Below are 54,951 nucleotides of genomic sequence, written 5' to 3' on the forward strand. Positions count from 1 at the left end.
CACAGCATTGCACAATCTTCAATGCTCTTACTGAGGGAAGGAGGTTGTTGGCCAAAATGTTGTGATACATGAGCTTCCTCATTCTCCCTTTAACACAGTGCAGTCATCTCTCCTGTTAATTTTGCAGAAAAGCATCACCATAGCATGATGTGTCCACCCCCATGCTTCACAATTGGGAGGGTGTTCTCGCACTGGATTGTACTCACCCTTCTCACCCTTCTTTCTCCAAACACGGCGAGTGGAGTGTGTTACTAAAGTAATATTTAAGACTGGTCAATCTTCAGGTCTGAAGGTCTTTTGGGCTGATTCTTGACTCTTCCTAGAAACCACGCTGATTGGCTCTTTTTGTTACAGCAGCCCTAATTAGCATTATGAGAAACCCCATTCATACAGCAGTCAGTGGCCTGTGTTCTCATTAATAAGGTCTTTGTGTACAATCTTGTGTACTCCTGGATATATCAGTCCACAAATACTGTATAATAAGTAACTTTATATTTTATAAAGTTATTTCTATTGCCATGTAGTGTTAAATGAGGTCACCAGAAATAAAACAGATTGTTATACAGATATTAAATTGTCCTAGAACTTTATTTTGACATAAAGGTTATTTGAACTTCTGGATATTCTGTATTCTGGATATTAATGTCATTACAACTTCATTTAGAATAAACATGAGTTAGCATAGCTTTAGCATAGCATAGCTAGCATCGGCATCATAAAATGTGGATTATCTATAACTGGTCTGTAATTGGTCTTTTTTCAGTTTTAGATAACAGTAAATCATACAGTATCAGAAACCACATAAACAGTCCTATTATAAAAATACTGTATAATAATCACGTTAATTGCTTTATCGTTATGTGCTCTACAGATTATCATCATTAGCCTCGTAGCTCCAGGGCCATAATAACTAAAAATGCAAACTCGTGTAAATTTTTTTTTTTTTTTTTTTTTGCTGAATTTAGCTTTTAAAACTGTACTAATAAACTGGAAAGTTATTCGAACCCATTTAGTCTGGTTTCTCCGTATCTACACCCACCAACCCGTTTCACACGCTAGCCGCCGCCACATTCCTCACACACAGTACAGTGATAGTGTTTGAGCTGTAGCCACAAGCTCATTAACCACACGTTTATACTAGCCTGTGAGGCGGTGGTGCGCCTCGTAGCAGGGGGAGGCTGTTGTTCTGACCCTGCAAACCTATTTGCCCGGCTAATAAAACATTCATAGGAGGACAGGAATTCCACGTTTTACGGCTTCCCTCTGTCTGTGGTAGTCGGCTTCCTGCGGCGACCCCATGCGGGCTCCATTCTCCCCGCAAACAAAGAGCCACTGTTCCACACTGTGTCCATGCAAACAGAAGGGTGTGCTAGCCAAAAGCTAATCAGTGCTTAGCAAGAGCTGATCTGATTAGCAAGTCAGCAAACATCACAGCCATATTCAGGGTATGTGTTGGTAAGGAGGCTAGTTTGAGACAACTGAATTGAACCGTATTTTTCGGACTATAAGGAGCACCGGATTATAAGGCGCATTATAATAGGCAACACTATTAAGGATGCCTACATTGAAGGGAACAAGGGTGTCGCCATGTTCCTCTTCTAATGGTGAAGCTGTGGAAAGCGCCTAGATAAACAAAACCGTAATTCTTAAAAAAAAACATTTTCTGTCAAAGTCAAATGAGCGTTGGATGTTAATCTACACAGATTTCTTTCCTGAAATCTGCTTATTTTTTGGTTGAGTAAAGCGTTTGCCTTTAGTTATGTTTTTTCAGAGCTAAGGCTGGGTGCAGCAGCATCAGCGGTTAGCAGTAGCAGCTAGCGGTTTGTCCCACCAAAAGCGCTAGCACTGCGGTAAGCAGCTAATGCTAATGCTTATAACTGTGACTTTACTGCTCCTTAATACCTGACTAGTAGAATTTATACACAAGTCGCACCAGATTTTAAGGCGCACTGTCGATTTTTTAGGAAAATTAAAGGATTTTAAGTGTGCCTTATAGTTCCTCACAGTGTAATGTTAACCCTTGTGTTTTCATTTTTCATCAAATGAGACTAAAAAAATATTTTTTCTAACTCAAACTCATTGGCATTGGCTCATTTTTTGTGAAAAACATATATCAAAACACATTTTCGATAAACACACACTGTAACAAAGTAAACGAGTAACAAAAATATGAACACCACACAAGGGTTAAATCAATAAAACAACAAGGGTGCTCAAATTTTTACACCTTCCTAATTTTGTTAGAATTATTGCACACTTTCTGTAAATCCTATAAACTTTATTCCACTTTTCAAATATTACTGTGTTCATCTGCTTTATGATATATTTAACTGAAATTGATTTATAGGAGAAGTCAAATCGTGAAAATTATCTGGGGTGCCCAACTTTTTCATTCCACTGTAGCTGCTGATCTTGACTCACAGACATCAACTGGTCTAGATATTAAACCTGCTAGATTTTTGCCACGTGTCTGTGACTCGGGTCGAATGCTCACCAATGTCTCAGCCAGCATATTTTAGCAGTAGTTTACACTACACAAGTGAGCATGTGCAGAGAGATTGCTTATTTGCCTCCTGATTTGCAGAGGCTTTTTTCAAAGATGTACTGGTGTTGTCTGATGAGTCCTGTGTTCTTCTCCATCATGTGGACAGCAGGGTGTGGCTCCTCCCTGTCTTTACCTGTAAAAGTAGCTGAAACAACAAGTCCGATTCACAGTGGATCCACTTCCCGACTTACTTAGGACTTAAAGCAAAGACCTGATAAAATGACTTGATGCCATAAACCAGTGCTACCAACTTCAGATCTTGCAGATGGAACTGAGGAACAATAGCATATTAGAAAGGAGGTGATAATATTTTGGCTCTCTTAATAGTTGCTAAATGTTCAAATGTTCTTTCTGGACTTCTGACCTTCACCATTTCAGACGCCTCCAATCTTCCTGGCTCGAGCACTGGAGGAAATTACACTTCTGATTGCCAAACTTCATTTAATTATTTCACCTTTTACAGTGCCAGAGCGCGGCTGACATTTCCTGCAAACAATGAGACGTCTGTTCTGGTCCTCGTTACTCATAAAACCACGCTAAGAAAAGAAGGGAAAATGGAGTGTGTGGGGGTCTAAGGTGAAAGGTGAGGTCTGAATGAGGCCTGGGCTGTTCGAGAGCGTAATCATGCCCAACCTTACGTCTACTGATTATAGTGCTTGTTTGTTAATGTGGTGGGACATCACATCAGGTTTTAGCTTGGTGTTTGAGGTCAGTTTACGTCTGGGATGGGAGCCTGAGCCACATCATAAAACAACAGGCTATTATTTACCTCCAGTGATTGTTTTAAATAGTAAAATGTCATAGTATCGAGCCAAATGCATGTAAACCAGCCAGGTATGAGTACTAATGGCAGTATCACACCTTTCCCTTGGAAAAAAACTGGAAAACACTGATATTTTCAACCTAAATTCTATATGCTGCATCTGTACACTCTTTAAAAAGCTAGTTACTGAGTTATTCTTTTTAAGTTCTTTAGTAAAAGCTTTAGTATGTTTCATACAGAATCATGACAACTCAAAGAACCACATAATGCTTAAATGGTTAAAAGACTTTCAAACACTAAACACAAAAGCAAAGGTGTCAAAAGTATTGACCTTCATTTTTCAGGTAGAAGTATAGATACTAGGGTTTAAAATACTTCTGTAGAAGCTTTTTACTAGGGGTGTGACGAGATCTCGTGGCACATCTTGTGATATTAGTGTCTCGTCACACCCCTACTTTTTACACAAGTAAAGTTTAAAAGTACTGGTTTAAAAACTACCTAAAGTATAAAAGTAAAAGTAATGTAAGGGTTAAAAATGCCTCAGGGTCCTATAGTGCAATTTCACTCTCTCCCCTCCCCAAAACATATTTTTCTAAAAGCCATAATGACTATAATGTTCTATTAAAACGTTAATGTTGATAAATGTGGGATGCACTAGACTGTTCCCTGTTTCAGCTGCATATATGATCATTGTATGTATGAATGTATTTTAGCAGAATGTAAATATATTAAAGTTAAATCTTAGTTAGACGTTTGTCTGGAGTTCTCTTGAGTCTCTGCACGGATCATCTTCATACTAGACTACATACGTCTGCTATGTTCTTGTTGGGAGTGTGGGGTGTGTGTGTGACGTGTGCAGGTGTGATGGATCACAGTATAAACCAATAGGGAGTCGGAATGGTATATGTTTATACTTCTCTACATCCAATCACAATCAGATTCACTCTATCTGGATGGAGAGATTTATCTGGATAGGGGTTTTACTGAACGATGAGAAGCCGGAATGAAAACGAGCTGAAAGGAAATAGGAGTAACGAAGCTATTATAAAATTATACATTTATAAAATATAACGAGTAGAAAGTTCAAATAATTGTGTGAAAATGTGAGGAGTAGCAATACTTTGATACTCGACGCTGGCCCAGTGACCTATACGTATCAGACAGCATTTATGCACAATTCAAGGGAGATTTTGTCATTTTTTCATCACCTGCACTTGCTGTGGTTTCTATGGGTTAAAAAAAGAGTCAGGCATGTAAATAATAAAATAATTCTTTACATATTACTGTCATTCGGAGCTCCGAGATTGGAGCGCTAATGGTAGCTCAGTTTGTGCTTCCTCACGACAGGCCAACAATCTGACATGCAGCAAAAAAACGAATAATAATAACAGCTTCCTTAACGAGAGAGAATTGAGTCCAGACCCAGAGCTCAGGCATGATCTCGCATGAAAGAGGGGAAAACACACTGCTTGGTTTAAATTATACACACCCTCCTCCTCCTCCTCCTGCTCCTCTCATAATGTGATTGTGCTGTGTTTCCCGCCGAGGCCTTCTGCTGCTGGACCTGTCATCCCTCGTTTCTCACTGGCGCAGGGAAACGCTATCGGCTATTTATAAACAGGCAGTAAAGCACGCCGGCGGCTGTAATTCTAACGGTATTTAATGAGTCTTTTCTGCAGCCCTTCACACCGAGTTGCCCTGATTAGAATTTAACTGAAAGAGACGCGAGATTTCCAAATAAAACTCTCCTCCTCCTACGACAATTAAACACTGCGAATATCCGCTTTCTAAATAAACACGTCAGGCCCTCGCAACACTAATCAGAAGTAGCTTGTCTGCCGATGATGTCATGCCGATAAAGGACGGAGCAGTTGTGTCGGATTTCCCAGAAGCGGCTCACGTTTCACACACTTCTCAACATGCTCATCTTCGTAACCTACGTGACTTTGTAAACACGTATACGATATCTTACATCTTGGTTTGAATCCAAGTTCTACCATGAGCCTCTCTTCAGCTTTTTCAGTCGTAAAGAATCGGCACAGAAAACATGTAAAGTGTAAATGTACCTTGGTGATATAAATCGGTACATGTCCCCTAGCTAGTGTCCAGACATCCCAAGTTACAAAAGTTGATTTCAGTGAGGTTACCCACCCCCCCTGCCAAAAAAAAATTGCACACACACCAAAGGATAATGAAACTTTACTTTTACATTAATTATTTTTACTTTTTTTTTTATTAAATTTGGAGTATTCAGAGGTGAAATGAGTTTTATCTTTTTTCTTTGTGGAAGGCCCTGCCTCTGCTTTCCTTTTTTTTTTTCTTTTTTTTTTGAAAAAAAGCCTTTATTTGACAAAAATTGACAGTTACAATATCACAAAAAATTGCGCAACATCAAAAACATTTCATATCATATTACAATAATTATTAATATTGCCTCCGCCATGATCTGCTTTCTCTCACTCACTGAACAAATCCCGTCCGGGAGGGGGGAAAACACTGCCCGCCCACACTAAAAACTGATTGGCTGTCTCACAGACTCTTTGCAGAGAACAGGCCAATCAGAACCCTCTCTGTTTTCTCTCTCTCCTTCCCACACGCGATTAGAGAAAAAAAGTCTGTCGCCTGTGTGCACGTTTGTGGCACTCGTTCTGAATTCTGGGAGATTATATGTGACTCGCGGGCATCAGGGAGCCACTACCGAAATGCGGGAGACTCCCGCAGCTTCAGGGAGACTTGGTTTGTCTGCGTGTCTATGATGTTTTTCATTTTAAATGAAGCATGTGTGTGAAGTCGCAGCCTACTGTTCCCTGATTGGCCGGACACACTGCGGCCGGCAGATTCGTCTGAATAAAGTTGAGCTCTGCTGAACTTTTCACCGGAGAGCAGGGCTGCATTCAACACAACGCAACCCAACGTGCACTGTGGCATGTGGTGACTCTCTCCATTAAAATGAATAGGATGCGCCTAAAATGCGGAATTTCCAACAAACACCAACACAAAAGTCTTTGTCTTCTACAATCCCCTGACTTAAGCCCTTAAACTGAGATGGTGATTTGGGATGAGCTGGAGCGTGAAGGTAAAGCAGCAGCTATTGTTCATCACTTCCAGGAACTCCTTCCTGACACTAAGACGCTAAGAAAACTATTCCAGATGACTCTCCCTCATGAAGACACTGAGATTAAAATATCACCAAGAGTGTGCAGATCTGTTCTCAAAGATAAATGTGATAATTAGAAGAATCTAAAGTATAAATATACGTTTTTTTACAAAACTTTAGACTGGTACTGTATGTACAGCATGCTATTTGCTAATTCAAGGACAAGACAGTCTGTTCACAGCCATAGAGCAGAGAATCCTCTTCTAAGAAAAGTTCTGTCTGGACAAAGGTCATCTTAACACTGGATCAGGAAAGGTTTTAACAGCAAACTGGATGTATGAGGCTTAAAGAAAACACTGATTATCCTTTAATAATCTATTATAAGATTACCATGTGAATAAAAGAACTGGACAAACTCATTCCCATTCTTTCACGTGTGTACAGCTAATTTAATGAACTCGATATTACTACTTGTTTTACTAATTGTACTAATGTTCAGGGCAGCCATCTTGGATTCTGAACTCAGGAATGGTGAGGCTCCTGAAATTCTGAGTAGGAAATCTAACCTGTAGGAGTGTTCCTGTTAAAATTCCTATTTAAAAACTAAGAAATTTCCATTAATCCATTCATGCTAACATGATAAGAAAAGTTATTGCTGACCATTTGCAAACACTCATCGCTGCAGAAGTAGAAGTGGACGAAGAGGGTGGAGAGGGTGGAGAGGGTGAGGTTGGACAACATCCAACAGTTTCCACTTCTTGTTGGCGGAACACATGGGTGGAAACATTGGTGGAATACTGCAGTGTTTCTATTCGTCTTAAAAAAGACTGTTTTATCTGTCATTATTTGTCTTTCTTTAGTGAAACTGGGGTGTTACACATTCAGCTGGTGTCAGGATCTGGAAATTACAGCTTGTACAACTTGTAAATTGTGTTGAATAGCCAATGAAGTTGTATTTACAAGTGGGAAACTTGGAATTCATGAGATGTGACGAATTATCTGACCTTTTACTGCATGATATTTTTAGATAATTTATTTCTAATTTGATCTCACTTCCCCACCTATTTGGAAGAGGTTGCTGAGCAGAGGACAGCAAGGCCAATTGTGCTCTCTCAGACTCTGGCTGCTGATGGAGAAGCAGCATGATCCATGAATCAAACTGGAAATCAGCGTCCACTTCCTTCCTCTTTCGTGTCATGTTAAATGTACTATTAGCAGGTCTTTGAATCTGTTTAACACATTTTAACAATCTCATTCTTAAACACATTATTATTTATTTTATTTTATTTTTCAGTCCCACTTGAAATGTTTAGCAGTGACATTGTACAACTGCACAGTTAAATTAATCACTCATTTTCAGCAACATTACCCAAATAAAATCACAATAAAGTAATTGCACTATGGATTTTCTGAGATATATTTTTTTAACAATATGCTAAGAAACTTGCTTCTTCAATCCAAAAGAAACACAATAGAGGAAGAATTGGATCAGATCCTGCTCCATCCCCTGAGCTTCTGGAAGTATTTCTCCTAGAAAATTAAATCAATTACACATATATTGTTATAAACATGTTTATTTCCTAAACAAAATTTGATATAATTTCAGGCAAAACTCCAAAAATGGGCCTGACCAAATTATTGCAACCAGTGTTAATTTTGTTAATGAGACTATGATCAAGACACTGATACAGACACTGATGCACCCTGAGCCTGCAGGACAGCTTCAACTTCTTTGCAAATAGAATGTGGCTGCTTTTACACCTTCCGGACAGCTGGACACCATCCTGTTGCAACCTTTAATCAGTTTGTCCCTTCTATCCATGTTCATGGAGGTTAGCTACAGTGAAATGGGTTGTTGAACTTTTTGATCTCTTCTTCTCTTTCTGTTTTCCATGCTTTGTGTGGCACACAGTGCAAAGATTGAGTGAACTTTGCTTATTTTGTCTGGTTTCAGGTGTGATTTTTATATTGCCCACACCTGTTACTTGCCACAGATGAATTTAAAGGAGCATCACATCACAGTTTTGTGTAAAATTATGTCAAATAGACTTTTTCTTTGTTTTTTTATTGTTGTGTTGTTTCAATACACACAACTAAAATAAACAAGTGCAATTGCAACCATTTTGTCACGCCCTCGCTCTGTTTCCCTGTGTTTCTGCGTTTCCCAGTGTGTTTCCCCTGTAATTTTCCATCACATGTGTGTAATTTGTAGCTCCACCCCTCGTCACCTGTCTCCCCAGGTGTTCATTGTTACCTGTTAGTACATATTGTACCCTTTAGTCTATGTTTGCTGTTGGTCTTTGCACCTTCCTCTGTCGTTTGTCTTGCCACGTTTATAGTAGTTTTGCCACGCTCCTTAGTTCTTTGTTTATCAGTTACTCTCAGTTTATTCTGTCTTTCTTTCTCTAGTTTGTTTTCTTGTTTATTTCTTGTATATATTTATGTTTATTTTTCCTTGTTTATTTCCCTAGTCCTGTTTAGCATTTATTTGTCTAGTTTAGTTCCTCGTTGTTTTCCCTGTTTGTTTATGTTTACTTAAATTCTCGTTAATTCCCTGTTTGTTTGTTTATTTATTTGTTATTTAATAAATCTGTTTGTCTTACCTGCATTTACGTCCGCCTCCCGTCTGCTCCCTTTATCACACATTTTTTTGGGAGAAATACTTAATTCTGGAAAGAATTCAGGGTTGCCAACACTGTCGGCCATGACTGTATCAGTCTTAAAGACACAATAAAAGAACGTAATAACGTTTTTATCAGGCTGAAAGTAAGAGATATTAAACAGGTAAAAATTACATCAGTGCTTGTCATGTTGTTTTAGGGGAATAAAGTCATTAAATATTAGAAATCTCAGATATGAGCCCTTTAATGATAAGACTATCTGTGCTATGTTCTCCTCTGTGAGTCTTTCCAGCCTACCCTGATATCTGTGAGCTCATACAGACTGAACGACGTATGGGGCACGTGCTGAGAGAGGACATTAGATAGCTACGCTAAAGAAATATTCTTTAACCACAAGCTTCCTCTGAGCAAACCTCAGCCAAGTCACAAATTAACTGATTCAGTAACAACAGAAGCCTTTTGTTAAAATTCCCCACCTTCCAAAAAAAAAGAGAAAGAAAAACGGAGCACTTGGGTTTCCATCTTGTTATTTTTCCAGACATAAAAATTGCACAATAAAATAAAGCAGCTCCCAGTTGGTTCAGGGGATGGATGACTCTCTGGTTTTAGCATTTCTTCAGTGAATGGCTGCATGTGCGCACATTATCAATACACTGATCATCAGGGACGGAATGAGCACAGAATATTCCTAATAAAGTCACTTATAGTGCTGTAAAAAAAAAAAAGTATTTTCCCCCTTACAAACTTTTGTTACTTACAGTTTTTCAGATTTTCAGATTATCAAAGAACCTTTTATATCAGACCAAAAAATAAACTGATTAAATATAAAAAGCAGTTTTTAAATGATAATGTATTTAAGAAAAAAACAATCCAAACCAAACTGATCCTATGTGAAAAAAGTAATTGTCCCCCATTAATTAACGCCAATTAATCAATTTCACTATCCACAACCAGACCTGATTACTTCCAGACCTGTAGAATCAAGAAATCACTTAAATAGATCCTGTCTGACAACATGAAGCAGTTAAAAGATCTCAAAAAGCATCACATTGTGCCCCGATCTGAAGAAATTCATACTTAAATACTTTTTCACAGCACTGTATGTACGAGTAGTAAGTGGAAGTGGAAAAACAACATATGACATACTGTATATGTCTGTATATCAAGAGTGGTGTTACCACATATGTTACATACAAGGTGATATATTATTATCATATACATACATCCTCTGGTTTCTCTGATTTTGCTATTTATTGGTATATGTTTGAATAAAATGAATATTTTTGTTTTATTCTATTCTGAAGAAAACAAGTTCATATTCATAAAGTTTTAAGAGTTCAGAAATCAATATTTGGTGGAATAACCATGCATCTTGGCATGTTCTCCTCCACCAGTCTTACACACTGCTTTTGAATAACTTTGACTTTACTCCTGGTGCATCTCATGTATGCAGCATTGGGCATTGAGTTCATTGAGCCCCAATGCATTGTGGTCTCTCTCTCTCTCTCTCTCTCTCTCTGAAGCATTGTGTTGCAGTTATTAATATATACATTGTTCTAATGTTGGTCTAAGTTGGTTATGACACAACTTAGTAACTGTTGATTAGGGTTTGATGTGTTTGATAAATCTGATGGTGTTAAAGCATCATCACGAACTTCACCATGCAGTAGCTCACTGTAACCAGTAGTCCGCTCTCTGCTTTGTTCAGCTGTAATGTTATGACTGGTTTTATTCACCTATAGTGCTTTTAAGTGTGAGCTGTTCATAGTTGTACATTACACACATTTTAATGACATTCTAAGATGACTTCATTAAAATAAAAGCTGTACATTTTAGCAATGTTTTGTTAGCAAGCCAGCTAATTATTTCCTTTTTTTAACAACACTTTTTTGTAGGAGAAACATTTCTACAAGTGGAACTGTATATCTTACAGTAAGTTTTTTTTTTTACTTCTGCTGATCACACACTAGTGCTGTTTAAACCAGTTTATTTAGGCAGTTTGTTTCAGTGTATATCTCATTCTCCAGTGGAAGCATAGGCTCTGACACGTCCGGAAACCTCTGTATATCAGATGGATATCTTCCTCAAACCAAGAGAGAGAAAGAGAGAGAGAGAGAGAGAGAGAGAGAGAGAGAGAGAGAGAGAGAGAGAGAGAGAGAGAGAGAGAGGCAGGAGGAAAAAAACATCCATATGGAAATAAAGCGCAGGAATGTTCTTCATCCACAAGCACCTCAATAACCGACTCTGACTTTGGGAACCGAACCCCGGCATCTGGAGAAATCCCCAAGGAGCCGATAATCAGATATATCAGCTGCAGTGCAGCTATCTGAGCGGCTGCAGATCAGATTTTACTGACCTGATGCTTGGGAATAACAGAGGGCTATATCACCACGGCCTGAGTCTTGAGTCTGACGGGCGTTAAGGGCCCAAAATCAGGGGAAAAACAAGCTTTCCCACACTTTTGGAAATTTGAGAGTGTGGTGTAGTGTGTGAACAGTGTTACCGTTTTAAAACATATTGTTAGTTTCCCGGTTCATACATCCCATATGTGAGGAAAAAGTTGTAAAACTAGCTTTGAACCCGTAAGTACATAGTAGGTGCAAAAAAAGAGAGACCATGCTAAACCCATTAGCTTACCTTGAATGGTACAGTAGCATGCATTAGCTATATTAGCTATTTAATATTTATTATATTTAATATTCACATTCATATCTGCCTATTCAAAAGTTTAGCAATTCCCAGTCAGTCTACAGCAGTTTAGCCCCTTAAACCCTATCCGGACAGGATTAGTTTCTCAGGGGGTCTTGGTGTAATTTTCTCTTTTATGGGGGGTCCTCTATGATTTTATTCCCATCCAGAACGGCCATGTATGTGTTTTTCTCAGACGTGCTCTGAGAAAATTACAGGCTGAATTATCTACTGTTTTTCTCTGAACTCCATGGTCCTCCGGTAATTTTAGTCCCGTCTGGACGCACAGCTCTGAGTTTCGTCTCCTCGCATTTAATAAAATAGCTATTTGTCCACCGACGCACACTGTAATTACACTTTGCGCTCACGTTTTCATGGAGATCTACTTAAACACGAAGGCGAGTGGAAATGGAGGAGCTACTGAACTAAAATTCAAGTGCACAAGTAGTAAACTTAGAGTACATTTACATCTAAAAGTACTTTTATGTACTAAAAGTATACTTGTATGTACTACAATTGAGCCTAATATTATTGTTCATACCAAAAAATAATCTTTATTATTTACTTTTAATAAAAAAAACAATCTAAATTAATGTAGAACAATAAAAGTTTGTTTACAATTTGTTTGCATGACTCACAACAAAAACACAATAAATAAAAATAAAAAACACACAAAAAAATAAAAAACACACAAAACACAAAAACACAATAAAATAAGGAGAAGGACTAAAAATGTCAGCATCACTGCTGTAAACTCAGCAGCCCAGATTTATACCAAAGCCTCACTCACCGCAGATTCTGCCTGTAGAGTTATTGCATTCAAATCCCCTGCTGTGTAACAGAGCTAGCATTATAGTACGCACAAACACACACACTTACACACACACACACACTAAAATGAGGAGCTCCCCTGCGCTCGTGAAGCAGTATTACGATGCGGTGAGTTGCATTTTACTCCCAGGTAAATATTTCAGACTGGATCTCAGGGTCTCATAGGATCTCATAGGTCTTATGAGAGTCACTGTTAAAGTGTAAGATAAAATGATCTCAGTAAAACTAATAATAAACTTGGCTTATCTTATAAATTCTATATTAAATTACTGCTTTTTAAAATCAGAAGTAAGAACCAAAGCATCTCAAATTAGTGTGTAAGCAATAGTTTAGTGGCCTAAATGAAATCCATGCTTAGAGCAGTGTGTTATGATTTAGGTATGTATTATGCATAATGCTAATCGATGGGAAAAAACTTCCATTAGTTGTTAATTACATTGGCCTTTTAGCTCCAGGACTAAAGTACTGAAAAAAGTACTTGATTTTGAACACATTCCACCTATTTAGCCTAAAGCACTGTTGGTTCACCTATTGAGTGTACAGCAGTTTAGCCCCACCCATTCAGTGTACTGCAGTTTAGCCACACACATATTTTCAAAAGCACATTAGCCCCACCCATTCAGCCTACAGCAGTTTAAAGTCCCACCTACTCAGCCTATAGCAGTTTAGCCCCACCCATTCAGCCTATAGCAGTTTAGCCCCACCCATTTAGCCTACAGCAGTTTAGCTCCACCAATTTAGCCTAAAGCAGTTTAGCCCACCCATTTAGTCTACAGCAGTTAAGCCCCACCCATTCAGCCCACAGAAGTTTAGCCCTACCCATATACCACAATACTAACAATACCACAGTCTTTAAGACACTGTAACAAAATCTGTTTGATTATAAGTCTTACAAGAAGGTTAAAAATAAATTTTCCAGTTTAATAAGCTGCACAAATACAAGAGTTCAGTACGGTGGCCGAGAAAGCCCAACGCAGTGCAAATTGAAAAGCGCTGCAAAAGCACAAAACACATCCATCAAAATTACAACACAGGCGCAGCAAATAGAAAAACGCGCTGCAACTAGAAAAACGCGCTGCAAATAGAAAAACGCGCTGCAAATACAACCACAACACAACGGAAGTGAGTCACAACACAACGGAATTTTCCCGGGGGACCTTAAAAGATGCTGTACCAGCTAAGCTGCGTCTTCAGTAACGTCTCAGACTTCACTATGTGTACAAAGGACAATAAGTGGCAAACAAGGCGTTTTGTGAAGCAGAACTTTTAATAATATGCACACAACCGTGGTAATCACAGGTAATAAACATAACTTACTTTTCAGAAGCTTGTTTGCCACTTATTGTCCTTTGTATATGTTACACCTTAGCCCATGTCTGTCTTCTGTTTCTGCCTTATTTTGTCTCTTGTGCTCCTGCCCCTCTGTTTACCTGTCATGTTTCCCAGCCATGTGCTTGTGTTGTTGTTTTTTTGTACCTGTCTCCACCCTAGCTCCACCCCAGCCCTGCCCTAGCTATTTAGTGTTCTCACCTGTGTCTTGTCTGTAACCCCGCCCCCTCGTCATCCTAGCCCAGGTGTTTCTCACTCTCCTCATGTATTTAAGCCCGTCTGTTTGAATGTTCAGTGTCGAGTCTTTTGTATTTTGTATTTTGTATCCTTAGTAATCTTTGTATCCGTTGTATCTTTGTATCCTTGCCGTTCGTTTGTATCCTCGTCTTCCGTGCACTCTGATTTTGTGTTCCTAGTTCTAGTTTATCCTTGCCTTGTTTTCTTTGTAGTTTTGTGCGTTACCCGAGTTTTGTTTACTGTTTTATTTTATCTTGTTTGTTTAATAAATAATATATATTGCACTTACGTCCATCCCTCCGTCTCCCGTGTAACATAAGACTCGACCTAAATATGGACGTAGCAAGGTGGCAGGCAACGAGGAGAGCGGACCTCGAGTATCTCCGGTTCCTCGCCGAGCAAATTCGGGGAGATGAACCACTCCCGGCGCCTCTCCTCGGCTTGGAGCTCGTCAGCCCAGCTCCAGCTAAGCTAGCTAGCCTGCTAACTCCACCGCGCTCTCAAGCCCGGCCGGCTTCCAGCTCTCAAGCCCGGCCGGCTTCCAGCTCTCAAGCCCGGCCGACTTCCAGCTCTCAAGCCCGGCCGGCTCCCAGCTCGCAAGCCCTGCCGGCTCCGAGCTCTACAGCCCTGCCGGATTCCAGGTTTCCGACTCCTGCTCCAGAAGCAAGCTCCGGTCCGATTTCCACAGCCTCGCCCACTGCTGAATCTGCGGCTCCAGTCCGGGTCTTGGCGGCAGCCGCACTCTCAGCTCCCGCTGAAGCGGCTTCTTCGCCAGCGGTGCCAGCCGCTTCCAAGCCCGCGGTGGCAGCCGCCTCCACGTCAGCGGTGCCTGCCGCGCTCACGCCAGCAGGACCCACCGCCTCTGTTTCAGCGCTGCCCGCGGCTCCGGCCGCCTCTGTATCAGCGCTGCCCGCGGCTCCGGCCGCCTCTGACCCTGTGCCCGCGGCTCCGGCCGCCTCTGACTCTGTGCCCGCGGCTCCGGCCGCCTCTGACTCTGTGCCCGCGGCTCCGGCCGCCTCTGACTCTGTGCCCGCGGCCCCGGCCGCCTCTGACTCTGTGCCCGCTGTTACCCCAGTTCATGTGCATGGGGGTCCAGCCTCTGCTCCTGTGCCTACTCCCAGGTCACGAGCTCCTAGACCCGCCGCGCCTGCTCAAGCTGCACCCGCCGCGCCTGCTCAAGCTGCACCCGCCGCGCCTGCTCAAGCTGCACCCGCCGCGCCTGCTCAAGCTGCACCCGCCGCGCCTGCTCAAGCTGCACCCGCCGCGCTTGCTCAAGCAGCACCCACTGCCTCAGCCTCAGCTCCAGCACCTGCTGCCTCAGCCTCAGCTCCAGCACCTGCTGCCACAGCTCCAGCACCTGCTGCCACAGCTCCAGCTCCAGCACCTGCTGCCACAGCTCCAGCTCCAGCACCGGCTGCCACAGCTCCAGCTCCAGCACCTGCTGCCACAGCTCCAGCTCCAGCACCTGCTGCCACAGCTCCAGCTCCAGCACCTGCTGCCACAGCTCCAGCTCCAGCACCTGCTGCCACAGCTCCAGCTCCAGCACCTGCTGCCACAGCTCCAGCTCTAGCACCTGCTGCCACAGCTCCAGCTCCAGCACCAGCAGCTCCCGCTGCTACAGCCTCAGCTCCAGCACCAGCAGCTCCCGCTGCTACAGCCTCAGCTCCAGCACCAGCAGCTCCCGCTGCTACAGCCTCAGCTCAAGCACCAGCAGTGCCTGCCACCCATGTGGTACCCACTGCCCCTGACCTGGTACCTGCTCCCAGAACTTTGTACACCCCCAAGCCTACTCCCAGAACAATGCTTGGTCCCAAGCCCCGTGATTCCCGGCCTGCCCCGAGGCCTTCTGACTTTGCCCCCAGTGCTGTGTTTGTACCCATGTCTCTCCCTGTCCTGGTCCCCGTGTCTGTGTTTGTTCCCGTTCCTGTCCCCGGTGGTTTTCCTGTTCCCGTCCCTGTCACTGTGTTTGTGTCCGTCCCTGTCCATGTATTTGTTCCAGTTCCCCTGTCCAGTTTTGTCCAGCCCCCTGTCCAGTCTCAGCCCCGTGTCCAGTCCCAGTCTCCATTCCCTGTCCAGTCTCCGTCTCCTGTTCGGTCCCCTGTCCAGTCTCTGTCTCCTGTCCAGTCCCCTGTTCAGCCATGTGTCCTGTCCCCGTCCCAGTCTACATTCCAGTCTCCGTCCCATGTCAAGTTCCCTGTCCGGTCTACGTCTCCTGTCCAGTTTCCATTCCCTGTCCAGTCCCCTGTCCCGTCTCCGTTCCAGGTCCTGTCCCCGTTTCGTGTCCAGTCTCATGTCCAGTCTCAGCCCCTGTTCGGTCGTTAGTCCCGTCTGTTCCCTTCCTCTGTTCCCTCTCTCTCGGCGCCCCTGGTAGTGGCGCCGTTGAGGGGGGGTAATGTTACACCTTAGCCCATGTCTGTCTTCTGTTTCTGCCTTATTTTGTCTCTTGTGCTCCTGCCCCTCTGTTTACCTGTCATGTTTCCCAGCCATGTGCTTGTGTTGTTGTTTTTTGTACCTGTCTCCACCCTAGCTCCACCCCAGCCCTGCCCTAGCTATTTAGTGTTCTCACCTGTGTCTTGTCTGTAACCCCGCCCCCTCGTCATCCTAGCCCAGGTGTTTCTCACTCTCCTCATGTATTTAAGCCCGTCTGTTTGAATGTTCAGTGTCGAGTCTTTTGTATTTTGTATTTTGTATCCTTAGTAATCTTTGTATCCGTTGTATCTTTGTATCCTTGCCGTTCGTTTGTATCCTCGTCTTCCGTGCACTCTGATTTTGTGTTCCTAGTTCTAGTTTATCCTTGCCTTGTTTTCTTTGTAGTTTTGTGCGTTACCCGAGTTTTGTTTACTGTTTTATTTTATCTTGTTTGTTTAATAAATAATATATATTGCACTTACGTCCATCCCTCCGTCTCCCGCGTTACAGTATACAGCTGGTACAGCATCTTTTAAGGTCCCCCGGGAAAATTCCGTTGTGTTGTGACTCACTTCTGTTGTGTTGTGGTTCTATTTGCAGCGCGTTTTTCTATTTGCAGCGCGTTTTTCTTTTTGCAGCGCGTTTTTCTATTTGCTGCGCCTGTGTTGTAATTTTGATGGATGTGTTTTGTGCTTTTGCAGCGCTTTTCAATTTGCACTGCGTTGGGCTTTCTCGGCCACCGTAGTTCAGTTACTCAAAAACATATAAAAATCACTGGTACTAATAAATGATAACACTGTAGATGAGGGGTTGGACTTGTGCACTTACACTCCAATCAGAGGGGAACTAATGCTGAGTGACAGCAGTCCAGAGATCAAAGCTGACCTGCTGCAGCAAGCTGACCACTCTCAGCTGTCTAAGCCTGCAGACAGAGAGAGAGAGAGAGAGAGAGAGAGAGAGAGAGAGAGAGAGAGAGAGAAAGAAGGAGAGAGAGAGCATGAGAAGAGGAGAGAGAGAGAGGTTGGTATAAGTGGGCGTAGGTTTACAAAGCAAAAGGAAAATTACAGCTCATGAGGTCCTAATCCTGCTCTTTGTTGTGGGTTAAAGGTGATGCTATGAATCCATGTTTCTTGCATTTGTGTTAACATTTTCTATTTAATTATTTTGTTCCTTTTGTCTTTTTACCAACTTTTTGTAAAGCTACTTTTGACATCTTGTTGTTATCATACTGTACAGTTCAATTTGACTACATTTTTAACAGCATATTTATGATAGAAGTAGTTGATATTATATTAGTGCTTGAAATGAGGTTAAAATAATGAGTTAATTACTTTGTAATTATTTATTAAGAACAACTATTTAATAGTCTCTGAGTCTCTGAGGCTATTGCTATTATCCGCACTGCGACTAACATTCTTCTACTCTACCAAAGGTGTCAAAAGTGTTAACATTCATTCCTCTCAAGGTAGAAGTAAAAATATTAGGGTTTAAAATACTTCTGTAGAAGTTAAAGTATCAACTCAAGCTTTTTACTTTAGTAAGTACTGGTTTCAAAAATACTTAAAGTATAAAAGTAAAAGTAATGTTAGGGGAAAAAATAAAGCCATTAAGAACAAAATCTTACAAACAAAATCGCCACAGGGTCCTATAGTGCACTACCCCCTCCCCGAAACACATTTTTCTAAAAGCCATAATGACTATAATGTTATATTAAAATGTTAATGTTAATAAATCTGGGATGCACTAGGCTGTTCCCTGTTTCAGCTGAATATATGCCCCATTGTAAATGAATGTATTTTAGTAGAATGTAAATATATTAAAGTTAAAGCTTAGTTGGACTGGAGTTTGTCTGGAGTTCTCTTGAGTCTCTGCACGGATCTACATCCAGTCACAATCAGATTCACTCCAGAATAGAAATAAGCTGAAATGAACATTAACACGGCTATTTTTAAAATGTAAGGAGTAGAATGTTCAGATAATTGTGTAAAAATGTAAGAAGTAGAAGTAAAAAGTCATCTGAAATATAATTTCATGCACAGTGTTTTGTCTGGGCTCAGATGGGTTTAGATGTCTGGACCTCTTCACAGTTAACAACACTGCTGTTAACAATTTCAACAATAATCATGAAACTGAAAAATATATATTTTGGGGGACTATTTTGACTCACGATGCCCAGTAAGTATCCCTCCACCCTGAACAGATTTTGAGGCTGCACTTTTCTCAAAACTATGGTAAAACAGTGTCTCAGACATCAGGCAGAGATGGGGTGGAGGTCGGATGGGGGGTTCAGTTCTCGCTTCATCCCAGTCAGCGAGTGAGGGCTGATTTATGTTCAGAGAAATGAGGGGCTATGGCGAGGGGGGAGTGAGTGGTGCCAGTTGTCAGGCCATTTGGTGCATTAATGTGGAGCGTAATGCTCCAGCTGAAGGAACGATGACGGGAAAATGGCTCTCTTGCTCACGAGCCCTTGAAGTGATTGATAACTGCGAGGATGGAGTACAGCGGCCCATGACCGATCACGCTCTCCTCCAGTCGGCGAGCGGATAAACAAACCAGGAGCCAGTTACTGCTCGGCCTCCGCTTCGCCTCGCTGCCCCGCAAGAAGCAGGACCAGATGGCCCTCTGGATGCAGCTGTTTCATAACCAAACACACAACGTCAGGAGACCACACCGCTCTAATGGCAGCAAGGCCTCTATATGGACTCCAGTGCTCCAAACAGATCAGAGTTAACAGGAGTGGCTCCTCAGAATCCAGAATCATGAGAACATTGAGAACATACTTTTTTAAATAAAGCCAGGCCTCATCCATTCATGGTACAGACTCTACCTGGGTCAGGTGTTCAGTATTTTCTGAACTGAGCTCCATACAAAGTTCTGGTCATTCAAAAGAATAAGTGTTTTATGTTTACAGTATATCCTGTACTTAAGCCTACTTTACTATGATAACTACATTACACTTACCGTATAATTAACAGCAGGTAATTAGGGCCTACAATAGAACCCTGAGGTACTGAAGTCCACAAGATATGCTAAACCGAACAGTTACCAAATGACTCAATAGTTTCTACATTACGATTATGATATGAATGGGTGGGGCTAAACTGATGTAAGCTGAATAGGAGGGGCAAAACTGATAGGCTTGATGGGTCAGATTAAAGTTATTTGGGCTGAATGGATGGGCAAAAGTTCTATGGCATTAATGGGTACAAATAAACTGCTGTAGGCTGAATGGGTGACGTTAAACTGCTGTAGGCTGAATGGGTGTGGCTAAACTGTTATTGGGTAAATGGGTGGTGCCAATTTGGTGCTAAACTGTTATAAGTTTAATGGGTGGGGCTAAACTGCTGTAGGCTAAATAGGTGGGACTAAAATGCTTTAGGCTGAATGGGTGGGGCCAAAATGTTCTAGGCTAAAAGGAAGTGGCTAAACTGTTTTAGGCTAAAAGTGGGTGAGGCTAAACAGCTGTAGGCTAAATGGGTGTGGCTAAACTGATATAGGCCAAATAGGTGGGGCTAAACTGCTGTAGGCTGAATGGGTGTGGCTAAACTGATATAGGCCAAATGGGTGACGTTAAACTGCTGTAGGCTGAATGGGTGTGGCTAAACTGTTATTGGGTAAATGGGGGTGCCAATTTGGTGCTAAACTGTTATAAGTTTAATGGGTGGCGCTAAACTGCTGTAGGCTAAATGGGTGGGGTTAAAATTTTCTAGGTTAAAAGGAAGTGGCTGAACTGTTTTAGGCTGAATGGGTGGGGCTAAACTGTTATAGGATAAATTGGTGGGGCTAAACTGCTGTAGACTAAATGGGTGGGGCTAAACAGTTATAAGCTAAATTGGTGGGGCTAAACTGCTGTAGGCTAAATGGGTGGGTCTAAACTGTTATAGGATAAATTGGTGTGGCTTAACTGAAGGCTGAATGGGTGGGGCTTAACTGTTATTGGCTAAACAAATGGGACTAAACAGCTTCATGCGGAATATGTTTGGCTAAACTGTTATAGGCTGAATGGGTGTGGCTAAACTGCTGTAGGGTAAATATGTGTGGCTAAACTGTTATAGGCTAAATGACAGGGCTAAACTCATTTAGGCTAAACTGACAGAAATCAAATGCTAAATCCCAGTGAAATCACAATAAGTAACATTTCTAAAGTAAGCAATACTGTAGTTATTAAGTAATTTAATTAAATACAACTCTAAAAGGCTTGTTTTAAAAGCTTGTTTGGCTGCTTCAGCCAGTGCTTACTGAATGAGCAGGTCTGTGGAACCATCTCTCAGGTACTCTCCACATCTGCAAGATCAGGCTTTTGTTCAGCTTCTCTTTGAAGGCCTAATGAGAGACCCAAAACCGCACTGATTTAAAAACCACGACAAGCCAAACTGAGACGAATGGCCATCTGCAACACATATATCACACTCATGTCATCGGGACGCCTTCCTGACGCGATCCAAGCTTCACCTCGAGAAACGTGCACTTCGTCTTCATCGGCAGCGAGCAGAACTGTTATTTTGACAGAATAATTGCAATAAATTACAACTGTTGTTGCAGCGGGTGAAGGGAAAAGCTCGGAAATGCGAATTTTTGGGGGAAAGTGGATAATTTGAAGATGGCTGGTAATTGTGGTGGTTTATGTAGATGTAGCTCGTCCTCTAGAGGAATGGTGTGCCATGAGGCTCTGGCTGCGCCGAGAGAACCTCATTACCTTTGTTATGGAGCCCAAACGTCGGAATCCTAATGATGGATGATCCACTTTTCATCCCTGGAGCTGATAGCATGCAGAGCTGGGTCAAAGCCCTGTTCACTACGGGCAGGCCAGCGGCTTTAGCGAAACGACCAGGCCCCTGGAAAACAGAGGGAAAAGAGATTCCTGCGTTTAAAGGTTCTCAGATACAACCTGACTGAGGTTCCATTATTAAAATGAAGAACTGTTGAAAAGGGAATTCCATTGATTACTCAAAATTCCTGCATTAATACGTTCAAAGTGAGTTTTTAGTGTGAAATTGTGCATAATTTCTTTACAGTGGAGGTAGGTTTTGCCATGACCTGCATAAATATAGCCATTTTATTTTGCTTTCAAAACCCAGCAGTAAACCCACATGTGTGAATCTGCTTTAAAAAGAATGCTGAAAGAATCAGCTCAATTAAAAAGAAGTATATTTAATTTGGGTCGGATCAAGACTAGATTATGTTCTAATCACAAGCGTACTGCTCCAAAAAACAAATCCTCGCATTAGGTGGGGTAGATTATGATGGAAAAAAAAAACCAACTTGCTGATTCCAAATATATCACATGTGTCACATTCTCTTCCTGTCCTGTGTTTCTCCTGTCTGTGTCTGTATTTTTTACCACGCTCCTGTTTGTTTATTTACCTTTCTCCTTAGCACATGGCCCCTCTCTGTGTTCTCCTTGTCTTAGTGCTCCCATGTGTCTTCATCTGTAGCTCTGCCCGCTTGTTACCTTCCCCAGGTGTCCCCTGTTTCCTTTTCCGCTTTGTGTGTGTATTTATAGCCCTGGTTCTTGTACATTTTTCATCTGTCAACGTGTGGTCTTTGTTTTCTGTTTCATTAGTTCTAGCTCCTATATTCTGTTTTGTTTAATTTTTTTGTATGATAAAAAATTGCATTATTGCATTAAAGTGTGAGTTAACGCTTTAACATTGACAGCCCTAATGTTAAGCAAACTTAATACTGTCACAACCTTTTGTGATTTGGGGTTGTAAAGAAGCAGAAAGAATGGAAGAATGACAAGGCCACGTCTGGATTAGAACGTTACCGTACGGCTTCATAATAAACCTCTTGCCAAAATGAGGTAAACCAATCAGTCTTCTGTGTTTTTGTCTGAAAATGACAAATACGTCTGGTGGCCTCAGAATCTATTTGTCTTGCCTTTCGATCCTGTCATCCCATGTGATATTATTATATCACTCATTTTTAGCGTGTGGACGGATGTCTCGGACTGAAAGCTCTCCCTCATTCTGCAGATATTTTTGCCTGGGGTGTTCATCTGAACCAGAAGACAGTGTCTGCCATGTTGACGTTGGCTCCTCACCAGCCTCCCTCTCGGCTGGTTTTCTTATTGCTGGCTCGGACTAAATGACCGTTTTGATTGATTCGGTCATGGATATCCAGGGCCATGAAAACCTCTGTTAACTACTGTCGCCCAGGCCAAGACATCCATACGCAGCTCTCACAGCGCTCGTCACTGTTTGGCCCCAACCTCCAGCTCTCCGAGAGCTTCACGTCAGCATCTGGACGGTAGACCACCGTTTCTGACAGCTATCGTCTACCAAGAAATATCCGAGGGTCTGCTGCATTTGCATACTGGTGTCAGTCATGCCAACGGAGCAGCAGACAGAGCAGAAAAGACACTTCCCTCTGAAAACACAAAAAATCCAGAGAAACATTCGTCATTGGGACAGCCGAGCAACTCAGCAGAACCTGATTCAGGGTGCCGTCTTAAGTCTCAGAACACTCTGGTTATTAAGGTTGATTTGCTGCACAGTTTACATGTCATTACACAGTTATATGATTAATTACTTCATTTCTCCAGTTGTTTTGGGAAACTACACATTTCAGATACAGTTACAGCATGCTTTATGTTAATATCACCAGCAACAACTGCAAATGCTAAAGTTGAAATGGAGTTTCTGCCCTTGTTAAATAGTTGTGAATAGAATTAGACATATGAACCTCTAAAAGCTCCCTCTAAAACCACACAAAGTACAAACACACCATGTGGTTATTAAATACACTGTCACTGATTTTACCAAATTGAAAACCTCTACAATATAATCAAGAGGAAGATGGATTTATTTGGAATTTGGGAGAAATGTTTTTGGTAGTTTATAGAATAAAACAACAATGTTCATTTTACTCAAACTTATACCTATAATAGCAAAATTAGTGAAACTGGTTCAGAAACTGAAGTGGTCTCCTATTTTTTTTCCAGAGCTGTAATTAGTAGTAGTAGTTGTGTCTAAAATCAAACAGTCACTAAATAAACTAACTAAAATAAGATGTGGATGTTAACTGCTGGGTTTGGGTAGAACTGCCTCAAATTCTCATTCAGTGAAGTTTTTTTCAGTGATACTTATTTTCCTACCTAGTAAATGAATAGTGAAGTGGTCCAGACTATGAAGGAACACATAAGGAATCATGTAGTAACTTAAAAATGTTAAACAAACCAAAATACTCTGTGAAGAAGCATTTAGGTGCTCTTATCTTTAAAGCTGCTAACTTTATTCTGTTATCCTGCGGTGTTCCTGATGAGTGCCAGTTTCATCATAAAGTTTCTGATGGTCTTTGCGACTGCACTTGAGGATACTTTTATTGCCATAGTATGGAATAGAACATACTCAAATAAAGCTATTCACTGTATACCTGTAACTCTACCTCTTCACAACTTTACAACTGATGCTCTCAAACACATTAAGAGGTAAGAAATGCAAGTAATTAACTTTTGATGAGTTCAGCACAGCTGTTAACTAAAAGCGTGAATTGAAAAGCTGACTGAGAAAATCCAGCCAAGATGCGCAAAACTGTTAGACCAAGAGGTGCTACTTTTAAAGAATCTAAAATATAAAACATACTCTGGTTTGTTAAACACTTTTTTGTTTACTACTTTTGTGTCTTCATAGTTTGGATGACTTTAGTATTAAAATCTACAATGCTCTACAAAACCATAAATTTACTTTATTATTCAAAGATAAATGACTTTGATGATGTTGGAACATTGCTGTGAGGAGGATTTGACTGCATTCAGCCTCGAGGGTTGGAGCATCAGTGAGGTCATGTTTGTGATATTGGATGATTAGTTGTGAATCTCCAGCAGATCATCCTAAAGTTGCTGGATGGAGCTCCATCATCACTCCAGAGACCCTCACAAGCGCAGTGTTGGGTGGGCGTGGTACCCCACTCCTCCAGAGCGTCCTATTGGTCAGAGCTTGTGTGTATGGAGTGAATGTGAGCGCAGAGTTCAGACTGATGCAGCTGAAGCTGGAACTAAAGGACTGTCCGGATACTTTTGGACACGCAGTCAGAGAGCCTCTGTTATCACGTGGAAATTTTATTATCTATTTATTTATTAATTTATTAATGCATTGACTGATCAGTCAATTGATTGATTTATTTGACTTGTGATACTCATTTCTGAACTCGCAATTCAACTCGTGCGCGCGCGCTCACTGCAGCATCCGCGCGCCTCCGGAGCATCTCTTCAGCTCGAGTGAACATGCCGCGCGCTCGGGTCTGCTGGCTCGTGCCGGTTTTGCTGGTGCTGGACGTGCTGGGGGTCCAGCTGGTGGTCTCGGACCGCGGGGACGCGCTTTCGGGCAGCATGTTCAAACTGTACGAGAAGTTCAGCAAGGAGCCGCGCGGGCACGCGCACGAGAACACCGTCAGGAGTTTCAGAGCAGCCGCAGGTAAAATCGCACTCACGCGCTTAATCACCAAATCATCCTCACAAAGACATCAAAACCTTCATCAGAACGTTCAAACTGACTGATCAAAGCGTACCGCAACAGGTTTAAAAATACCGACCTCTCAAAAAACGGATGCAGAAGAACTTTTAAACATCCTCAAAATATTCGAAAGTCCTAAAGTTTATAAAACAATCAGAGAAGATCGTTAGAACTTCTTCAAAGCATTCAAATTGACAGTTCTGAACTTTAAACAAAACGTCTAAAGAAACGACCAAACCATACCTTAAAATGTCTAGAGTCAAATGTCTAACTAAACATTCAGCGAAATTTCATGCTTTAAAAAAATGGTGTCTAAAGAAACGATTAGTTAAGAATTTGAAAACATTCAAAATTAACAGCAAATAAAAAAAATCTTATAACATCTTCAGAAAATGATTAAAAAGACTGGTTGTTCAAAGAAACGATTAAAGAAGAGCTTTTAAACATATTCATAAAAATATTCAAAACTACTAAGGTTAATAAAAGATCAGAGAAGATCTTTATAACATCTTCAAAATATTCCAAAAGTCTAATGTCCAAAAATCAAACAGATCTTTTTAAAACATCCTTTTTTTTTAAAATCAGACCTCTAAAAACAATAATAAAAGACAAGGGTAAGATAGATCTGTTTCATGATGTTAAAAAGAAACTTTTCAGAAAACATTCCTAAAAGTCCTTAAGAATGTCCTCAAAGGATAAGGCTGTTATAACCTTAAAAAAATGCCAAAAAAAATAGGATGAAGAAACGAATCGATCAATATTTCACAATACATTGCTTTGTGATACCTTATATTTTGACACTGTTATCTGAACATTATAGTCATTATGGCTTTAAGAAAATGTGTCTGGGGGGGAGGGTGTAGTACACAATTTTTTTTCCTTACATCACTTTTACTTTTATACTTTAAGTAGTTTTAAAACTTTTACACTTTTACTTTTAGTGAAAGGCTTGAATTGATACTTTCAGTATCAATTCTACATAAGGTTATTTTAAAGTATCTTGTCCTTCTTTTTTTTAGTGTCCTCCAACAGCGACATCCTTTTTCACTTCAACCTGACCTCCATCCCTGATTCAGAGGCGATCCTGTCCGCAAGCTTGCACTTCCTGGACCAGCACAGTCGCCATCGGTCCTGGAGCTGCCGGCGTTCCCGGGGACCTTCATGCCGTGTCCAGCACCTCCATCCTTCGTCTCCTGTCCAGCTTGTTCTTCGAGGGAGTTTGGAAAACTCAGGTTCTTCTTCACCTTTGGGGAACATCACACTTGCTCCTCACAGGAAAGGACCTTGGCAGGTGGCAGACGTGTCCTCGGCCATTCAGGAGGCACAAGCTCGGAATGACCTCATGGTTTCAGTGGAGTTTTACTCTGGCGAGAGGAGGCAAGATCGCTACTTGCCCAACAGCTTGCCTTACCTTCTGGTGTTCGCCAATGACTTGGCCATAACCGAGCCCAACAGCATCGCCATGAGCCTGCAGAGGTACAGCGCGTTACCTGCAGGGGAAGACCGAGAGACTAGACCACCCTTGGTGCCTCCAAGCTCCAGAATCAGAAGAAGCACCAACCATTTACAGGACAACTTCCTTCCAGACATTCAGGACAATGACCTGAAACACAAGGACCTGTGGTACAATACTTACTTTGCTCTGAAGCCCAAACCCCTGCCGCGTAGCAAGAGCGACAGACCAGGCCACGAGGTCAAGCACAGAGGGGGCTCGTCTCAGGAGCTAAGCTTTGATGAGAGGACCATGAAAAAGGCCCGTCGTAAACAGTGGAGCGAGCCCCGAGTCTGCGCCCGGCGCTACCTGAGGGTGGACTTTGCAGATATTGGCTGGAGCGAGTGGATACTGGCCCCGAAAGCATTTGATGCGTACTACTGCGCAGGAACCTGTGGATTTCCCATGACCAAGGTTAGAGCGTGAACTGAGGAGGGGGAGATTTAAAGGCTCAGTAGTGGGTAACAGTTTCTGGCTGTTGATATGGGCAAAAATTGTTGCTGTTCCCAAGCTTTATCCAGATAAAAATCATACAGCCCTGGAAAAAATTAAAAGACCACTTCAGTTTCTGAATCAGTTTCTCTGATTTTGCTATTTATAGGTTTATGTTTGAGTAAAACGAACATTATTGTTTTATTCTATAAACTACAGACAACATTTCTCCCAAATTACAAAAAAAAATATTGTCATTTAGAGCATTTATTCGCAGAAAATGAGAAGTGACTGAAGTAACAAAAAAGATGTAGAACAAGTTCATATTCATAAAGTTTTAGGAGTTCAGAAATCAATATTTGGTGGAATTACTCTGGTTTATCACAGTTTTCTCCTCCACCAGTCTTACACACTGCTTTTGTATAACTTTACACCTTTACTCCTGGTGCAAAAATTCAAGCAGTTCAGCTTGGTTTGATGACTTGTGATCCATCCATCATCATCCATCTGATTTAGATATTTGTGTCTATGCAATAATTAAAGCAGCATTTGTACTCTATAAGCACAAGTATACTCTCTACTTCATAGTAACTGGTTTGTAGAATGTTAGTTATGTTAGTTATGAGTTTGGCGAGTTGCTTTGCCAGGTGTTGTGCTGAATTCTAGCTTTCTGTCAGAATCTGACTCCCTTTTGACCTGCTACTTCGGTTCAGACTAAACTGAAAAGTCTGAAATTGTGGACCAAACAAGTCAGGTGTGAAATGATTGAAATTATCTTTTTTTACACCCTGTGCAATGCAATGCTCATTGCTACCTTACACCCCGCCAACTGTCTATTTTCAGGCCTTCTGATTGCTGATGTTTAAATAGTGACAGAGCTTACGGATATATCTACATGGTGGCCTGGAATTAAGGTGTTTCAGGTATATTTCTGGTGTATTGTTTTCTTGGCAATGAAAAACACAAGTGCTATTGTTTGGTGTGTTCTTGGCTTGGATTTTTGCAGAGTAGTTGTGTGTATGGTACCCTGCAATGGACTGGTACCATCTTCAGGGGGTTTTCCTGACCTAATGAATCACCTTATAATTGCAATTAGGATCTAAATGACTGACAGTGAAAAGACATGATGGATAAATGGACGATTCTACCTAGGCTCATAAGAACGCTCAAATATTCCTTAGTCTATTTAAAGTGTTTTCCTCCGTTTGTAGATGGTCTTCTGAATAGGTCAGACTAATTGTACACTAATTGTTTTACTCCATAAGGAAGATAAAAAAAAAGATATACAAATGCTGTGTTTAATTAAAAAGAAAACTAAGGTTAGTGGTAGATGGGAGTGTTTGGTGTGAAAATGTGTTTCATTGTTTAAATTGTCTTTAGGATCTATTTTTGTTGATATATGTTTCAGTGTCCAAAAGGCACATCTCTGCTATGTTAGTGGAGTTAGTAAATTACTCAGCTATGGTTAGTGGTTAGTGAACCTTACTGAAGCTCAGTGATTACCTGTTTTGCAGAAAAAATATCCACTTCAACTGTTTCCATGGCTGCAGCACACTGTTTGCTTGCTGCTGTCTATACCTGGCAACCCTGAGTGTGGAATGGTGGTGGGCAGATTTGGAGGCTAAATCCGATACAGATTTCCTTGACATACCGCACAGTTCAAATAAGAAAATACTGGCTGAAGCTCTTCTGTCCAGAGCTGAGTTACTACAGAACCTATAATCCTTTATGGTTCTTAATTTTACAGAATTATGAAAAATGACTCTCAACTCTCGTCTTGCCATTTGTAGGTTGTTCACCCCTCCAACCATGCCACCATCCAAAGCATCGTGAGGGCCGTGGGGATCGTTCCTGGCGTTCCAGAGCCTTGCTGCGTCCCTGAGAAGATGAGTCCGCTTGCAGTGCTGTTCCTGGACACCAGTAGGAACATGGTGCTGAAGGTCTACCCCAGCATGTCTGTGGACACTTGTGCTTGCCGATAAGAAGACCAAGAGCCTGAACAAACTGTGTTAAAGAGACCGTGGACAAGCTAAAGGCATGATACGCCACCCGCTGCTCAGATAAAGCAATTTCAGACACATTATTCAGTGACTGATCATGGTTTTCTACACACAAAACCTCTAAACCTCAAAAACTGCTACAACAAAACCTTATAAATGCACATTCCGGGTTTCCACTGTATTTAATACTGTCACTTATTGTAATGTGTAGTTAAAATAAACAGCTAAGTTTTTATTAAAGCCTCAGTAAGAAACTGCTAAAACAGAGCCAGGGCCTCAATTACAGATGTGCCGTATGTTTGATATTGACTAACCAGCCATAACATTAAAACCATGTGCCTAATTTTGTATAGGTCTCCCTTGTGCCACTAAATTTAATCTATCACCATGGCTAATGTTAGCAGCCAAACTTTAAGGCCCTGTAAGACCAGGTTCATGGAACACTGATAAAAAAATAGCCTTGTATCAGAGGAAAATCGGCATTCAGTTGCTATGTGTGAACTGCTGGAAGACATGATCTGACTGAACACCAAGTGATCACCAGTGCTTCACCAGTAAGGTTAAAATTGTTGTGACTAGAAGTTATTGCAGCAAATGAGAGCACAAGATACAGGGTGAAGAGAAAGCCAAGGGTGGATTTTTAGGGGTGGGACAAAATATCGATATCACTTGCTATATATCGTATCGTTTTTGTTTGCAATACATTATCGATAAGTGGAGACAAATTCAATATATTTTTATGTTGAAGCATAGGCACTCTAAACTCCTTAGAGCTTGCTCCCAATTAGACTAACCAAAGTTACTGCTTCATTACTCCATATGGTGGCGCTATAATCAAATTATTGCCAAACAGGGCAAACCTGTGGTGGAGAATATTAATAGTTAAATTCTGTGAAACTAAAACACCACTAAATACACAATTCCTGGTATTTGCTTATTTAGGAGAATTTTATCCTCTTCAGTATCGTTGCCTTATATGTGTGATATATTGAGTATCGCAGAATCGCAACATCATGAAAATATTGTATTGTGAGAAGCCATGTGATTCCCACTCCTAGCGGGATGTATATAATATTCTTGTCTTTTTCTTCTGTTTGTTTTTGCTGCAAATTAATGCAAAGACTTGTTTCAGGAGAGCAGACAGGCTGTAGATGTGTAAAATGGCTACAGGAGTCCAATTTCCAAACACTGGATATAGTTTTCTGTTGCACCTTCTCCTCCCCAGATGCAAAGCCAGATGGACACACATTGTCAAGTGACAACGAGTCTTATTCTGTCGCTAATCAGTGAATATATTTGATTCAGTGTCCAAAATGTCCATCACTACTACTCTAGTGGTCTTAATAAATTACCCAGCTGTGATAAGCACCCTTCCTGAAGCTCAGTGATTACCTGCTCACCTGTTTATTTATTTTAAATAGCAGACAGAGATGGCTTGTTCCTCCTGGTGAAAGATCTTGTAATTCATGACCTTATGTTGCTGATATGTTATGTAGTGAGACCTACGTTAGCATCAGTGAGCCTTGGCCACAATTGATCTTGTCCTTTCAACCAGTTCAGTGGTTGTCCTTTCTTGGAGCACGTTTGGTAGATACTGACCACTGCATACCAGGAATATCACACCATGTTTTGGAGCTGTTCTGACCCGGTTGTTTAGCCATAATATATTTCTGCATGTCTCAGATTCTAAATCTTAACCATTTTCCTGTTTCAACTCATCATCCTTTTACCTGGCAGTGGTTTTAATGTTATGGTATATATACGGTATACATAAATGCAAAGGGGTTGTTTGTTTAGGTTTGGAAAGCTGTGTTTAAAAATGTATGTCACCTGCAGTTTTTGTTTTGGGCTTTAATTGACTGTTAAATATTGTAAATGAAAGGAAATGAATATGTAGTATTTTAACCCGTTTAATATTTTTTTCTGATAAATATATCTGTAAATAATCAAAATATTTGGGTTTTTATTTGGATTATAATGTTTCTCAAAAGTTTTAGCTGGTAGAGAGAGAGAGAATTCAGTCTGATGCTCACTCGATCATTTAGAAATCATCTTTGTGCTGAAAGTTGTTGTGACTAGAAGTTGGTGCACCAACTAGCTACAGCCAGTGAGAGCATAAGATACAAGGTGAGGAGAAAGCTTATATGATATATTGTATTATTTTTATTTATTATAAAACTCATCCCCAAATTTGACTTACTAAAGTTGCTGCTTTATTACTCCACATGGTGGCGCTATAATCAAATAAATGTGGTAAACTTGTGGTAAATCTTGGTTGCCAAAATCTGTGAAACTGACACCAATAAATCTATAATATTTTTTAGTATTTGTTTATGTAGGAGTATTCTATACTCTATAGTAAGAATTATAATAATTATAGTAAATTATTTTCTCAGGTCCATTTTCTCAAACATCTCCACCTTCCTAATAGATCATCTTAGCTGTAAAGAGAGAGAGAGAGAGAGAGAGAGAGAGAGAGAGAGAGCGTTCAGTGTGATGCTCGCTCGAGCATTTAGGATCATCTTTGTGCTGAGATGCCTTTGGGAACCTCAGCACTGATTGGAAGTCCAATGCACATGACTTATTAAACACTGCTGCCACCTAGGGCCATTTGTAAGAGTTGGCCATTAGAGGAGCAGAAGTTCTCAGACCTTTTAGATCACATTCCTCCAATGACCAAACTAAAATTACTAAAAAGCACCACCTACAAGCCATTTCAAAGAAACACATCTCCCACACACACATGCTTATTTATACACAGTAAACTAGACCGGTAATCCACACATATACTGGTGCATCTTAAAAAAAATACACACAGAGTGATCTATTTTAAGTCTTTATTTTTATTATTGTCGATGATTATGGCTTACAGCCAATGAAAACCCAAAAATCAGTGTCTCAGAAAATTGTATTATTATATTAGACCGTTTGGTCCTTTTTTTTTTGGCTGTATGGGCAGTGTTACAAGTCCTGATGGAAATTGAAATCCGCATCTCTGTTAAAGCTGTCAGCAGAGGGAATCATGAAGTGCTGTAAGATTTTGCGGGAAAACAAAACTGCACTGACTTTAGACTTGATAATAAAACACAGTGGATCAACACCAGCAGATGACATGTCTCTCCAAACCATCACTGATTGGTGGAAACTTCACACTAGACCTCAAGCAGTTTGGACTGTGTTTCTCTCCACTCTTCCTCCAGACTCTGCTCCCTTCGATTTACAAATGAAATGTAAAATTTACTGATGATCAGTGATGGTCAGTTTGGAGAGACATGTCTGTCATCTGCTGGTGTTGATCCACTGTGTTTTATTATCAAGTACAAAGGCAGTACAGTGTTTTCCTGGAAGATCTTACAGCACTTCATGTTTTCTTTCTGCTGACAACTTTTATGAAATTTTATGAGATTTGGATTTCATTTTCCAGAAGGACTTGGCTCACTGCTTACACACACAAAAAAAACATAAAGCACCGTTAAACTGAACATTAAATAAATAATGAGATCACAGAGTGGCTGTGTAATGGGGGCTTGCGAAAGCCGATCTGGTCTATAGTAATGAAAGAATTTGGTGAATCTGGTGAAACTGAAACTTTGATTAAATCTGATTTTTATCTTTTTTTTTAGAAATGCTCTTTGCGTTTTCTAGCAAGTTCTGGGATGTTCTGTAAACATACCAGCGTGTTCTTTGAGCAGATTCCCTTCAGTCAAAATCTAATGAGTTGCTTGAGAGACAAACCACAAAGTGACAGAGTCCAGGCCATTGCCCTAAAAAACCCAATTACCCAACAACATCCATTCACAACAGTGACATCAATCACACTGTGGATCTTGGTATATTGATCCACTTTGACACTCACACCATTTCACACCATTTTACATGTTTGATAGCTTCTGTGCTAATTAATATTTTAAATAATTTATTTATAATCATACTTCTTCCAGAGGGAAGAAGTTGGTCTGAGACAAACATCCTAAAGCTCGAGCTCTACAGCTTACAGCTTAAACAACCCAAAAATCTGACCCCAGAGAGGGACCAACATTCTTGCGTGCCCTTGCATGTCCAGAGTCTCACTCATTAGCCACCCTAACATCGGTCAGATGTTTACAGAAACTTCATTAGCTTCCAGCCCCAGAATGATAAGGAAGCTTGAAAAATAACATCAATGGTCCAGATAAGAAAAGACGAGCTGCTATTTTGGACGTCAAGAGCGATCACTGTTTACTGTACAGAGTATGGGAGTGAACTCACCACCAAAGGCGTCTGTATTGGGAATACCAATGTCAATGATTCTTCTTCAAAAGAACACCAGAACCAGTAAAACCTAGACCAGGCGATATTGCGAGAGACTTCAGAGCGATGGAGGGACTTCGATACTTGCTGCTCTACCTGTGCCTCAGTCTGGCTGGATCTTGCAAAGGGAAACCCATAGAAGAAGACGCAGATGTTCTCCAAACGCTGGAGGAGGACATTGAGGACGAGGACAAGTTGAATTCCAAGCTGGAGAAGTTCTTGGGAACTATGAAGGAAGACTTTCTGAGGATGCTGAACTTGTCAGGGGTTCCGCAGGAGCAGAGGAGGGTTCAGCCTCCTCCGTTCATGATGGAGCTGTATAACAAATATGCTTCAGATAAGTCCTCTGTGCCACGGTCTGATGTCATCCGTAGCTTCATCTTGCAAGGTATGTTCGCTTCTGCAACTTCCCTAAAACTTGCTACATTGAGTTACTACACTGAGTTGAGTTGCCAGTCTACCAGGTGCTCCTACATTGTGCCTAAGTTCATTGTCATTGACCCCCAGCCTTATATAGAGGAATAGAGGCAAGATACCACTACTCTTAGTACAGTAGTGTTAGACCAGAATTGACCAGTTTTATTCACAAAGTAAGGCTGTATTTGCAAGTTTTCATTTTAAGTCAGACTTTAATCAGGATTTAAATGATTGACCAAGTGTGCTCCTGCTTCATTAGAAGGAAATATTTTCAAACCCATCAAACTGGACTTTTTTGAGCAAGTTGGTCATTCTACATAATAAACTGGCAACTTTTTAAACTTTTTTTTAAGTTAAAGAGTATTATAACTATTATTTAGAAAATGGGAGAAACACATTATGACAAAAAAACTTACAGTATAATGTTAAAATATCAGTATTTACTGTATTTGTAAGATCATTAATAAAACATATTGTCATAAAAAAATTTAGGTCATCAATTAATTCATTATAAGATTATTCATTCAAGTTTCACATGACTTCTCTTCGTGCTTTTCGGATTAAACTGAGTGCTGATAAAAAATGAAATAGGTACTTGGTACTTTTTTCATTTCTTTGGGGAATGTCCAGTTGTTGTAAGGTTTTGGACTTTTGCGATGGAGTTTATTTCTGAGCTGTTAGATATCAAACTACGATTATGTCCAGCTCTTTTGTTATGATCTGATGATTCTGGATTTCGTTTGAAGCTAATACAAATTAAGATTCTGATGGCAGGCTCAACAGCTGCGATAAAGGCTATTTTAAAGCAATACTATGAGCCTAATATTCAGTTGAGGAACATTTGGTTATAGTATTTTCTGAACATTTTGAGTCTGGAGCGGTCTACTTTAAGACCTGTTAGTAACTGGACAGATGCCATTTGGTTTGTGAAGGATCACATTTGAAAAGAGGGATAAGGGATGGGTCTTTTGTTTGTGATTAGTGAATGTGTATGTATTGGTGTGTGATTGTTGTAATTATTGTGAATCCAATTAATTGTTATTCACAGAAAAAAAAAACATTGTATCTTCAATTAGTATTAAGGCTAACTGTATATCTTTTTGGAAAACAATCACACTCAGACAGTAACTTAACAGATGCAGAATCACGATATGGTCATTTATTATGTCTAGTATTAAATGATTTTATTTCTAACGATATATTGCCCTGACCTAGTCAGCAAGGAATTTGATCTGAGGTACAGAACAAATAGTTAAATAAAGCTACTTTGGATTCAAGGCTGAGGCTAAATGGAGCATTAATCTTATTAAACTACTTATTTCAGGTACTTAGTGTACCAAATCTCAATCCCCAACTATTGGGAACACACATTCTTGTATTTTTCCTACTCTAACAACCCTCTCCCAGCTTATGATAGGCTAAATAATTGATGAGTTGGAAAGGGTCTGTTAGATTTCAACACTGGTTTCCTCCCACAGGCCAAAACATGGTGATGGCAAATTGGATATTCTACAAAATTACTTAGAAAACTTGAACACTCTAAATTGATCTGGTGCATGTGGTATGTATGACTGTATGTATGACTTTGCTTATATATGGATTGGCACTCTGTCCTGGGTAAATGCTGTAGTGCCTGATGCAGTCCTCCAGGTGCACAGTTGTTTCTGGTTGAGAGTACGCTGTCTACTATTGGCTGACACTTCTCACTGGTGTGTGGATGAGTGCTGAGTAGGAATGGTTGTGTGTAAAAATGTGATTGTAAAGCATCCTTGGGTTTCTAGAAAGACACTATATAAGTGTAACTTCATTCATTCATTCCCAGCCCAAATCTTAAATATCTTATTTAGGTTAAGATTAGGGGTGGGCGATATGGATCTAAAATAATATCACGATATTTCAGGGTATTTTTGCATTAACGATATACTTGGCGATATAGGAAAACAGAAAAATAATTAATTCATTTCAGGAATATAGTATAAAAGTATAACAGTATAATCATAATGTGACAAAATAAATAATATAGCATAAAATAATATAATGCAGCAAATAATATTGTAGAATATTTAGTGCATGCATATAAACTGCAAACTAAAACAATTATACAATAAATACACCTAAAGCTTCACAGTAAATAATAGACTAATTTTTAAGACAGAACAGCCCTATAATCATGATATGGATTTTTAATATTACGATATTTCTGTGTCACAATATATTGTATACAATATAATATTGCCCACCCCTAGTTAAGATCTTCTTTGCAGTTTGTGCCTTTCCTTTTCAAAAAATCTGATTTAACTCAACTGTTAAATTTCACTATCACTATATCTTTGGTTGATTAGTTTTGGTTTCACACTGCAGTTTAGAGAGTGGACTAAAGAGCTTTACGACATTGTGTCGCAATTAGCTATGTGGGCGGAGTCTCTCTATACTTCATATTAATCTACTCATCTACTCTTTTAGTTGGACCAAACTCTGGTCCTTTGGTACAGACCAGGATTCACACCCCCTTTCACACCTGCTATTTGGTTCAGAAAGTCTGGACCAAATAAGGCAAGTGTGAAAGCACCTCATAAGAGCAGGTTTGGTGACCATTCAAAACTATTTGGCAGCCCACAGCACTGGAAGGGTTGATCAGTTGTGTCATGTAAGTGTCCTGGTAACTCTGATGAACTTATCCTGTGCAACAAAACCTCTTGGTCTTCCATTCTGTGCTGGTCCTGATGAGTGCCAGTTTCCTCATAATGTTTTTGATGGTCTTTGCTGCTGCACTTGAGGATACTTTCAACGTTCTTGAAATGTTTCGCATTGACTGACCTTAATTTTTTCTTAAAGTATTTTTTTTTCTTTACTTAGTTGAGTATTTCTTGCTTCGCATAATCTGGATTAGAACATTACTCTAATAGAGCTATTATTCACTGTATACCTGTAACTCTACCTCTTTATAACTTTACAACTGATGCTCTCAAACACATTATTAAGAGAAAAGAAATTCAAGTAGTTGACTCATGACGAGTTCAGCACAGCTGTTAACTGAAAGCTTGAATTCCAGGTGACTCTACCTCATAAATCTGTCTGAGAAAATCCAGCCAAGATGGGCAAATCTGTCATCTAAGCTACCTTGTTTAACACTTTTTTTTTTGTATACTAAATAATTCCATGTGTATTTCATTTCTTCATAGTTTGGTTTACTTAAGTATTAATAATTAATTAATTTTACTGTAGCTCTGTGAAAAGATAGATGGGTTGTTAAAATTATCCAACCCCCTTTTTGGGGTTATAAAAAAAAAAAAAATTAAGTTTCCATATAAAATCTTCTATTATCAGTCTCCCACCAATGTGAAGAACCTTTAAACACATAAAAAAACTATAAAGATCTGCGCTGTCATGGTCCTACATTAAATTAACACTTATTAAATTACTAAAGAACCCTTAAAGAACTCTTAAAGAACTAAAATTTCTTCTAATTTCTTGTATTTCTCTGCAGATGTGTCCCAACCCACTATCTACAAGAACAAGACCACACACAGACTACTGTTCAATGTTTCAGTCCCGAGTTTTGAAGAGGTCACACTGGTGCAACTGCGACTCTTCACGCTGTGGGACGGAGCTCAACCAGTCTGCAATGACGTTCTCGCGTCCATCTCCATTTATGACGTGGTGCACACGCAGAACCGAGAGATACTGCACCTTCTGGACAGCAAAGACATTACACGGGACATGGAAACCACCTGGGAGGCATTCGACGTAACGAGCGCCATCCACAGCAGGCTTCAATCGAGGTGTGGAGCAGGGGAGCTGGAGGTGGAGGTAGAGAGTGAAGGCTGCGGGTCGTTTAAAGGAGGGGGATTCAACATCAGCCTGGATTTGGAGAAGAACACCTCTCCCGTTCTGATCGTCTTCTCGGACGACATCGAGAACAGGAGTGTGAAGGCCAAAAGCGAGGTGAAGGAGATGATGACTCACGAAGACGAGAGCTTTCTGTTGAAGGTAGATGCTCTCGAGGACTCGGAGGCTGAGGTCCAGCTGGACCGACATCCCAGGAGAAAGAGGCAGGCACGCAAGAACTACTGTCGGAGAACCTCGCTGAGGGTGAACTTCAAGGATATCGGATGGGACCAGTGGATAGTGGCGCCACCAGAGTACGAAGCCTACGAGTGCAAGGGGGTGTGCTCTTTCCCCATGACCAATGACGTAACTCCTTCAAAGCATGCCATCATCCAATCTCTCATGCATCTAAGCAACCCGAAAAAAGCCAACAAAGCGTGCTGCGTTCCGACCAAGCTGGACCCTTTAACTGTTATGTACCAAGAGAACGGCGTCATCACTGTGCGGCACCTGTACGAGGAGATGAAGGTGGCTAAATGTGGCTGTAGATAATGAGATAAATGATCTCAGACCACATGACCACATGAACATACTGACTGTTAACAATACCTCTAATGTAATAGATCATCTTACAACATATATGTATATATATATAGATATACTGACATGCCAAATATCATCGGAGATGTGATTAATATTCTCAAGGACAATTCACAAGGTTTAAGATGCTGCTGGACTATCGCGTCTAACTCAAACTCTGATAATTCATGTTGGTCATTGTTTAACCTCACACAATCACAAGATAATGCCTCACAACTTACAGTTGCAAGAAAAAGTTTGTGAACCCTTTGCAATTTCTGCATAAATTGGTCATTAAATGTTTTCTGATCTTCATCTAAGTCACAACAATAGACAAACGCAGTCTTCTTAAACTAATACCACACAAACAATTATATGTTTGCATGTTTTTTTTTTTTTAACACAACATGTTAACATGTATGTGAAGTATTTTATAATATAATAACTTATAATTTGTATAATTTAATAACTGGTTGATCCTCCTTTGGCAGCAAAAACATCAACCAAACATTTCCTGTAGTTGCAGATCAGACCTGCACAACAGTCAGGAGGAATTTTGGATCATTCCTCCTCACTAAACTGTTTCAGTTTAGCACATTCTTCATTCTTGGGATATCTGGTGTGAATTGATCGCTCTCTTGAGGTCATGATGCCACAGCATCTCAATTGGGTTGAGGAGGTCAGGCGTATTTTGTTCTGTTGTAGCCGGTCAGTTGTTGATTTACTTCAATGTTTTGGGTCACTGTCCTTTAGCTTACACTTTAGGACTCTTCCTCACCTCATTGATCATTCTGCACTTTGCTCTTGCAGTCATCTTTACAGGACTTTACCACACCTAGGGAAAGTATCAACAGTGCTGAACTTTCTCCATTTGTAGAGCATCTATTTTACCGTGGACACATGAAGATCAAGGATTTTAGGGATACTTTTGTAACACTTTCCAGCTTCATGCAAGTGAACAATTCTTGAACATAGATCTTCTGAGAGCTTGATTTTTTTGTGTGAGGCATGATTCACATCAAGCAATGCTTCTTAGGAACAGTAAACTCAAAACTGGTGTGTGTTTTTAATAGAGCGGGGCGGCTTTAACCAACACATCCAATCTCATCACATCCTGGGTCATTAGCCTAGGGATTCACATACTTTTCCATGCTCACTGTGAATGTTAACATGTTGTGTTCAATAAAATCATGCAAACATATAATTGTTTGTGTGGTATTAGTTTAAGCAGATGGTGTTTGTCTATTGTTGTGACTGAAGATAAAGATGAAGATCAGAACACATTTAATGACCCATTTATGCAGAAATCCAAGTTATCACAAAGGGTTCACATAATAATTCCTGCAACTGTATACAGGTGTGGATGTTCCATTCATTACTTTATGCAACACATCATAAAAATTTACTTACTCTTCCGTGACTTTTTGGCACTTTTGTCAGTTTGTCTATAGACAGTCCCCTCCAAAAGTATTGAAAGAGTGAGACCAATCCATTTTATTTTTGCTGTAGACTGAAAACATTTGCATTGGACATATGATGAATATGATGAATAAGAGACAAAAGATCAACATTTCAGCTTTTATTTCCAGATATTTATATCTGGAACTGATACACAGTTCAGAAGCTAGCACCTTTTATCTTTTATCCCACCTAATATAGGAATCGACGTGAGCTCCAGGTGCCATAACTCCAGTTGCTGAGTATAATATGATAAACCATATTCAGCCCAATTCCAATGGTGAGGTCCAGCTGATGCTGCAATACATCAGCCAAGCTCTTGGCGATTCTTTGTATCTGAATACATTCCTTCCAATCAGAACTGCCCACAGCTTTAATGTGTATTTATGTTATTTATGTTTGTTATATCCATATAAAAATGCTAAAATATATTATTTATGTTTTTTTATGACACAGCCTAAACCAGGGTTCCTCCCCCACTTCACCTACTCCACCTACTTCACCACTGTAGGCTCTCAAGGCTTTGTAGAAGTTACTATTCACAGCTATGCTAATGATCCTTATGACCCTCTTAACCCAGAGTCCTTTACATCCGACAACAGACTGTGTTCCAAAAGGCTCTCAGCCAAAAGGAAGTGAAGGAAGCAATGCATGACCCTCATCCCTCATACAGTAAACAACAGCAAGGCTGTATGTGTGTTTTTGTATATGTTTTTATATATATGTAAGCACATGCCATCATTAATGCCTGTTGTCTTGTATTTGTGTCTGCATGTACTGTATGTACAGCTTGTAAATAAAGGGAAAAAATAATGTAAACTTTTGGAGGATCAATATCACAGTGGATAATTTAAATTGGTAAAACTTTATATTAAGGGTGCATTAATTAACAGTACTTATGACAGACAGAATATCTCAACCAATTAATAACTGACACTAGTTAAGACATTATTAATTATACATTTTAACTAATGTCTCAATGTATTAATATTTACAGCATTTTACATTTACACCATTTATATTTATTATTATTATATATTGTAACGTGATTCTGTAATGAATCTAAACAGGTACTTTGGTAATTCATTCAACTTTTACTTAATCTAAGTCGACATCTGTCTTAAACACATCAATCAGTCAACCTTTATTTTCACTCGGGAAAAAAAAACATTGAGGTTGACCGTCATTTACATTACATTACATTACATTACATTACATTACATTACATTTGGCAGACGCTTTTGTCCAAAGCGACTTACAATAGTCAAGTACAATGTAAAATAAGTTTAAAGGTAAAACATCTTTGGATAGGGATAAAAGGAGGTCAAAGGGGAATAATAGGATAGAGGAGTGAAGGAGGGGAAGAAGGAAATGAGGTTAGAAGTAGTTAGTGTGTTAGAGGTGTTAAGAGAGTAAGTGCTCTTTGAAGAGCTCTGTCTTCAGGAGTTTATTAAAGATAGTGAGAGATTCTCCTGATCTGGTAGTGGAAGGTAGTTTGTTCCACCATTGGGGAACTCTGTATGAGAACAGTCTGAATTGCTTTGTGTGAATGTTTGGCAAAGCGAGGCGACGTTCACTGGAGGAGCGCAGCGGCCGGGAGGTAGCGTAAGCCTTCAGGAGCGAGTGCAGGTAGGAAGGAGCCTGTTCTGTCATCACCTTGTAGGCGATAGTAAGAGCTTTGAATTTGATGCGAGCAGCAACTGGTAGCCAATGGAGCTCAATGAGCAGCGGGGTGACATGTGCCCGTTTTGGCTGGTTGAAGACCAGACGTGCTGCTGCGTTCTGGATCATCTGGAGTGGTTTTACTACACAGGCCGGGAGGCCAGTTAGCAGGGCATTGCAGTAGTCGAGGCGTGAGATGACGACCGCTTGCACCAGGAGTTGGGTGGCCTGTTGCGTCAGGAACGGTCTAATTTTTCGGATGTTATAGAGCGCAAAGCGGCAGGACCGAGCAACTGAGGCCACATGGTGCGTGAAGGAGAGTTGGTCATCAACCATAACACCCAGGTTCCTAGCAACCTTTGTCGGTGAGAGAGAGAGAGAGTCGATACTTATAGAGAATTTGTGTTGAAAAGATGGTTTTGCTGGTATAACCAGAAGTTCAGTCTTTGAGAGATTTAACTGAAGGTGATGCTCCCTCATCCATGAGGATTTACAATGTTGCCGAGCATTTACAACATCAAAGGGATTGAAAACATTTATTAATAAAATTGAAATAATAAGAAATAAAATAGGAAAAAAATAAAAATAAAAGAAGTACTGATTTTAAATCAACATTTAATATATATATAAATAAATAAAATATATATGTAAAACAGAAAATTCTAAAACACCATAAATAACTAATTTGACAAATAAAAAGTAAAAAAAAATTCTAAAATATAAAATAAGAAAAAAGATAATAATAAACGTAAAGTAAAATGTTAAGAATGATAAGAAATGATTAAATGCATAATAGAACTAAGAACAAGAATGAAAATATAAAACATTAGAATACAAAATAAAAGTAATAATAAATAAATTTAAATAAATTAAAAATTAAAATAAGAAAAAGATAAAATAATAATTTAATTAATTTAATTTAATAAAAATTAAAACAATCACAGGCTTTCTGATGGTGATTAGAATCTAAAAGCACATATCAAAGCTGCATTGATTTTGAAGAAATTTAAAAGAAATGGAAGAACAGAAGGTAATGGCTAAAGAGTCCAAATAAATTAAAAAGCTTTAAAGGAAACATAAAGAAACATCAAATGAAGCATAGTAGCATATTTTGAATAGCCAAAATTATTTTGAGATCCTTTCTTTTTATTATGATAGAAAAATGTAAAATCTCATCCTTATATCCTTGCTTAGCAATATAAAAAATATTGTTATTTTAATAAGCTTTATTCCTTTTGTTGTATGGTGAATTTTCTTTTTAAGTGGCAGAAATGTACAGATGAAGACAGAAAAAAACTTTTACTTAAACGTTTTTAGTTATAGTGTGTGCACAGTGCCCTCTGCTGATGAAGCAGACACTATAGAAAACTATAGAAAGCTCTGTGCTGAACTGAAAGTGCTGCTAGCACACGAAGTAAATTGTCTTTTATATTGCTGTATAGATAATTATATATATTGCTGTATATAATTTTATATAAAGAGAGTAAGAGTATAACAGTATAATAAACTATTAGACATGATTCCATATCGACTGTAATTTGTTAATATACTTTATATACTGGCAGCCACATATATAGCCATATATATTGTACAATAAACTATAAACATATACTGACAATTTAATTTGGTCTATATTGATACTACTAATTTTGTTTAAGAAATATGGCATATCAGGACATATAATTAAGAATACTTTCTTCATATAATTAATGATTATACTTGGCTTTTTTACATTAAGTTAATGGCAAAAAATGGCAAAAAAGGTTTGTAAAATTACAGTAATTCACTTTGGTGAAACATTAGAGCATATTACCGTTTAATAATAGTAATTCACTGCAGACAAAATGTATATAACTTGCAGGTTACAAAAAAAATACTTTTTTGAGTTCACTTTTTTTCCTTAGAAGTTGAGATAAAGAGATAAAGATTAACTAATACAGAAAATTTAAAAAAATATTTGATGAAGCAGTTTTATAACAATTAAAATCTGGGTTAACATATAAATTACAGGGGGAGTCCTAATGAGTGGGTTGGGTAATTGGCCGTGTAAATTGGGGAGAAAAATGGGAAAAATTAGAAATAAAATTAAAAAAAAAAACATATAAATTACAGAAACATCAGACATTCCAGTATAGCTAAAGTATTGACCATTGTCTCACTTTTAGTATGGTTTATAATATATTTCAATACAATATGCAATTAGCTGTGTAGTATAAAAATGTTGTGTAGTATTGTTATGTAACATACAACAAATTACAAATACAATCTTTATACAGCAAATACAACCTTTATAACACTGATATTAGTATATTTACTACATAGAATATATTTGGGAGTTAACTCAGGGTCATCAATACCTGAAATGCATTATAACTCCAATGTAGGTGTGATATAAGCACCAACCTATTTTGAGAGTTTCCCGACTGCTGTTACCTATTCGTCCTCTTTCTATTCCTGAATCCAAACATTCCCTCCCATCATGCACTCTGGACAATGACCAAGAAGCCTTAAAATGAATCACAGTTCCCATTGGCTGCAGGGCATCAGCAGACCACATTGCATAAGAGACTGAGTATTAAAAGATCAGGCAGGATTAAGAGTATATTGCACTAACTAGCGTGAGGGGAGGTTTACGTAATTTTGTTTTGTGAAAAGGTAAGGGTCTCTCATCATTATAAAACACAGCAGAGGAATGTACAGGAGCTCCAAAAAGCAGATTAGAAAACAACAGGAGGCTGAATGTGGAAAAGTGAACAATGGTGCTGGTGTTGATTTAGCCTTTTTATAACACAGCTTCTAAAATTGAACCATACTACACTGCAAAAATCAAATCCTGTTAAATGCATTATTGAATTTTTGGCATTTTTAAGCAATTTACTCTATTGAAAGTGTCTTATTCCATTGGCAGAAATTGTAGTTTGTTTTAAATATTATTTCTTGACAAAAGTAAAACGACATTTTTTTAATTAAACATATTTACAAAAGACACTTTACAGACAAACAGATTAAAATAATCTGTATTTTCCATATTATTTAATCATCTCAAATTAAGAATTAATATATATTTAGACTACATTTTGAAGATTTCAGTTACTAATATCATTTTTCACAGTGTGTATATATTAATGAACCTCATCGCTTGTGCTTTTAACCATGGCTTTTCTTCTGTTCTGAAACATTTAAACCACCAATTAGCTCTCCCTCAGACTGTTAGTAAGAATTTAGTTAGAAATTGTTTAGTTATAATTAAATGTTTTGGGGTTCCAATGAAAAGTCATTTGTTTCTTGTTTTCATATTTAACTCAGTACCTTTAAGGATTATATTTTCTGTAGTAACTCATAACAAAATCAGGATGTATAATCAGATATTAAGGAAGCATGTTGCACTGCAGTTATCTGCCGCTTCCGAATCTGCACACCGCCATTCCCCCAATCCCATTTCCAGGTACAACAGAACACAAACAATATGCTAAACACATGCCTATTTTTCCGCTGAACAGGTCATCACTGAGCTTCAGTAAGATTTGCTGACCATAGCTGAATAGCTTACCACCATCACTAACATAGTAGAGATGGACATGTTCACAAATAGAAGCTGGACAGCTTTTACTACTTATTGATGCTGTGTGATTTGGTAGATTTGGTTTCTCCTACACATAAAATTTGGTCTGTTATTGTTCTGTTGATGCACCAAAGACAAAGAGCTAAAATTTATATTTTAAGGAAAAATCTCTTATGTCAATATTGATGTCCAAAAAGTCTTTGATGTCACTAATGCATAATTTTAACCTGTGCTGGAACCTGTGTTTTGGAAACGGCAAGAACTTCTGGAAACTTCTTTGTTATAGAGAACCTAAACGGCATGCTGGATGCAATCCAACAAGCTATAAGCAGTGGAGAAATCCTGCACATATCGGACTGTAAGACGCTTGCAGCTGTACTGAGCGCCGGAGGGCAGGGTGCACTCAGTGACCCCAGGCTGACTGTGTCATACGAGCCTAACGACGAGTCCTCTCACGCCACCTGCTCTTCCGATGCTCCCAATAAACAGCTGATCAGGCTACCTGAGGATTGGGACCGGGATACATCAGGAGACAGCCTCAACACTGGGACAGCTTCTTCATGAGAACATCTGGAACGAGCTTCTTCACACTTATTATTGAAATATTATTGACTCATAACAGCAGAGAACTTGTATGGGGTTCTTTATATCATTTTATTTGTTTCTGATTCTGACCCACTTCTACAAAAAAGACACAATCGATGACTGATCCACTAAAACAGCAAAGAAAATGTGAACAATGGCAGCTATTATTGGTGTGATCAGTACACTAAAAGAAATGACATGATTGCTTTAATCAGAAAGCACGCTATGGGGGCAGCAGAAGGTGTCACCCACATTAGGAATCACCTATAAGGGCTGTAGTTTTAATTACGAATGTGGTGGGGTCAGAACCAATCCAAAAAATGCAATGTCAAAAGTCAAGTCAAGTCATTGTTCCTAAAATAAATAAAATCATTTCACACTTACAATGTTTTGTAAAACAAAGGGCCCTATTTTACACCCTGCGCAAGGTGCTTTGCGTTGCTTATTGTAATCTTACACCCCTCCAACCAACTATTTTCATGTCTTTTGTCTGCCTTAGTAGGACTTTGAAGAACGACAACAGTAAATGCTCAGTTGTTGGTGGAGTGGTCTGTGATTCCATAGACTAGACGAGGATGCAAACAGTCGAAAAATTTAATATCGTTCTGAATAAACATTCCCATCTTTGTACAAAAAGTAGGACACGTCCTGCTGTATTATGCTATCAGTTTTCCCATTCATATTCCCATAATAAGCTACTAAAGCTCCTATCCCTCAAGGAGTTGGACAATATTATCAATACCTTCACAGCACATGCATCCAGCTGCCACTATGATCGCTGGATTGAATCTCAGTCATGCTGCTTGCCTTCAGCAGCCGGAGTCCGAGAGAGTACAATCGGTAATGCTCTGTCTGAGTGGGTAGATGGCGCTTTCTCCAAACCATCATTCCTAGTGTGAGTCTGACTTCACATCTGTCATAGGGGGCGTGTGCTTCTCTGGTGTCTTCACCCTCCTAGTGTTGGGAGCATTGCTAATGATGATAGAGTTCTAATGAGTGGATGGGGTAATTGGTCTTCCTAATTGTGAAGAAAGGTTAATTTTGGCTATTTTTTGACCCTACCCTCTGAGACAGAGGTATGGATGAAGGACCTGAAAAGGGCGATGGTTATTGGGGAGCCCACAGAACAGATCGAGCAGAGCATCCACTTTGCTTCCGTTTCTAGTCAGGTGGTGTTTTGCAGTGACTGGAATAGTATGGCACACGTCTGGAGTCGAACCAGGTGAGTTGGCTCAGGTAACCTGAACGCTGACTCACACAGGACACCAGAAGTCAGATTAAGGGAAGTAGTGTGGGTGGTGTTTAAGCCTGATTCAATTAAGAAATTAGGTCTCACTTTATTTTGATAGTTTATATACAAATGCTCCAAACTTTGCATCTACATCAAAACACAATTTAAACCATCAAAGCACAATTTTGTAGTTTGTACTTTAATTTTATGTGGTGTTCTTTTGTGTTTGATTGGGTACATTTAATAAAGAGATGTCAGTAAAACTACTGTAATGTCAAAATAAAAGAATTATACTTAATTTTGTGTATATTGTGTATGCCCTTCATATTATTTTTGAACAAACACAATATTAGACATAAGTAGGAATGTTAACCTTCACTTTAAAGAACCTTCTGTACATTTTATACCGTTTTTTAAGTGAGGTGTGTTTTTGCCATGCTGCCTAGTTAAACTGAATCATTATTTTAAGTGATTAAATAACACGTGGTTCTCTGCATTGTAGATTACAACTAAAGTCATCCAAACTATAAATAAAAAAACATATGTAATTATTTTGTAACGCGTGAGCAGAAGGGAGGCGGACGTTTAAGCGGGTAAGACATAACTTTTAATAAATAACAAATTAACAAATAAACAAACAGGGGAATAACGAATATAAATATGTACATAAACAAACAAACAAGGAGTAACGATAAACAGAATATAACAAAACACGGCTAGGGATATATACAGGGATAACTACATAAATATATACAAAATAAACAAAGAAACAAACAGGAACTAAACGAGACTAGAAAATAAACGTGAGCACAACTAACAAGAAATAAACAAGAGCGTAAAAATGCAATAACCAAGAAACGAGGGGTAACAATAACTAAGCGAGACAGACAACACGGGAAGGTGCAAAGACCGACAGCAAACATAGACTAAGAGGTACTATTTATACTAAACATGAAACACAGAACACCTGGGAAGGGGCGGAGTTACAAATTAGACACACGTAATGGAAAATAACAGTGGAAACACCGGGGAAACAGAGGGAAACCTGGCGAGGGCGTAACAGAAGCCCCTCCCTAAACGCGCAGCTCCCGAGGCGCGTAAAAACGAACCCCGGGGGCCGGCGGCGGGGAGAGGCCGGGAAAAACAAAAGACGAGACCGGGGACTTGACATGAGGCAACACAGGAGACTGGACAGAAGACGTGACAGGAGACTGGACATAGAAAGCAGACTGAACCGGGGACGTGACTGGAGACTGGACATTGGGCGAGACAGGAGACTGGACGGGGAACTGGACAGGGGACGGTGACTGGACATGAGACATGACTGGTGACTGGACAGGACTAGACATGGGAACGGGAACAAAAACATTAACAGGAACGGACACGAAAACGGTAACAGGAACAGGCACAGACAAACCAGACAGGACAGGAACCGGAACATAGACCGACACGGGGACCAGAACAGGAAGTGACATGGGGACCAGAACAACTTGGGGATGCCCAGGACTGGCTAAAGTCTGTGGGAAAGTTCGTGGAGCCAGCCTGGGCAAAGTTCTTGGGCTGGGATCCGGGGGCCTTGGGGTAGACCTGGGCACACGAGGCTTGGGGCAAAACTTAGTCCTGGGTGCCGGGATGGGCTTGGGTGTGGTGACGGGCCTCGCTGGCGACGCGACGGCTTGGGCAGCAGGAGCTGGAGGCGCGGCAACTCGGACAGCAGGAGCTGGTGGCGGTGCGGCGTCTCGGGCAGCAGGAGCTGGCGGTGCGGCGACTCGGGCAGCAGGAGCTGGCGGTGCGGCATCTCGGGCAGCTGGAGCTGGCGGCACGGCGACTCGGGCAGCAGGAGCTGGCGGTGCGGCGACACGGACAGTAGACACTGGCGGTGCGGCATCTCGGGCAGCAGGAGCTGACGGCGCGGCGACTTGAGCAGCTGGGGCTGGCGGCGTGATCGGCGCTGGAGCGGTAGGCACCGCTGGCACAGGGACATGGACGGTGGGCACTGCTGGCTTCGGCACATGGGCAGTGGACACCGCTGGCACAGGAACATGGACGGTGGGCACCGCTGGCATAGGCACATGGGCGGTGGGCACCGCTGGCACAGGAACATGGACGGTGTCTGGCACCGCTGACATCGTAGCAGGAGCGGTGGACATCGCTGGCATCGTAGCAGGAACGGTGGGCACCGCTGGCATCGTAGCAGGAGCGGTGGGCACCGCTGGCACAGGAACATAGGCGGTGGGCACCGCTGGCACAGGAACATTGGCGGTGGGCACCGCTGGCACAGGAACATTGACGGTGGGCACCGCTGGCACAGGAACATTGGCGGTGGGCACCGCTGGCACAGGAACATAGGCGGTGGGCACCGTTGGCACAGGAACATAGGCGGTGGGCACCGCTGGCACAGGAACATTGACGGTGGCGGGCACCGCTGGCACAGGAACATTGGCGGTGGCGGGCACCGCTGACACGGGAACACTCACATGAACAGACTTGGACCCTTGGGCTGTAGGTGTCTGTGTGACGACTCGGGCTGCTGAAGACTGCACGGAGACTTGACCTAATTTCACCGCAGCGTATTCAGGTTCCGGGGTGGCAGTAGCAGTACAGTGTAGCGCCGTTGTCATGGGAACCCCGGAGCGAAGATCTGCTGCCGCTACGGGTGACTGGAAGCGCTGCTCGGCGGCCGCCGTGGAAGCTGGGTCTGCAGCCGTAGAAGATGCGAGCGCCGAAGCAGCCAGAGAAACTTGACCCGTGGAATCAGGAGATGCTAACTGCGTTAGCCGCGTAGCCGTGGGAATGCCTGGAGCTGCAGCCGCTGGAGATGCTAACTGCGTTAGCCGCGTAGCCGTGGAGAAGCCTCGAGCTGCAGCCGCCGGAGGAGCTAGCTGGTTAGCCTCAGAAGCTAGCTGCGGAGCCGACGAGGTGGAGCGCGCCCTGGGAGGCGGGTGGAGGATAGCCTCCGCAAGCGGCGGCAAGCGGGCTCTCGTCGGAGGGTAGAACTCGTCCTCCGAACTGGACGCGGCTGCGAGGAGGTCCACGTAATCCCAGAAATAGTCCTCACAGTCCGCGTTTCTGCCCGCCTTGCCTACCTCGCGGTTCGGAGCGAGGCCGATGGCCCCAACCGTTAGCCCCCCCCCAAGAAAATCCTCCGATTTTTGGGACCTCTTAGAACGCCCAGCCCGAGGCCTTCTCCGGCCTCGAGGCCTCGGATTTTCCTGCGCCGAGGTCCCAAAGGGGGCATGACGGATGGCCAGCCCGGATCCAACCCAAGGGTTTCCCGAATAAACGTCCATGGCGGTCGGTCTTTCTGTAACGCGTGAGCAGAAGGGAGGCGGACGTTTAAGCGGGTAAGACATAACTTTTAATAAATAACAAATTAACAAATAAACAAACAGGGGAATAACGAATATAAATATGTACATAAACAAACAAACAAGGAGTAACGATAAACAGAATATAACAAAACACGGCTAGGGATATATACAGGGATAACTACATAAATATATACAAAATAAACAAAGAAACAAACAGGAACTAAACGAGACTAGAAAATAAACGTGAGCACAACTAACAAGAAATAAACAAGAGCGTAAAAATGCAATAACCAAGAAACGAGGGGTAACAATAACTAAGCGAGACAGACAACACGGGAAGGTGCAAAGACCGACAGCAAACATAGACTAAGAGGTACTATTTATACTAAACATGAAACACAGAACACCTGGGAAGGGGCGGAGTTACAAATTAGACACACGTAATGGAAAATAACAGTGGAAACACCGGGGAAACAGAGGGAAACCTGGCGAGGGCGTAACATATTTAGTAAACAAAAAAGTGTTAAACAAACCAGAAAATGTTTTATATTTTTAATTCTTCAAAGTAGCACTTCCCGCTTAGAAAACATCTTTAAACGTCTTGTTCTTCTTCTGTAATGGCTTTTAGTTAAAAGCTGTGCTAAATTGACTGAGTTAATGATTTTTTACTATTTTTTGCCCTCCTAATGTGTAACTTCAAAAACTTTTAAAAATTGTACATTGTTTTTCTACTGTTATATTTGACATAGTATATTGTATGTTGCCTAATTAAAGCTTTTAAATTATTCATTTACCTATTTTCATTAAAATATTATGCTTTTTAACCTTTGACGCCAGTGACTGAATACAATTGCTGCATGTTAAGCAATTAATTCTCCTAATTTCACTTAATATATCTTATATTGTCTTCATAATTAGCTGAGGTAATGCTTAAGCTGTCCATAAAAAAATTCACATACATTTAAATATTTTAAACCAAACAATCAACTCTAGGTCAACCATGTTTAGTCAGAAGTATTAAAAATCTTAAGTCATTTTTTTTATATTTTTTAAAGGCCATAACCTCCTAAACTTAAAGCTATTAGACCTAACTTTGGCTGATAGACCTCCTTTTGGCTGATGGTACACATATAACATTGATATTTTAGGCCATCAGCCCATGGGGTGCATACAATATTAGCCTGTTTTTGTCTTACCAAAGCAACTGGGCTAATAAGATTAAAGGTTTATTGCCAAAGCCTCTTACATGTGTGTTAACACAAGCCTGATTGTAGAGTTAGTCTTGTTTGATAAACCTCTGCGGAAGACCAAACACTGCAGTAGCACCGGAGCTACACGACCGGCCAGGATGGCTCGAGCTGTAGCACTCTTGGTGTCGCTGCTGGCCTTCAGCAATGCCGTTCACTGTGCTTTTTCTCCAACGCTCATTATGGATATGGCCAAAGTTCTCATGGACAACTACTGCACACCTTCGAAGCTCGCTGGTATGGAAGACGCCATAGAGACTGCCAGCAGCAACACGGAGATCCTCAGCATCCAAGATCCCAACACTCTGGCGGGTGTGCTGACCGATGGAGTTCAAAACACAATCTATGATCCTAGAGTTAAAGTCACCTATGAGCCAGATTACGTTCCTGCGGTTCCGCCGCCTATGCCTGAAATTCCTCCGGAGCAGCTGGCCGCAGTGGTTAAGGCCACTGTGAATGTAGACGTCTTGGAGGACAACATCGCCTACCTGAAGATTCAGCACATTATTGGGGAAGAGATGGCACAGAAGATTGGACCACTTCTGTTGGAGCATGTCTGGAGTAAAGTCCTCCCAACCTCTGCCATGGTCTTGGACCTTCGCTATGCAGTCAGTGGAGAGCTGTCAGGCATCCCTTACATCGTCTCATATTATACCGATGCAGAACCACTCATCCACATTGACTCTGTGTATGATCGCCCCTCAGACAGTACCACAGAGCTCTGGTCCATGCCCACCTTGCTGGGACAGAGGTACGGAAGCAGCAAGCCCCTGATTATTCTGACGAGCAAAAACACCGTTGGTGTAGCAGAAGACGTTGCTTACTCCCTTAAAAACCTGAAAAGAGCAACCATCGTAGGAGAGAACACAGCTGGAGGATCTGTGAAGATCGACAAGATCAAGGTCGGTGAAACTGACTTCTACGTCTCGGTCCCTGTGGCCAAATCCACCAACCCCATCAGCGGCAAGAGCTGGGAGGTGACGGGGGTCGCTCCAGACGTTGAAGTAAATGCAGAAGATGCCCTTGACGCGGCAACTGAAATCATTAAGCTTCGTGCTGGAATCCCTGCCACTGTCAAAGCTGCTGCTTCTTTGGTGTCAGAGAACTACGCCTTTGAAAGCATTGGAGAAGACGTCGGTCAAAAGCTGGAGGCGCTCGCTGACAGCGGTGAATACAAAATGATTTCCTCAAGGAAGGAACTGGAAGAAAAACTGACGGCAGATCTCGCAAAACTGTCGGCGGACAAGTGCCTAAAAGTCAGGGACAACTCACCTATGATGCTTCCATCGGTGAGAACTGAATGTTTGGTCTTTGTGTGTCTTTGTTCTTGTAGAAATTCTTCTTCTTAAGTAAATTAAACAGTATGTATTTTTTGATTCCAGGACATTTCTCCAGAGATGTTGATTGAGCTCATCAAAGTTTCGTTTCAAACCGACGTGTTTGAGAACAACATTGGTTACCTTCGCTTCGACATGTTTGGGGAGTTCAACCAAATCCCTGTGGTTGCTCAGATCATTGTCGAGCAGGTCTGGAACAAAGTGGTGGACACAGACGCAATGATTATTGACCTCAGGTAAGCTCTGACCTCAGGTAGAAATCTACTAGTACTGTAAAGACCCATCCAGGTCTTTATCCAGGCTCATCTGGTGACCCAGATCATTCTTGATCATTCTTGGTTCTCAAGCAAATGTACCTGTATTTTTTGTTGTTGTTTTGATGGTACTCACAACTCATGAAATTTGCTTTGAAGGAACAACGCCGGAGGGTCTATAAACCCAATTGCCGGGTTCAGCTCTTACTTCTTTGATGCGGACAAGGAGATTGTGTTGGACAAACTATATGACAGACCTTCAGGCACCACAAAAGACCTGGTCACCCTTTCAGAGCTTACTGGTAATGGAGCACACTTTTACTTCACACTTTGAGAGGAAGTGTTTTGTTCACTGTACACATTTATAGAGTCACTGTAACGCTATTTGTTGTACCCAAGGGAGAAGATATGGCTCCAAGAAGAGTCTGCTGATTCTGACGAGTGGCGCGACGGCTGGCGCAGCAGAGGAATTCGTTTACATCATGAAGAATCACGGCCGTGCCATGATCATTGGCGAGACGACCAGTGGCTCCTGCCAACCACCGAAGCCTTTCCCAGTTGGAGACACTAGTATCATCCTGGCCATTCCCACCACCCACTCAGACACTGCTCAGGGTATCGCCTGGGAAGGTGCTGGAATCGCCCCTCACATTCCAGTGCCCGCCGAAGCAGCCCTGGACACGGCCAAGGGTATTCTAAACAAGCACTTTTCAGGCCAGAAGTAAGTTTCTAAACATAAAGCTTGTATTATGCTTTTAGCAAGTGCTCTCCCACATGCTTAAACCTTCTGTAGACGTCCTTAAGCGTTCTTTTATCCTATTTTTCCTAGAAAATTAAAAAACTGGAACCTTGAAATTATGTCAGGTACACTGTTTCAAACCAGTTCAATTTTATTTACGTCTTGTCTGTACTGTCTCTCTACGGTCATGCAATTGTATTTTTGTTTTACACTGAAACGTCATCACGCTAATCCGATACCTCATGTTTGAACGTAGGCAGGAATTTTCAAACTGTGAAATTCATATGGTATAGAAAGACATTGTAATTTTTCCTGTTTTGCAACATATTTGATGTGTAATTATGCTAACTGACATGAAATGATGAACCTAATAAAGACAATGGGGAATAATTCCCATTGATTTTGAAGAAACTACCCAAGTTTGCCAGAAGTATTTATGATATTTGACAAATCAGTCTGAAGAAAAGCAAACAAAATGTGAGACTTTTTAAATCAGTGTGTTGGTATTAAAACTGTCACAATAAATGTTTTTGGACAATATATTATTGCTAAATGTCCTTCTTAATTAGTATTTAATGAATAAGATGTTTTATCTGCCAATTTGCACTTCCAAAAAGTAAAGTAATTGACTAAATACAAAAACTGAATAAAATATTGGTACCATTTACTCTTATATAAACTAACATGCAAGTATTCAAGTAAACATGGTGGGCTATATTGACAGGAGCCCATCGGTCCTGATGAGGGCCAGTTTCACCATAATGTTTTTGATGTTCTTCGCAACTCAATTGTTACCAGAAGAAGCAGTGGAATAAGGTCGTGCGGTAGAAATCTAAAAATCTGGAACTTTCCTCCATTAAACAGCTTAGCTAAAAAAAACCCTAACCTGTACTCGCCTCTATTCCAGACATTCTTATGTAAAAAAAAAAAAAAAAAAAAAAAAAAGCGTCTTAAGCGTTTATGCAATCATTTAAGCATTTAATAACTAGTTCCCAGCGGATTTAATAGGATTTCTTCAGTTTTAACAGGTCAGCAGGTGAGAACCACGTGAAAAACAAGGCTGGCTTATTTCTCTGAGGTGAAACACTACTCCGTCCAGAGGATGGCGGTGTTGTAACACTTGAGGAAACAGATTTGTGTTCGTTAAAGGAATTACATTTACACAATCAACTAAAGAATCCAGTTCATGGCATCCAGTCATTCCAGATACATTTCATATAAACATTGTCATATAAACAACCTTACATTTACAAGATTTACTCTGAAGGAACACATTATTATACATATAGAGAGATGATATATTGTATAAAAGAGTTCAGAAATCAATACTCGGTATAATGACCAAATTTGTTAAAATCAAAGAAACTCATCATTTTTAAGTGGTTTCTTATTTTTTTTTAGATACACATATTTCATATATGATCATATATATGATCATATTTTTTAGATACATATATATATATATATATATACACACACACACACACAGTAAAACCCAATAAGTTCACTAAACTCAATACTTTTGTTGTAAACGATTACCTGAGAATTTTAAAT

The 54,951-nt window shown here is 40.6% G+C and overlaps 3 protein-coding genes across 3 annotated transcripts; all 3 read left to right on the forward strand.

The window, feature by feature from the left end:
* The first annotated feature begins 24,506 nt into the window (after positions 1 to 24,506).
* gdf10b (growth differentiation factor 10b) lies at positions 24,507 to 30,849 on the forward strand. Its single transcript, XM_007233583.4, has 3 exons — positions 24,507 to 24,934; positions 25,993 to 26,879; positions 28,688 to 30,849. The coding sequence occupies exons 1-3, from the start codon at positions 24,745 to 24,747 to the stop codon at positions 28,877 to 28,879; spliced, it is 1,269 nt and encodes a 422-aa protein (XP_007233645.3). The 5' UTR covers positions 24,507 to 24,744; the 3' UTR covers positions 28,880 to 30,849.
* Positions 30,850 to 32,797: 1,948 nt separating this feature from the next.
* On the forward strand, positions 32,798 to 40,282 carry gdf2 (growth differentiation factor 2). The gene is made up of 2 exons (XM_007233566.3): positions 32,798 to 33,575; positions 37,092 to 40,282. The coding sequence occupies exons 1-2, from the start codon at positions 33,254 to 33,256 to the stop codon at positions 37,982 to 37,984; spliced, it is 1,215 nt and encodes a 404-aa protein (XP_007233628.3). The 5' UTR covers positions 32,798 to 33,253; the 3' UTR covers positions 37,985 to 40,282.
* A 10,817-nt stretch (positions 40,283 to 51,099) lies between these two features.
* Positions 51,100 to 53,811, forward strand: rbp3 (retinol binding protein 3). The gene is made up of 4 exons (XM_007233565.4): positions 51,100 to 52,356; positions 52,450 to 52,640; positions 52,818 to 52,960; positions 53,058 to 53,811. The coding sequence occupies exons 1-4, from the start codon at positions 51,169 to 51,171 to the stop codon at positions 53,381 to 53,383; spliced, it is 1,848 nt and encodes a 615-aa protein (XP_007233627.3). The 5' UTR covers positions 51,100 to 51,168; the 3' UTR covers positions 53,384 to 53,811.
* Positions 53,812 to 54,951: the final 1,140 nt, after the last annotated feature.

The sequence above is a fragment of the Astyanax mexicanus genome, chromosome 15 (genome assembly GCF_023375975.1).
Source record: "Astyanax mexicanus isolate ESR-SI-001 chromosome 15, AstMex3_surface, whole genome shotgun sequence".
Classification (NCBI taxonomy): domain Eukaryota; kingdom Metazoa; phylum Chordata; class Actinopteri; order Characiformes; family Acestrorhamphidae; genus Astyanax; species Astyanax mexicanus.

Excerpts from the sequence above, each read along its gene's own strand:
- rbp3 (XM_007233565.4), top strand. The coding sequence starts at position 51,169 with ATGGCTCGAGCTGTAGCACTCTTGGTGTCGCTGCTGGCCTTCAGCAAT. Across the intron at positions 52,357-52,449 it reads CACCTATGATGCTTCCATCG|GACATTTCTCCAGAGATGTT; the intron begins GTGAGAACTGAA and ends TTTTGATTCCAG. Across the intron at positions 52,961-53,057 it reads CACCCTTTCAGAGCTTACTG|GGAGAAGATATGGCTCCAAG; the intron begins GTAATGGAGCAC and ends GTTGTACCCAAG.
- gdf10b (XM_007233583.4), top strand. The coding sequence starts at position 24,745 with ATGCCGCGCGCTCGGGTCTGCTGGCTCGTGCCGGTTTTGCTGGTGCTG. Across the intron at positions 24,935-25,992 it reads GAGTTTCAGAGCAGCCGCAG|TGTCCTCCAACAGCGACATC; the intron begins GTAAAATCGCAC and ends TCTTTTTTTTAG. Across the intron at positions 26,880-28,687 it reads GTGGATTTCCCATGACCAAG|GTTGTTCACCCCTCCAACCA; the intron begins GTTAGAGCGTGA and ends TGCCATTTGTAG.
- gdf2 (XM_007233566.3), top strand. The coding sequence starts at position 33,254 with ATGGAGGGACTTCGATACTTGCTGCTCTACCTGTGCCTCAGTCTGGCT. Across the intron at positions 33,576-37,091 it reads CCGTAGCTTCATCTTGCAAG|ATGTGTCCCAACCCACTATC; the intron begins GTATGTTCGCTT and ends ATTTCTCTGCAG.